Source organism: Procambarus clarkii, chromosome 26, assembly GCF_040958095.1.
Source record: "Procambarus clarkii isolate CNS0578487 chromosome 26, FALCON_Pclarkii_2.0, whole genome shotgun sequence".
Lineage (NCBI taxonomy): Eukaryota > Metazoa > Arthropoda > Malacostraca > Decapoda > Cambaridae > Procambarus > Procambarus clarkii.
The window spans coordinates 44,220,400-44,289,092 of record NC_091175.1 but is presented as its reverse complement, the minus strand read 5'-3'; the positions used below and the strand labels follow the sequence as shown (position 1 = coordinate 44,289,092).

Genomic DNA, 68,693 nt, shown 5'->3' with positions numbered 1-68,693 from the left:
CATACAGGGAAGGCAGCAACACCATACAGGGAAGGCAGCTACACCATACAGGGAAGGCAGCTACACCATACAGGGAAGGCAGCTACACCATACAGGGAAGGCAGCTACACCATACAGGGAAGGCAGCTACACCATACATGGAAGGCAGCTACACCATACAGGGAAGGCAGCTACACCATACAGGGAAGGCAGCTACAACATACAGGGAAGGCAGCTACACGATACAGGGAAGGAAGCTACACCATACATGGAAGGCAGCTACACCATACAGGGAAGGCAGCTACACCATACAGGGAAGGCAGCTACACCATAAAGGGAAGACAGCTACACCATACTGGGAAGGCAGCTACACCGTACAGGGAAGGCAGCTACACCATACAGGGAAGGCAGCTACACCATACAGGGAAGGCAGCTACACCATACAGGGAAGGCAGCTACACCATACAGGGAAGGCAGCTACACCATACAGGGAAGGCAGCTACACCATACAGGGAAGGCAGCTACACCATACAGGGAAGGCAGCAACACCATACAGAGAAGGCAGCTACACCATACAGGGAAGGCAGCTACACCATACAGGGAAGGCAGCTACACCATACAGGGAAGGCAGCTACACCATACAGGGAAGGCAGCTATAACATACAGGGAAGGCAGCTACACCATACAGGGAAGGCAGCTACAACATACAGGGAAGGCAGCTACACGATACAGGGAAGGCAGCTACACCATACGTGGAAGGCAGCTACACCATACAGGGAAGGCAGCTACAACATACAGGGAAGGCAGCTACACGATACAGGGAAGGAAGCTACACCATACATGGAAGGCAGCTACACCATACAGGGAAGGCAGCTACACAATACAGGGAAGGCAGCTGCACCATAAAGGGAAGACAGATACACCATACTGGGAAGGCAGCTACACCATACAGGGAAGGCAGCTATAACATACAGAGAAGGCAGCTACACCATACAGGGAAGGCAGCTACAACATACAGGGAAGGCAGCTACACCATACATGGAAGGCAGCTACACCATACAGGGAAGGCAGCTACACCATACAGGGAAGGCAGCTACACCATACAGGGAAGGCAGCTACACCATACAGGGAAGGCAGCTAAACAATACAGGGAAGGCAGGCACACCATACAGTGAAGGCAGCTACACCATACAGGGAAGGCAGCTACTCCATACAGGGAAGGCAGCTACACCATACAGGGAAGGCAGCAACACCATACAGGGAAGGCAGCTACACAATACAGGGAAGGTAGCTACACCATACAGGGAAGGCAGCTACACCATACAGGGAAGGCAGCAACACCATACAGGGAAGGCAGCTACACCATACAGGGAAGGCAGCTACACCATACAGGGAAGGCAGCTACACCATACAGGGAAGGCAGCTCCATCATATAGGGAAGGCAGCTACACCATACAGGAAAGGCAGCTCCATCATACAGGGAAGGCAGCTACACCATACAGGGAAGGCAGCTACACCATACAGGGAAGGCAGCTCCATCATACAGGAAAGGCAGCTACACCATACAGGGAAGGCAGCTACACCATACAGGGAAGGCAGCTACACCATACAGGGAAGGCAGCTACACCATACAGGGAAGGCAGCTACACCATACAGGGAAGGCAGCTACACCATACAGGGAAGGCAGCTACACCATACAGGGAAGGCAGCTACACCATACAGGGAAGGCAGCAACACCATACAGAGAAGGCAGCTACACCATACAGGGAAGGCAGCTACACCATACAGGGAAGGCAGCTACACCATACAGGGAAGGCAACAACACCATACAGGGAAGGCAGCTACACCATACAGGGAAGGCAGCTACACCATACAGGGAAGGCAGTTACACCATACAGGGAAGGCAGCTACACCATACAGGGAAGGCAGCTACACCATACAGGGAAGGCAGCTATAACATACAGGGAAGGCAGCTACACCATACAGGGAAGGCAGCTACAACATACAGGGAAGGCAGCTACACCATACAGGGAAGGCAGCTACACCATACATGGAAGGCAGCTACACCATACAGGGAAGGCAGCTACAACATACAGGGAAGGCAGCTACACGATACAGGGAAGGAAGCTACACCATACATGGAAGGCAGCTACACCATACAGGGAAGGCAGCTACACAATACAGGGAAGGCAGCTACACCATAAAGGGAAGACAGCTACACCATACTGGGAAGGCAGCTACACTATACAGGGAAGGCAGCTATAACATACAGGGAAGGCAGCTACACCATACAGCTAAGGCAGCTACAACATACAGGGAAGGCAGCTACACCATACATGGAAGGCAGCTACACCATACAGGGAAGGCAGCTACACCATACAGGGAAGGCAGCTACACCATACAGGGAAGGCAGCTACACCATACAGGGAAGGCAGCTACACCATACAGGGAAGGCAGGCACACCATACAGGGAAGGCAGCTACTCCATACAGGGAAGGCAGCTACTCCATACAGGGAAGGCAGCTACACCATACATGGAAGGAAGCTACACCATACAGGGAAGGCAACTACACCATACAGGGAAGGCAGCTACACCATACAGGGAAGGCAGCTACACCATACAGGGAAGGCAGCTACACCATACAGGGAAGGCAGCTACACCATACAGGGAAGGCAGCTACACCATACAGGGAAGGCAGGCACACCATACAGGGAAGGCAGCTACTCCATACAGGGAGGGCAGCTACTCCATACAGGGAAGGCAGCTACACCATACAGGGAAGGCAGCAACACCATACAGGGAAGGCAGCTACACCATACAGGGAAGGAAGCTACACCATACAGGGAAGGCAGCTACACCATACAGGGAAGGCAGCTACACCATACAGGGAAGGCAGCTACACCATACAGGGAAGGCAGCTACACCATACAGGGAAGGCAGCTACACCATACAGGGAAGGCAGCTACACCATACAGGGAAGGCAGCTACACCATACAGGGAAGGCAGCTACACCATACAGGGAAGGCAGCAACACCATACAGGGAAGGAAGCTACACCATACAGGGAAGGCAACTACACCATACAGGGAAGGCAGCTACACCATACAGGGAAGGTAGCTACACCATACAGGGAAGGCAGCAACACCATACAGGGAAGGCAGCTACACCATACAGGGAAGTCAGCTACACCATACAGGGAAGGCAGCTACACCATACAGGGAAGGCAGCAACACCATACAGGGAAGGCAGCTACACAATACAGGGAAGGTAGCTACACCATACAGGGAAGGCAGCTACACCATACAGAGAAGGCAGCAACACCATACAGGGAAGGCAGCTACACCATACAGGGAAGGCAGCTACACCATACAGGGAAGGCAGCTACACCATACAGGGAAGGCAGCTACATCATACAGGGAAGGCAGCTACACCATACAGGGAAGGCAGCTACATCATACAGGGAAGGCAGCTACACCATACAGGGAAGGCAGCTACACCATACAGGGAAGGCAGCTACACCATACAGGAAGGCAGCTACACCATACAGGGAAGGCAGCTACACCATACAGGGAAGGCAGCTACACCATACAGGGAAGGCAGCTACACCATACAGGGAAGGCAGCTACACCATACAGGGAAGGCAGCTACACCATACAGGGAAGGCAGCTACACCATACAGGGAAGGCAGCTACACCATACAGGGAAGGCAGCTACACCATACAGGGAAGGCAGCTACACCATACAGGGAAGGCAGCTACACCATACAGGGAAGGCAGCAACACCATACAGGGAAGGCAGCTACACCATACAGGGAAGGCAGCTACACCATACAGGGAAGGCAGCTACACCATACAGGGAAGGCAGCTACACCATACAGGGAAGGCAGCTACACCATACAGGGAAGGCAGCTATAACATACAGGGAAGGCAGCTACACCATACAGGGAAGGCAGCTACAACATACAGGGAAGGCAGCTACACCATACAGGGAAGGCAGCTACACCATACATGGAAGGCAGCTACACCATACAGGGAAGGCAGCTACAACATACAGGGAAGGCAGCTACACGATACAGGGAAGGAAGCTACACCATACATGGAAGGCAGCTACACCATACAGGGAAGGCAGCTACACAATACAGGGAAGGCAGCTACACCATAAAGGGAAGACAGCTACACCATACTGGGAAGGCAGCTACACCATACAGGGAAGGCAGCTATAACATACAGGGAAGGCAGCTACACCATACAGGGAAGGCAGCTACACCATACAGGGAAGGCAGCTACACCATACAGGGAAGGCAGCTACACCATACAGGGAAGGCAGCTACACCATACAGGGAAGGCAGCTACACCATACAGGGAAGGCAGCTACACCATACAGGGAAGGCAGCTACACCATACAGGGAAGGCAGGCTACACCATACAGGGAAGGCAGCTACACCATACAGGGAAGGCAGCTACTCCATACAGGGAAGGCAGCTACACCATACAGGGAAGGCAGCAACACCATACAGGGAAGGCAGCTACACCATACTGGGAAGGCAGCTACACCATACAGGGAAGGCAGCTACACCATACAGGGAAGGCAGCTACACCATACATGGAAGGCAGCTACACCATACAGGGAAGGCAACTACACCATACAGGGAAGGCAGCTACACCATACAGGGAAGGCAGCTACACCATACAGGGAAGGCAGCTACACAATACAGGGAAGGCAGCTACACCATACAGGGAAGGCAGCTACACCATACAGGGAAGGCAGCAACACCATACAGGGAAGGCAGCTACACCATACAGGGAAGGCAGCTACACCATACAGGGAAGGCAGCTACACCATACAGGGAAGGCAGCAACACCATACAGGGAAGGCAGCTACACAATACAGGGAAGGCAGCTACACCATACAGGGAAGGCAGCTACACCATACAGGGAAGGCAGCTCCATCATATAGGGAAGGCAGCTACACTATACAGGGAATGCAGCTCCATCATACAGGGAAGGCAGCTACACCATACAGGGAAGGCACCTACACCATACAGGGAAGGCAGCTCCATCATACAGGGAAGGCAGCTACACCATACAGGGAAGGCACCTACACCATACAGGGAAGGCAGCTACACCATACAGGGAAGGCAGCTACACCATACAGGGAAGACAGCTACACCATACTGGGAAGGCAGCTCCATCATACAGGGAAGGCAGCTACACCATACAGGGAAGGCACCTACACCATACAGGGAAGGCACCTACACCATACAGGGAAGGCACCTACACCATACAGGGAAGGCAGCTCCATCATACAGGGAAGGCAGCTACACCATACAGGGAAGGCACCTACACCATACAGGGAAGGCAGCTACACCATACAGGGAAGGCAGCTACACCATACAGGGAAGGCAGCTACACCATACATGGAAGGCAGCTACACCTTAACAGCCCACACTACTACCACCACCCAACTACCCCCCCCTAACCACCACTACACGCCCAGCACCCCACTACCACCCCTACACAACCACTACTGCACCACCACTACCAAACAACCACCACCCCATTACCACCTCCACTCAACCACCACTACATTACCACCACCACCCACCCACAACCACCACTACACTACAACCACCACCCACCCACAACCACCACTACACTACAACCACCCCAAACTACCACCCACCCACTACCACCACCCCACAATCACTACCCCCAAACTACCACCCCCCCCCCACTACCACCACTACACTTGACAACCACCCTCCCAATAACCACCACTACACTACAACCACTAGACAACCACCCTCCCAATAACCACCACTACACTACCACCACCCCCCTCACAACCACCACTACACAACCACCACTACACTACCACCCCCCCCCCCCACAACCACCACTACACTACCCCGCCCCAACAACCACCACCACACTACCATCAACTAACTACCACTGCGCCAACTGGCCCCGCCAACAGCAGCGGTCATTAACCACCCAAGCGGCTGTAATAACCTTGACCGTCGACGGTTAATGCGAAGTAATTCCACTAACGAGACCTTACTGGCAAGGCTCATCCGGACTCCATCCCGACCCCACCACCATTATGACAAACTTCCTTAATGCCAAGAGTTCCCAGCTCATGAAAGTGGCTCCATCTTTTCTATTGCTAAAGTTCGATATTTGGCGGCTTGTTGAAGCAGGTGTTCGTTATAGTGAGAGTCCGGCTCCGGCTACCAGTTCGTAGTGTCGAGGTCCAGGATTTATGTTGCGTCTCAGCCAACTTTACTTCTTCTGGATTCAATTTTTGTTGTTTATTTTCTACATTTTTTTAAATATATTTTTTCCTTCTGTATGCACTAAGGTGTATGTTTTGTGGGTGTGTGATCACCTGTTTGTGCCTGCAGGGCCGAGCATTAGCTCTTGGACCCCGCTTCTCCATCAGTCGGTTGTCAAATACAAGGACTCCTGACTGATTTCCAAATCACATCTGCTTCTAAAACCATGAGTGAAGTTTGCTTCTACAACCTGTTCCTTTAGTTCACTCCGTGTTCCCCTGCTCTTACTCTCTAAGATAACTTGCTAATATCTTTATGTCTCACCTCAGTCTCAAGCTTCCATCCGTGTTCTATTAGTATTCACTGTCAACTTTTCGTCTTTTCTACCCTGTTAATCTCTTTACCTATATGATATGTCTTTATCATGTCTCCCCTCTCTCTCTCCTCTTTTCTAGCGTTTGTCTTTTTGGGCTGGACGGCAGAGCGACGATCTTGCTTCATGCAGGTCGGCGTTCAATCCCCGACTGTCCAAATAGTTGGGCACCATTCCTTCCCCCCGTCCCATCCCAAAACCTTATCCTAACCCCTTCCCAGTGCTATATAATCTTAATGGCTTGGCGCTTCTCCCTCATAATTGCCTCCCTCCCTTCCTCCCTCTAGCGTGGTCAGGTTTAGTTCCTTCAGTTTCTCTCCACCTTCTGTTCCTCACAATTCTGGGACGAGCCTCGTTTCAAACTTCCGAACCATTTCGAATTTCGTAATGTGTATATTTGCATGGGGGGGTCCATGATGGGGCGACATTCTCTAAGACTGGTCTCACATGGGCGGTAAACAGTGATCTAAAAGCCTTATTATTTAGGTTCATGAATGATGTTCTGGCTTTTGCTGGTGTAAAACACGCTTCTGATGCTGTTCTATTTATATGAGCCTCCAGAGTTAGGCTTGATGTTATGTCCACTCATATCTCAGGTCTTTTTCTCGAGCCGTTAGTGGGAGGTAGTTTCCCTTCATTCTAGTTTCTTCTTTTGGTCTCCTGTCACCTCTTTCTATTTCCATCACCTAACACTTACTGATGTTGAAGTCCAGTAGCCATTTCACTAACGAATTCTGCAGCGTGTTTAAATCATCTTGGTGAACATTTCATTCCTCATCTGTCACAACTCTTCTCACAAATTTTGCATCGTCTACAACATCGACATGTAAGACTCAACCTCTGTAGATAGTTTGTTTTATACACAATACAATACAATACAATACAATTTTATTTAGGTAAGGTACATACATACAATAAATATTTACAAGGATTGTTTGACTTATAGGTAGAGCTAGTACATACAATGCCTAAAGCCACTATTACGCAAAGCGTTTCGGGCATCCAAATTTTTCATAAATGATTTTTCATAAATGACATTTTCATAAATGAGATCGAGTGTGAGTGCCAGCATTGATCCTTGAGGCACTGTTATGATCACACATACACCAGTATGATCATACTGTGGCTGGTGAAGGATGTGTTCAAACTATATAGTCATATCTTGGCTGATTAGCCTAATATCACAAATATAATATTTTCTACCTACATTGTAATCTTTTTCCGACAATATACTATTATTAATTATGTATTGTCAATGTATGTCAAATATATCTATGTATATTATATTTCTGTACCATAAGAATTTGCTATCTATATATGTGGATATATAGTGGAAGTGTAGTGAATAGCAGAAGCCTAATGTCATGTATTATAGACTGTGGGTTGGTTGGTGTAGTCGTCGTTGATCTTCCTCTACGGACAACCCAACCCACAACTCGGTAGAGTGCTTATACTAGGAGATCACCCTTGGCGCTTCTGGCTCTTGGAGAGGGGCTCAACGTCACACGTTCAGGGGATGCGGCTCCAACACTTAGCCTCGTCGTCACGTGCACACACCCACTCGAGCCGCTGTGACTCCCCACTCTCTCCTTAGATAAGATATGATCTCCTCGATCCCCTATGACTTACTAGTATTACCTCCTACCCTGTCCACAGCAGTGGTTCTTGGTTCTTTCTCTCTCCTTCTTTACTACCTCCTGGGAAGCCTCACTAGGACAAGGGCAAACACCAGCAAATTGTGACACATTTACTTGACAAAGCACATACACGATACATACACACATATAATAATAATGAATCCTATACTCTGTAATATCACAATCAGGTTGCACTCCAATACCATCAGAACTCTATTATCAGCTTATCAAGTGGTATCCTACCTCCTGGTTCACCACCTGATACTATTAACTTCCTCAAGTTGGTCAAGCCTACACACTGTTGCACCATCAGCAAGATAACATATATATATAGAAAACCAGCATTTGAATGCAATAACATATACCAGTATAAATGTTCATTGATACTTCAATATAAAAACTCCTTGACATAAGAATGCCAACAGTCACTCCTCTCACTGCGTCTTGCACGCTACTGACAACCAAACACTATCAACTCCCTATAAGTAATCCACCAGAACTTCCCCTTCCACCTCTGGAAGTTCACAACCCTAATATCCTTAGGTTCTTCCAGGCTTCACTACCAGGATCCTCTGCAGCTCCTCCAGGCTGCTATCATGAAGTTTCCTTGTGCAACTACGGTGCTTCACCCTTCTGTTAGGTTCTTCCACAGCTCTCTTGGCTGCTACACCACCTCTACAGAAGCGCGTGACACTCCTCTTCACTGCTGCTTCTCCTCACAGCTCGAGGTCCTCTGCTCCACTACCTTGGAGTCTCATCAGCTACATCATCTGCTGGCTTCGAAGTTCTCAGCAACTTCTTCCCCAAAGACAAACCTGCAACCCATCGACGTTCCAATAAAATGTTCCCCTTTAACACATAAACAAAAATAACCACACAATATGCTTGCCTCAAACCTCTATCTGTCCTCTACATACAGTGAGAGTGGACTCCCCCGTTTTGGGCGGGTCCATACTCCACCTCGCCTGGCGGCGTCCTCACTCGCTGGGAGGGTCTTCCTCCATCCGGAGCCAGGCTCCCTCAGTCGTCCGCCAGCGCTCAGAGAGGACGGACGTCGCTCCGTGTTCCTCCCTCTCCACTCTCTTATTTCAGGCTTTCTGCCTTATTAAAACATGTCTAACCTATAAATAAACATCGCTACTGTCGCTGGGCACACGACCAACTACAATGCAATCACTATGAACTGGCGTATATCGTGCTTACCACAGAACGTCTGGTCGAGGGCGCTTCTTCCTCTGACGAGGCTTGGTCAGGGCCTCCCACGGCCCACAATAATGCTTCTGGGCGATTTAATATCTGCTCGTCGACCCGGACTTGAGACCACAACGTTCCCAGCTCGATTCCACAGCTGGTACGTCTGCACACTTCTCTTCTCTTAGAGATATATCACTAGGGGTTCCCTTCTGGCGGGAGCTCAAACGGAGCGCGGCTTCCCCCTGCGATGTCTGGCACTCAAGTGAGGTCAAGGTCCTCCGGAAGCGAGCCTCACGCCTCCAGCAAAATGTCCACATCTCCTAGCCAGTCATTTATCTATTTCCTTACTTACTGCCCATAATCTTAAATTGTTTTACATATCCAACCAGCCATTTTTCATATGGGTTATCACCTCAATATTTGCTAGACCTTCTAGTTAGGTCAGGCTTGCTGAATAACTCTCAAGAAGGGAGACTCGTTTCTCCTGCAGGCTGAGATCATAACACTCCCCTCCCCTTATTTTTGAGAGTTATTCCAGTGGCAAAGCTCGGGATAATACATCCGCCACCACACTGTCTCGTTCTTCACCCGATATACTCTCTTAGGAGTCTACAATTAGTTCGTTGCTCCTTGCAACATCCGGCTCACAACTCTCCAGAAACATGGGCTTCTCACAAACGATTTGACTTCTCTGGCACCTCTTGGCTAGGCTGTCCTCCTTGGACGCCTGCAATCCATTGGTCCACTCTACTTATTGTCTCCACCCTCCGTTTCCTCGTCTTCTCTTCACGTCCAGAGTCAGACATCTACTGTCTGTATCTCCTCTGTCGTCTTCACTCTTCCATCTACTGCCGTTATACTTCCGCCTCCTGTCATCATACTTCACTTCCTCGTCTTCACCGACGATCCTCCCTTGCGTCTCCGCATTTATCCAAGATCTCATCCTGTCTGACTTCCATCGAGTCCTCGGCTTTCTTCTATTCCTCCATGCTTGTATCATCTTACTCTTCCCACACTTTTCACTTCTATACAACTCCATTTCTTCTCCTTCAACTCTTCTTCGTTCCCTAAAAGTTTCTTCGAGCACTGTACTACATCCAACAGCACTCGACCGTACATGTCGCTCTATCTCTCCCAGAGTGCTCGTAAGCATCTCTCCACACATACTGTCTCTACTCCTCTCATTTTCTCGGCTATTACTCTTCTTCATTATCTCTACTCTACGTTTTCTGTGAAACATGTCAACTCCTGACACCTCAAACAACTTAACTCTACTACCCAAATGCCTCTGTGCTCGTGGACAACTTGACGCTCTACTCTTGTCCTCTGTATGTCCACATCCTTCCTCATTCCTACTCAGCACAGTTGCATTCGCCTTCCGACTCTTAATTTCAGCAGTCTGGGCTCTACTCAGGTCCGCTCTCTTCACATGAGTTTTCTTCGGCTGGGTCATCTTCACTTTTGACCTCACCGAGACTTCATTTTTCTGGGCTGGACCTTCATCAAACAGCCACGCTATATCTACGTCGATATCTTCCACTGGCTGAATCGACACTGTCTCACCTTCTCCAGTGTCTTCCTCGTCGGCCACCTCTGCCTTCGTCACTACCGAGACAGGGTTTTCAATGGCTTGGCGGTCTCCTGGCTCATCTTCTCGGATGTCAGTCAGGTTCACACTCTCAGGTGTCCCACCCGTGCCGTAGCCTTCTGGGCACTCCTCTGGCACAGTCTCCGCTATGACTCTTGGCAACACCTTTGTCCCACACAAGTCATTCCCCAGGATCACTTGGACTCCTGGAATAGGTATGTCGGGGCACACTCCCAACATCACCTCTGCCGACACATATTCCGACCTTAGCTGGACAGTACATACGGGCATGTCACTCTCAGACAATAACCCATATACTTTCATCTTCCCACTGCCAGCTAACCGTCGATCATTCCCAATCAGGCTTCTCGTAATCAAGCTCTGATTAGCTCCGGTATCTCTTAAGATACCAACTTCTACCTCAGGTTGGCTTCCTACACTGATCCAACCTTTGCTCATGAACGGCCTATACCTCTCGTTCACTAAGTTCGCTCTCTGTGGTTTGTCTCGGAACACATTAGTATATTTACCTCGGGGGTCACACATGGCCAGGGTCACAATTCTCTTGCCCTGCCGACAATCTCGCATCACGTGACCCAATCCGTTACAATTGTAACATCTCATCTGGGAAAAATCTCTCCTATATGTACCAGAGTAGCTCTGACTCTGCCCACTCGTATTGGAGTTCCTCTTGCCAGACGTACTACTCGTACTCTGTGGAGCTTTACTGGACTCTTGATTCCCTGGATAACGATTAGTTTCTTGTTTAGCTCCTCCATCTTCACTTTCAGACGAAGTGCGCGACCTACTCTTCTGAGTTTTAGGGTACTTACTTTTATCTGCCCATTTATCAAAATTTTTCTCACCCCAGACTCTTCTGGGTCTCTCATAATTTCTTCCTCCCCAGACTCCATTGGATCTGCCATTGCTGCGTCTCACCTCGCTTCTCACTCTGTTCTCCCTTAAGCTCTTGTACGCTTCAGTAATCATATCCGCCCTATCTGCGGCATCTTTCACCTCCTTTATCCCTGCTTCTTGGATCTTGAACTTTGTTTCGGGATGCATCATCTCCAAGAACTTCTCCATGACCATCAGTTGCTTCAGGTCAGCATAAGATCCAACTCCAGCAGCCTCAATCCACTTCTGGAATCGTCTTTCCAGATCTCTTGCTGTCTCAGCAAACGTACATGCTCCAACTTTCACCATCTCTCTGAAGCGCTTCCTATAAGCTTCTGGGGTTAACTGAAACGAGCGCAATATGCTGCTCTTTACCGTGGCATAATCCTGGCACTCTTCCAGTGACAATTGGGTGTATGCCTCCCTGGCTGCACCGGTCAATCTTAACTGGACCAGCTGGGCCCATTCCTCCTGTGGCCACTCCTTGATGCTGGCTACTTTTTCAAAATGCTCGAAAAAGCTTTCTGCCTCTTCGGGAACAAACAAGGGAATGTCCTTCTCCCTAACCCTAACATCTGGTGGGTGTGATACCTGGGTGGTGCTCTCTGGCAACCCATGTTCAATCCTTTGTTCAGCCAAGGTTCTATTCGCTTCTATCTGCATTTGTTTTGTTCTCTCTTTTTCTTTTTCCACCTCTAGCCTTGCTTTCTCTTTTTCTATTTCCAGTCTGGTTTTCTCTTTCTCCTTCTCGGCTTCATTTTTCATCTGGAGTTCCAATCTCATCTTTTCCAGCTGGAACTGTCTCTCCTTGTCCTCACGCTGCATCTGGAGCTCCAACTGGAATCTCTCCAAGCTCCTATTCCGGCTACTCCTACTACTGCGGCTACTCTTGCTGCTCCTACTCGATCCCTGGGATCTCACGTCATCCTGCCCATCATCCTCCTTTCTACTTTCAGCTCCTTCCTGGGCTCCTTGTTCTGCCGCTTCACTTCTGGCTCTCAACTGCCTCAGGATCTCATCCTTCATCCCAGCTACTTTAGATGCTTTCAACCTGATGCCACATTTTTCTGCTATTTGTTTCAATTGATCCCTCGTGCAACCTTCTAAATCCTCAGGCTTGCCTGACTCCACAAACGCTTGCACCTTATCCATCTTTGTCCTGTGAGTCTTCCCAAGAGAAAATATACACCTGCGGTCACACAGTTTATCTCAGCAAGGGTGTACAAATCCACTCTTGGACAGGGTGTGGGTGTGTCAGTTCACTCTCCCGGACACAGGCCCCCAATTTATTATAGACTGTGGGTTGGTTGGTGTAGTCGTCGTTGATCTTCCTCTACGGACAACCCAACCCACAACTCGGTAGAGTGCTTATACTAGGAGATCACCCTTGGCGCTTCTGGCTCTTGGAGAGGGGCTCAACGTCACACGTTCAGGGGATGCGGCTCCAACACTTAGCCTCGTCGTCACGTGCACACACCCACTCGAGCCGCTGTGACTCCCCACTCTCTCCTTAGATAAGATATGATCTCCTCGATCCCCTATGACTTACTAGTATTACCTCCTACCCTGTCCACAGCAGTGGTTCTTGGTTCTTTCTCTCTCCTTCTTTACTACCTCCTGGGAAGCCTCACTAGGACAAGGGCAAACACCAGCAAATTGTGACACATTTACTTGACAAAGCACATACACGATACATACACACATATAATAATAATGAATCCTATACTCTGTAATATCACAATCAGGTTGCACTCCAATACCATCAGAACTCTATTATCAGCTTATCAAGTGGTATCCTACCTCCTGGTTCACCACCTGATACTATTAACTTCCTCAAGTTGGTCAAGCCTACACACTGTTGCACCATCAGCAAGATAACATATATATATAGAAAACCAGCATTTGAATGCAATAACATATACCAGTATAAATGTTCATTGATACTTCAATATAAAAACTCCTTGACATAAGAATGCCAACAGTCACTCCTCTCACTGCGTCTTGCACGCTACTGACAACCAAACACTATCAACTCCCTATAAGTAATCCACCAGAACTTCCCCTTCCACCTCTGGAAGTTCACAACCCTAATATCCTTAGGTTCTTCCAGGCTTCACTACCAGGATCCTCTGCAGCTCCTCCAGGCTGCTATCATGAAGTTTCCTTGTGCAACTACGGTGCTTCACCCTTCTGTTAGGTTCTTCCACAGCTCTCTTGGCTGCTACACCACCTCTACAGAAGCGCGTGACACTCCTCTTCACTGCTGCTTCTCCTCACAGCTCGAGGTCCTCTGCTCCACTACCTTGGAGTCTCATCAGCTACATCATCTGCTGGCTTCGAAGTTCTCAGCAACTTCTTCCCCAAAGACAAACCTGCAACCCATCGACGTTCCAATAAAATGTTCCCCTTTAACACATAAACAAAAATAACCACACAATATGCTTGCCTCAAACCTCTATCTGTCCTCTACATACAGTGAGAGTGGACTCCCCCGTTTTGGGCGGGTCCATACTCCACCTCGCCTGGCGGCGTCCTCACTCGCTGGGAGGGTCTTCCTCCATCCGGAGCCAGGCTCCCTCAGTCGTCCGCCAGCGCTCAGAGAGGACGGACGTCGCTCCGTGTTCCTCCCTCTCCACTCTCTTATTTCAGGCTTTCTGCCTTATTAAAACATGTCTAACCTATAAATAAACATCGCTACTGTCGCTGGGCACACGACCAACTACAATGCAATCACTATGAACTGGCGTATATCGTGCTTACCACAGAACGTCTGGTCGAGGGCGCTTCTTCCTCTGACGAGGCTTGGTCAGGGCCTCCCACGGCCCACAATAATGCTTCTGGGCGATTTAATATCTGCTCGTCGACCCGGACTTGAGACCACAACGTTCCCAGCTCGATTCCACAGCTGGTACGTCTGCACACTTCTCTTCTCTTAGAGATATATCACTAGGGGTTCCCTTCTGGCGGGAGCTCAAACGGAGCGCGGCTTCCCCCTGCGATGTCTGGCACTCAAGTGAGGTCAAGGTCCTCCGGAAGCGAGCCTCACGCCTCCAGCAAAATGTCCACATCTCCTAGCCAGTCATTTATCTATTTCCTTACTTACTGCCCATAATCTTAAATTGTTTTACATATCCAACCAGCCATTTTTCATATGGGTTATCACCTCAATATTTGCTAGACCTTCTAGTTAGGTCAGGCTTGCTGAATAACTCTCAAGAAGGGAGACTCGTTTCTCCTGCAGGCTGAGATCATAACACATGTAGCTTGGAAAACACCATTATGTGTTTATATTATGGAATGTTACATATTGCTGTATAGGACATGATATGAATATTATGAGGTAGAATGTATACATTTAGGTATCTGATGAATTACTCGTACGTATACTGTGGAAATATCCATTTCATTAATGTTCATTGCATTGTCCTCTTGTCATGAGAGTAATTTATATTCTGGTACTGTGAGATGTATACCACAGAGACAAAGTTTTGTTGCTTATTTTGGTATATGAAGCTTTATATAATATTCATGTATACTTATGTTTAACAGGTGACTGGTAACGTCTTGAAATCCTCCCTTAATCACCCCCCTCCTCTCCTCCCCTTGGGTACCGTCCCAGCCAGTGTTACCATGTCTTGCTAATATGAATTCCCTATTCACTTATTATATATCATAATATAATTTATTATGTAGTGATTTATTGATATGTATAATTATGTAAGGTTGTGTATTGTAACCTTGGTGTAGTTATTGTATGAATTGGAAGTTTACTGAGAAATGTCTGTATATGAGCTAATGATATTCAAAACGGGAGGGTCATGTGGCTTGGGGAGTTGGAAACCGTGTCGCTCCCGCCCTGCCTGCCTCCTGGGCGGTCACTACTCTTCGGACTTCCTAGTAGGGCGCATGTATGTCGCTCTAGACCTAGATTCACGAAGCTCCGTGTATTTCTTCGTAAGTGGGTTTGCTACGAAGGTTCCTAAGTATGCTCTAAGAAGATGCTTAGGTGCAATTCACGTAGGTCCACTTAGGAAGATATTTGTTGGTTCACCTGCGTGCCGACCGAGGACACTACTGTGTTTCGTTTGGCCAGTCAGAGAGCAGCAACATTCTTCATATTGAAGATTTAGCGCTGGTTTATCGGAGCTCTACTGCCTCCTATTTACGTCGAATTTACTTATAAAATTAGTATATTTCGAAGTAAGACTGTTTTATCAACTTCTACAGCCGGCACCGACATTGTAGTAAACAAATATGTTACATTTGTTGTTTACCTACGTAATTCTAAGAGATACTGTGTAGCTGTCCTTGTTGCTCGGAAGATGCGCTGACAATTATTGTATATATTTACTGAATTTACCCAAGGGCCACTAACTATCTAGTGGTCTCGACGAGGACAGAAAGCCGGCGGCTTGTTAAGGGGCCCGCCAAATGTCTTAATGATATTTTTTAGCTGGAATTTGGCATTTACGGATTCAGCGGGTAGGCGGTTCCATGGGTTTTTAACCCTCTTGGTGGAAAAAACATTTGTTTTCAGTCCTACTTGAGAGAACATATTCTCCAACACTATATCTGTGATTGCTCTGTTATCAGTGACTTCATACCAAATGGTATGGGATACTTTGAGCTCTGTAATTACTTCATACACTCAGGAATATTGGAAGATATTCATGTGCTGCACCCAGATTTTGCCAGTGGAGGCTAATAGATCAGCATTAAGTATTTTGTTCTCTCCTGATTCCATGTATGACTGGCCATCCTGTGAGGTGAGGATGTTGGATGAGCTGGTAGCTGGTTTTTTATCTACACTGTGTGGTCCTTCATACAGAATAGGGAAGCAGCACATTGCTGTGTATACCTAAACATTTTAAAAAATACATTGTTTGAGAGGAGTTTTGTAGAAACTGGTAAGAGTAATTATAATATAATGTTTCCATGATTCAGTGCTTACCTCTTGTGAAAATCGCGAAGAGTTGTTTAGTCAGAGTTGATTTGTTTTTTGTATTGAGGCTGGTATTTTCTAAATTGATTCCATGTATGTCTAACCATCCTGTGAGATGGGAGTATTAGATAAACTTATAGCTAGTTTTTTATCTACACTGTGTAATATTCCATATAGAATAGGGTAGCAGCACATTACTGTGTATACCTAATCTTCTTAATAAAAAAAGTCAGTAATAAAGATTTTAAATTATAGTTTGTATTATTACAAATACTGTATTATCCTTATTAAATCATGTTGACCATGGATCATTAAGATCTCATGTTGATATGTAATAGTCATATTTCTTTTGAACTGCTAATCCATGCTAATCATTCATTAAATTGTGCATTATGTCTCAATTTTTCATTTCCTTGGATATACTGTACAGTACAAAAAGATAGGATAAAAATAAACCAGTAATATTTCTTTCATTATATTTTTTATTTAAATAACTGCATCAATATTTTTACAGCTGACAGGATTTGTTTTACCATACAGGTGCATTATTTGTTAAAAGAAATTGGTTTATTGTTACACACAATGGTGCTACATAGCCTTCCCAGCTTGGTGCCTTCTTTTAATACTGATTAAAAAATAAATAATGATAAATAAATTTTATTCAGGAAAGGTACATACAGTTCATTTACAAACATAATGTTGGATTTATAGACAGAGCTAGTACATACAATACCTAAAGCCACTAATACTCATAGCATTTCGGGCAAGGTGTGGGGGAAAAAACACAGACTAAAACTTAATAGTAATCGGGATTAGGTATAAATTGTGTTGAAAGAAGGAATAAAAAATACAAAAAGGGGGGTTAACATAGCATAAATCAGCAATTGTACACGTTGGTGAACAGCATTGTTTAAAAAATAGCAAGACATGGGTTGACATCTAGGGGGGTAAGTTAGGTTACATGGAGTTAATTAGGTAGTACTTGGTTTAACTCTTAAACTGGTTGAGAGAGGTACAGCCTTTGACATGATTCGGGAGGTCATTCCACATTCTGGGTCCCTTGATTTGTAGAGCACTTCTAGTTTGGTTACACACAGCCAAATTGTGTAACAGGAAGAGGTCTTAGACCCCTACTTCCCTCTCTCTTTTTTAATAGTCCATATAGTCATAATTATAGCTTTAAGTATGCAATGAATAAAGTTTTTGACATTTTTACCCTTCTCCTTACCTAATATCCTCCAAAGGATACCTGATCAACCAGGCTGTGACTCATACGTCAGGCTGCGAGCAGCCGCGTCCAACAGCCTGGTTGATCAGTCCAGCAACCAGGAGGCCTGGTCGACGACTGGGCCGCGGGGACGCTAAGCCCCGGAAGCACCTCAAGGTAACTTCAAGGTAAGGTAACATCATTTGTGCAGCATATTTTTATTTTGTCTCTCCCAGATTTAATTTCAAAATAAAACCAAACTAAATAAATTAGAAATGGGTATGTATAGCTAAGGTACACCCTTACTACTAGGTGAACAGGGGCATTTGGTGATAGTAAATGATCCCATTCAGGCAGGGCTCATCACCTTCTCTCATATTTCATGTTCACCAGTGTTTATTTACTTAATAACTACGGGTATAATATCTTGCTATTATAAAACTAATTCTACTATCATAAAAGACATATTTACTTTAAGTTTCAAACAGAGAATGCATATATAACTAACACGAAAGACTCCTCTTCACGAGATTCAATTTTTATAATCTTTTGTTTATGTTCCAAAATCTTAAAATCGATCCCAGTGTTATGTAGTAGAGAAAAATTGAGTTATATCCAGTTTACGTAAAGGTACGAGTGGTCGAAACCACACTTAGATTCCGGACCAAACTTACGAAGGTTTTTTGACTTAGTGTAGCTACCTGAATACCGACGTAGTTGCCACGAAGGCGCTAAGAAGGAAAACATTCGTAGCTAAGAAGAAAAACCTTCGTAAGTACCTTCGTGAATCTGGCCCCTGGTCCGGGTTTAGTGGCCTTATTTGTGTTAATTGACTGCTAGGATATTTAATGTTAAGCAGTAGTGTATACCGTGTATCATTTCTACCTTGTACATCAATTATACCAGGTGGTAGGTGCTTTTGAATGTATTATTGAGGTGGGTTCCAGAGGATCTTAAGTAATGCCATTGTTCTATATATAATATTAATTCCTCAACCTCGTTTGTTAATGATTGTCACACCACCATCCTGTACTGGTTTTAGCATTAGCAACAACGTACTGGAGTGAACGACATGGAAGAAAATGCAGAATAGAACCAGTGAAGAGCAGAGGTGCCATGGGCACAATCAGAGAACACTGTATAAACATCAGAGGTCCACGTTTGTTCAACGTCCTACCAGCGAGCATCAGAAATATTACAGGAACAACTGTGGAAATCTTCAAGGGGAAACTAGATTATTTCCTTCAAAGAGTGCCAGACCAACCGGGCTGTGGTGGGTATGTGGGCTTGCAGGCCGCTCCAAGCAACAGCCTGGTGGACCAAACTCTCACAAGTCAAGTCTGGCCCAAGCTAGGGGCCAGACTTGACTTGGGGAGTAGAAGAACTCCCAGAACCCCTTCAACCAGGTATCAACCAGGTAGCAGCATAATAGGCGCTAGCATCCCACTGCGCCAGGATAGAGCCTGGTGTCAGCTAATGCTGAGTGTATGCAGTTTTGAGACCTGTTGATGGTCATATAAAGGTTTAAAAAGCTGTATTAAGTAATGGAATAAGAATTACAAAGAGTGTAGTTTCTTATGGTATTAGTTGCCTTCTTAGATGTATGGTTGTTGTTGGGCTGTAGAGAAGACACAGTGCATCACAAATACAAATATTTATTCAGGTAAAGTACATTCATACAAGGTGAGATACAAAAGTTGATACATTTATAGATAGAGCTAGTACATACAATGCCTAAAGCCACTATTACGCAAAGTGTTTCGGGCAGGAAAAACACTAAGACTAAAACTTAATACTAATTGAGATTAAAGTATAAATTGTGTTGAGAAAAATAAGAAAAAAAATTAAAAAAGGGGGGGGGGAAACATGGCAGAAAAAACGCATAAATACAATTTGGTCAACAAACAGCATTGTTTAAAATCGTTGACATAGGTTGACATTTAGGGTTGAGGTATGTTACATTGAGTTAATTAGGTGGTACTTAGTTTTATCTTAAACTGGTTGAGAGAGGTACAGTCTTTAACATAATTGGGGAGGTCATTCCACATTCGAGGTCCCTTGATTTGTAAAGCATTTCTAGTTTGACTAAGTCGTACTCTTGGAAAATCAAATAGGTATTTGTTTCTGGTGTGGTGCTCATGGGATCTGTTACAACCTTCTAGGAAGCTTTTAAGGTCAGGATTGACATTACAGTTCAGGGTTTTATATATATAAAATACACATGAGAGGATGTGCAGTGACTCAATATCTAACATACTCAGAGATTTGAGTAAAGGTACCGAGTGATGTCTGGGGCCAGAGTTTGATATTGTCCTAATAGCAGCTTTGTGTTGAGTAATTAGAGGACGTAAATGGTTTTGGGTAGTAGAACCCCAAGCACAAATACCATAGTTGAGATAAGGATACCTGGTTGATGGGGTTCTGGGAGTTCTTCTACTCCCCAAGCCCGGCCCGGGGCCAAACTTGACTTGTGAGAGTTTGGTCCACCAGGCTGTTGCTTGGAGTGGCCCGCAGGCCCATCATACCCACCACAGCCCGGTTGGTCCGGCACTCCTTGAAGGAAACAATCTAGTTTCCTCTTGAAGATGTCCACGGTTGTTCCTGTAATATTTCTGATGCTCGCTGGTAGGACGTTGAACAACCGTGGACCTCTGATGTTCATACAGTGTTCTCTGATTGTGCCCATAGCACCTCTGCTCTTCACTGGTTCTATTCTGCATTTTCTTCCATGTCGTTCACTCCAGTACGTTGTTATTTTACTGTGCAGATTTGGGACCTGTCCCTCCAGTATTTTCCATGTGTATATTATTTGGTATCTCTCTCGTTTCCTTTCTAGTGAGTACATTTGGAGAGCTTTGAGACGATCCCAATAATTTAGGTGCTTTATCTCGTCTATGCGTGCCGTATATATTCTCTGTATTCCCTCTATTTCAGCAATCTCTCCTGCTCTGAAGGGGGAAGTGACTACTGAGCAGTACTCAAGACGAGACATCACAAGTGATTTGAAGAGTACAACCATTGTGATGGGATCTCTGGACTTGAAGGTTCTCGTAATCCATCCTATCATTTTTCTGGCTGACGCAATACTTGCTTGGTTATGCTCCCTAAACGTTAGGTCGTCGGACATCATTATTCCCAAATCCTTGACATGCTGTTTTCCTACTATGGGCAGATTCGATTGTGTTTTGTACCCTGTATTATGTTTAAGATCCTCACTTTTGCCGTATCTGAGTACCTGGAATTTATCACCGTTAAACATCATGTTATTTTCTGTTGCCCAATCGAAAACTTTGTTAATATCTGTTTGTAGTTTATTAATGTCTTCATCAGAGGTAATTTTCATGCTGATTTTTGTATCTGCAAAGGATGACACGAAGCTGTGACTTGTGTTTTTGTCTATATCTGATATGAGAATAAGGAACAGCAGTGGTGCAAGGACTGTACCTTGAGGTACAGGGCTTTTAACTGCGCTCGGACTCGATTTTACTTGATTGACTGTTACTCTTTGTGTTTTGTTCGACAAGAAATTGAGTATCCAGCGTCCTACTTTACCAGTTATACCCATTGACCTCATTTTGTGTGCAATCACTCCATGATCACATTTGTCGATTGCCTTTGCAAAATCTGTGTATACGACATCTGCATTATGTTTTTCCTCTCTGATTTTCAGTGATTTTCAGTTTTTCAATGCCTCAGTGATTTTCTCATAGTGGTCAAGTAGCTGTGAGAGGCATCTCTAAATCCATGTTGGCCTGGATTGTGGAGGTCATTGGTTTCCATGAATCTAGTGACCTGACTCCTGATCACTCTTTCAAATACTTTTATTATGTGGGACGTTAGTGCAACTGGTCTATAATTCTTTGCCAATGCTTTGCTCCCTCCCTTGTGTAGAGGGGCAATGTCTGCTGCTTTAAGCGCATCTGGTATCTCCCCTGTGTCCAAGCTCTTCCTCCACACTATACTGAGTGCCTGTGCTACTGGCACTTTGCATTTCTTTATAAATATTGAATTCCATGAGTCTGGACCCGGGGCTGAGTGCATGGGCATATTGTCAATTTCGCTTTCAAAATCTGCCACGCTCGTGTTGATATCAGTTACCGTTAGGATAGGTGAGAGAATAATAGTGTCACCAGGGCAGGGCGAGGTACATAATATCTGATCTAAGAAAGAATGCCAACAGTTTTTGAAACTTTTTTTGATATATTTAGAATGTGTCCCTGGAAATTCAGCTTGCGGTCAATGAGAATGCCAAGGAATTTGGCATCTACTTTATTAGAAATTTGGGTATTGTTAATCATGAGATTTATTTGATTTGAGGATTTATTGCCAAACAAAATATAGAAAGTTTTGTCAATATTGAGGGTGAGTTTGTTGGCAGTTAGCCAGTGATGGACTTTATTTAGCTCAGTATTCACTGTGACATTTAGAGCAAGGGGATCAGGACTGGAGTAAATGAAGGTCGTGTCGTCAGCAAATAGAATTGGTTTGAGATGTTGGAAGGCATTTGGAAGGTCATTAATGTAGATGAGAAAGAGGAGAGGGCCAAGTATGCTGCCCCTGGAGAACACCAATGTAGGGTGGGAGAAATGGAATTATTCACAGAAACATATTGGAGCCTTTCAGTAAGGTAAGACTTAAGGTACTGCAGGGAATGACCTCTGACTCCATAATGATGTAATTTAAGAAGAAGGTTTTGGTGGTTGACAGTGTCAAAAGCCTTACGCAGGTCCACAAATAACCCAATATGGAACTCATTTTTATCAAGAGCTGCATGTATCAAGTTAATCATACAAATAAGTGCATTGTTAGTGCTTTTTGGGGGTCTGAAGCCATATTAACAAGAGCTAAGTATATTGTGTTTGGCTAGATAAGAGTAAAGCTGCTTGTAGATAAGTTTCTCAAATATTTTAGACAAGTTTGGTAGAATTGATATAGGTCTGAAGTTGTTAACATCAGTGGGATCACCACATTTGTGGACAGGGGTTACTCGCTTTTTTTTTAGAATATCTGGAAAGGTTTGGAGTTCAAGTGACTTATTGAAGAGCTATGCAATGGCAGGAGCTAAATATCTGGAGGCTTTTTTGTAAATAAGAGTTGGTATCTCCTCAAGGGCACTAAACTTGGTTTTAAGGGAAAGGATTATGTCAGTAACATCAGTGGAATTAGTAGGCATTAGGTACAGAGACTGTGGATAGTTACCTGTAAGATAGTCCTGAATATTAGTACTGGAAGATGGAATATCATTTGCAAGGGATGACCCAATGGAAGAAAAACCTATTGAACTCAAAAGCAGTGTCAGAGGCTGAAAGCAGACCATCATTATTTGACAGGAGTATTGGTTTGTTATTTAAAATCTTCTTTGATCCCAATATTTGTGAAATTGTACTCCAGGTTTTCAACATGTTGCCCTTTGTGTGGGTAAATTTATCTTCCTGGTATTTAATTTTGGCTCTCCTAATTATTTTAGATAGTAATGATGAGTAATTCTTTGAAAATTCTTTGGAGACGATTCCTAATCTATACTTCTTCTCAAGGTCAAGCTTTTTATTAATGGATTTAAGTATCCCCCTTTGTAAGCCAAGGATTGTTTAGCCTTTTAGTTATGACTTGTTTCGTTAGCATAGGACAGTGGGTGTTATAAAGGCTGAGAGTTTTTTGAAGAAAAGATTGCACTGCTAGGTTGATGTCCCCTATGCTAGCTAATTCGGACTCCCAGTTGACATTAGCAGCAGCAGCTATAAAATTGCCTACAGCAGTTTCATTGTGCAGCCTAAAGCTTATCTCCCTTGTCTCTAGAGGTGGTTTGTTAATGTTAGTTAGGAGAAATGTGGGGTAATGGTCTGTAGTGCTATCGATGATTATCCCTGAAGTAAGCAGAGAGGTTATGTTGGTTTAGATGTGATCAAGAGCCGTGGCATACTATCAGTGATTCTTGTAGGTCTAGTGATTAAGGGTATGAGGAAGCAGGAATTCATACAGTTGAGGAAGCTGGTAGCAGTAGGGTTTTCAGGCTAGCAGAGGTCAATATTAAAGTCCCCTGCGATAATTAGGTGGTTTTTGTTCAGTCTGTTATCTAATATTAGATTTCTAAGATTAGAGTTGAATTTGGGCACATCAGTGTTAGGAATTCTATAGACTGCACCCACAGTCAGGACAGACTCAGCACCCTTGACTCTGAAACTGGCGAAGATATACTCCCCACAGCAGTCTCTAGTTCTAATTACTTTTAAGCATGTTAGTTCTTGGTGGTAGTAAAGAGCAGTACCACCACCTCTCTGAATTGGTCAACAATTGCGAATTCCTGAGTAGTTTGGCATGTTAAAGAGTTGAGTAGTATCCTCTTTTAACTACGTTTCAGTACTCTCAGGTACACAATAAGTAATAATTTGCATTTTGAGACACGGGCAAAGCCAGGGGTACAATGGAGTAAGGGAGTATGGCGAGGCTAGGCAACCTAGGTAATAAATGAAAGCAAAGAAAGAAGTTGAATAATAAACATAGGCAAGTTTAATCTAATGATTATTAACTATAAATAGTTTAGTTATGATCCTATAACTAATAAGAACTAAAGAAAATATTAATGCACTCAATTAATTAAGTCCAATAAATGACTAATATAAATTAAATTAAAATTTACTTAAAAAAAGAGTAACAAAGAGACTTAGGATACGTAGCCCGCACTAGGTGACAAGGGGGTTAATTATGTTGACTCAATGAGAGGGATAATAAGGTGGGACAAACCACATTGGGAGAGGAAAGTGTTGAGTTTATCCTCATTAGCAATTGTAAACATTTTACCTTCTGAAGTCTTTCTCACTTTAATCACGCCATCTCTAACGAAGCACTGATGAATCGCAGCTGGGTTTTGATTACGGATTTGACGCAGGCGGTGGAGGAGTTGCTGTATTTTTCTAGTCAAGTACTCGATGATGTAGATTCCCTTTCGTAGGGTTGCAGCTGTCCGGACAAGATGCGATTTTAGGGACTGGGACGCTAGCTTGAGGTAAATTTTTCGCTGGTTCAGACCTGATGGATTCTTTTTGTCTACTCTGTAGGCAGCAGTAATGTCTGTTTTATTTAGAGTGACACGCAATTCGTCTTTTATGAGAGTATGAACAATTTCAATCACTTCAGTAGTTTATTGTGTAAGGTAACAAGGTATATATCTGGCCTGCCGAGGTCCTTCCTACTCTGAGGTCTGTGAGATACTGACTGGTCACTGGAACGGCTAGTCCCAGCTCTCTGTAGAGAATGACGTCAGAGGCTTACTTGATTGTGATTGGCTATTCCCAACCGTCGTACATTTTGAGTACTAACACCACTCGGACACGCTACCAAGTCAACGTCCCTTGTCGAAAAGCTCTGGCTAGCTAGATAGTTACAATGATATTGAAAAGGACCTCAGAGGCATTCAATAATGGCTTACATGTGAAAGTGCATATTAAACATTAAAAGAAGCTGAGGTGTGTGGAATACTAACACCGTTCGGCATGTGCACAACAAAAGTTAGAAGATAGTAGGCGAAAAATCATGCTGACAATGCTTGAACTGAACAAGAGCATGGAGAACATATACATGTCTAGGTATCAGGTATGAACAATACAATTCCAATTCCATGTGTAAATCACATGGAAATAGTGAAAATAACAGTCTGCCATTCCTGGATGTACTAATAACAAAAACAGGAACCTCTTTAAGCACCAACGTATATACCAAGCCCACCAACATAGGATTATGCCTGAACGGTAGAAGTGAGTGCCCCCAAAAATACAAAGCCAGTGTTCTCAATGCTTATATTCGTCGAGCGCTTACCCACTGCTCTGAATGGAGCAACGTGAGTAGAGAGTTTGAAAGAGTAACTCAGGTATTGGTGAACAACGGATATAGCAACGCGGAAATAAACGCTGCTATAAGAAGACACTTGGACCGTTGGTATAATTCAGAACCTAGAACAGAAACCACAACAACCCCAATAAAATTATATTACAAATCAACCATGCACAGTGAACATATAAAAGAGGAAAGAATAATGAAAGAAATAATCCGTAAAGGAGTAAAAAGCATTACTCCTAACCAAAACATAAACCTGATAATATTCTACAAAACCAAGAAGACTTCCGAACTCCTTATCAAAAACAGCCCGAAGCCGACGGAGAACCCTCTACAGCAGTCAAGCGTTGTATACATGTACACTTGCCCCCACGAAGGATGTAACCTTCAATGTAAGTACATAGGTATGACGTCGACCAAGCTGACGAGGCGTTTGACATGCCATCTTCAATCTGGTGCCCCTAGGAATCACATGAGACAAGCCCATGACATTACTCTAACAAGAGAAATGTTGAACAAGAATACTTGCATAATAGACAAAACCCAAGATGCAAGAAGATTACAAATTCTTGAGGCAATTCACATAAGAATAGAGCGACCTACCATGAGCACCCAAATCACGGAACTATTTACTCTACCCACCATGAGAGTAAGGACAAGACAAGAACATATCGATGCCAACACAGAAAACAATGTCCAACATAATAGGCCAATTACACTGGATTAATCTTTGTGTTTAGATAGGAGATGCCTCGTATGGGCCAATAAGCCTTCTGCAGCCTCTATGTTTCACCTCACATTTATCCCTTATGTATCCCCCCATGTTTTCACCTTTATTGTATTATCACCTGACCCAGTGCGGGTATAAAATCAACTAGTATTGTAAGATCTGTTCACTTGAGAATGAACCATGGAGGTTCGAAACGTTGTGCAAATTATATAAATAAGTGTAATACACTCTATAGTAAATCACTTCTTTTCTTCACCTTAAAAGTACGAAAATGAGTTTTGGAGAACTCCTATTTCAATTAAGCCCTGATGCTAAGAAAATAGTTAGAGGGATAGAAGCCCTAAACCAGAAAATAATAAATACAGAATATGCGGTCATATTCAATGAAATATATATATATATATATATATATATATATATATATATATATATATATATATATATATATATATATATATATATATATATATATATATATATATATACATATAACCTTAGAACACTTTCTCACCAGGAGATTCGAACCCTAGCCAGCACAGAAGCCTTACAGCAACTGGCATAATTGGTACGCCTTTAACCCACTGCACCACAGCTCAGACCCTTAAAAGAGATGGTAATTTTGGAGTATTTAAATCCCCCAAAGATCTTGAGAGGTGGTGATCTTTGGGGGATTTAAATACTCCGAAATTACCATCTCTACAAAGTGCTCGGTCTACCACCATCTACTCGGACCACAATCCCCTACGCTTCTTGCAGCAAGCCCAATTCAACAATCAACGACTTCTACAATGGGCTTTGTATCTGCAGAATTTCAACCTGGAGATCTTCTACATCAAGGGTTCTGACAACATCATAGCAGACGCCCTCTCCATAGTCTATGAGGTAGAGGCAGCTACACCTACCACTCTTCCATCTGAAGGTGTAACTTTACCCATTAGAGCAGGCTTCAGGGGAGAATTGTGACGATAATCTCTTTCAAGAGAGATTGAGCCTGCTCTTCTCTACATAAAGTTTCTTATATATATATAACAATAAGATGCTACCTTCAAGATACGTCTACCAGTACCACAAAACGTTTTGACCAGGAGGCAAACGTACCCAAAACTCCCCCTACTCCACACTCCCTCCATGCCGGCTCCGTCATCAACCACCAAACTACCATTCCCAGCCTGCCTGCTTCTGATTGGTGACCCGCCGACTGCACACCTGCACCTCTGCATCTCAGCGCCCTCTACGTAGTCGATGTCTGGGCTTGAACAAGTCATTGAAGGTAGAATATCTTGTGCTCTCAAACTGTGAACAACTAACTGATAAACGCTCTGTCTATCAGGTGGATGTTTCTCAGCTAGCGCTTTATTCTCAGCACCTGTTTAATCACTTTTCGGTCTTTATATTATAGAGTAACGTCATTCCTGTTCTTATTTTTTTTTTTATTTTTTGACTTGTTTGTTGGCACTGTACATAGCCTAGGGATTCTTTTGTTCATAATTTGTTTTCAATATTAATTAAAGTTTCATTGTTCATACTGTGTGTTTTGTGTGTCTTCCCTTAATTTACCACAGACAACAGCCAGGCATATATATATATATTTATATATATATATATATATATATATATATATATATATATATATATATATATATATATATATATATATATATATATATATATATATATATATATATATATATATAATATATTGAAAAAACAATTCTCCAAATTCATTTAATTTTCTAGTTTGACGCAACACTTGAACACGTTTCGTAATAACTTAGTACATTTTTAAAGACGTTAGTTTACACACACACAACTATAACCTGCAAAGACTAACCAGTTTTACTATGCTAGTATTTAAACAGCTTTTGTTTTATATACTCGCATTTGGGTGAGGTGATATGTTACAACTGTTTTGGATGAGGTGAACAAACTCTCAACACAAGACAGAACACGGTTCAATGGGTATAGATGAAAAGGAAGAATGGAAGTAACTGCAAAGGGCCTATTGACGCATATTTCCTCTTGATGCTTCCATATTGGTGCGGAGTCTTGAAGTTGGTAGAATATAGTTGTGCATTAATTGGCTATTGATTGCTGGTGTTGACTTCTTGATGTGTAGTGCCTCGCAGATGTCAAGCCGCCTGCTGTGAGTTTTCAGTTACATATATGCCTGGAGACCATTCAGGCTTGTTCGCATATATATATATATATATATATATATATATATATATATATATATATATATATATATATATATATATATATATATATATATATATATATATATATTAAATATGACCGAAAAAGTAAGATTAATAATTCTAACACGAATTTTCTCGATCTTTCATACATTCCTTCTCACTGTTGGTGGTAATTCAAAAATCAATTCTCCAAAATTCATTTTTTTTTCTAGTCTGACGCGACACTTGAGCGCGTTTCGTAAAACTTATTACATTTTCAAAGACTTTAGTTTACACATACACAACTGAATAGAACTTACACATCTCCGATTTGTTTATATCTACATTTGATGCTTCTATATTGGAGCGGAGTCTTGAGGTGGGTAGAATATAGTTGTGCATTAATTGGCTGTTGATTGCTGGTGTTGACTTCTTAATGTGTAGTGCCTCGCAAACGTCAAGCCGTCTGCTATCGCTGTATCTATTGATGATTTCTGTGTTGTTTACTAGGATTTCTCTGGCGATGGTTTGGTTGTGGGAAGAGATTATATGTTCCTTAATGGAGCCCTGTTGCTTATGCATCGTTAAACGCCTAGAAAAAGATGTTGTTGTCTTGCCTATATACTGGGTTTTTTGGAGCTTACAGTCCCCAAGTGGGCATTTGAAGGCATAGACGACGTTGGTCTCTTTTAAAGCGTTTTGCTTTGTGTCTGGAGAGTTTCTCATGAGTAGGCTGGCCGTTTTTCTGGTTTTATAGTAAATCGTCAGTTGTATCCTCTGATTTTTGTCTGTAGGGATAACGTTTCTATTAACAATATCTTTCAGGACCCTTTCCTCCATTTTATGAGCTGTGGAAAAGAAGTTCCTGTAAAATAGTCTAATAGGGGGTATTGGTGTTGTGTTAGTTGTCTCTTCAGAGGTTGCATGGTGTTTCACTTTCCTTCTTATGATGTCTTCGACGAAACCATTGGAGAAGCCGTTGTTGACTAGGACCTGCCTTACCCTACAGAGTTCTTCGTCGACTTGCTTCCATTCTGAGCTGTGGCTGAGAGCACGGTCGACATATGCGTTAACAACACTCCTCTTGTACCTGTCTGGGCAGTCGCTGTTGGCATTTAGGCACATTCCTATGTTCGTTTCCTTAGTGTAGACTGCAGTGTGGAAACCTCCGCTCTTTTCCATGACTGTTACATCTAGAAAGGGCAGCTTCTCATCCTTTTCCATCTCGTAAGTGCGGAACGGAACGGAACTCCGTTCCGGAAAATTTGAGCAGCACGGAACTCTGCTCAAATGCCTCCTTCAGCTCCTGCAGATGTCTGACATCAGGTACCTGTGTAGAAATGTCGTCAACATACCTGCAGTATATGGCCGGTTTCAAGTTCATGTCGACTAAGACTTTTTGCTCGATGGTACCCATGTAGAAGTTTGCAAACAGGACACCTAGGGGAGAACCCATGGCGACCCCATCTACTTGCTTATACATGTGCCCATCCGGGCTCAAGAAGGGTGCCTCTTTCTTGTGAAATGATAAAGCTACCCGTTTCATTATGTATGAGGTCAATTTTTTTATTGGAATTAAAATTAACGTAGATATATGACCGAACCTAATCAACCCTACCTAACCTAACCTAACCTAACCTATCTTTATAGGTTAGGTTAGGTTATTTATATATATATACATTTATATATATATATATATATATATATATATATATATATATATATATATATATATATATATATATATATATATATATATCCACCAAATCACTTCCTAATGCATTCCATTTGTCAACCACTCTGACACTAAAAAAATTCTTTCTAATATCTCTGTGGCTCATTTGGGCACTCAGTTTCCACCTGTGTCCCCTTGTGCGTGTGCCCCTTGTGTTAAATAGCCTGTCTTTATCTACCCTATCAATTCCCTTCAGAATCTTGAATGTGGTGATCATGTCCCTCCTAACTCTTCTGCCTTCCAGCGAAGTGAGTTTTAATTCCCGTAGTCTCTCCTCGTAGCTCATACCTCTCAGCTCGGGTACTAGTTTGGTGGCAAACCTTTGATCCTTTTCCAGTTTAGTCTTATCCTTGACTAGATATGGACTCCATGCTGGGGATGCATACTCCAGGATTGGCCTGACATATGTGGTATACAAAGTTCTGAATGATTCTTTACACAAGTTTCTGAATGCCGTTCGTATGTTGGCCAGCCTGGCATATGCCGCTGATGTTATCCTCTTGATTTGTGCTGCAGGAGAAAGGTCTGGCGTGATATCAACCCCCAAGTCTTTTTCTTTCTCTGACTCATGAAGAATTTCCTCTCCCGGATGATACCTTGTATCTGGTCTCCTGCTTCCTACCCCTATCTTCATTACATTACATTTGGTTGGGTTAAACTCTAACATCCATTTGTTCGACCATTCCTTCAGCTTCAGCTAGATCTTCTTGAAGCCTCAAACAGACCTCTTGTGTCTTAATCCTCATAATTTTGTCATCGTCTGCAAACATTGAGAGAAATGAATCGATACCCTCCGGGAGATCATTTACATATATCAGAAACAAGATAGGACCGAGTACAGAGCCCTGTGGGACTCCACTGGTGACTTCACGCCAATCGGAGGTCTCACCCCTCACCGTAACTCTCTGCTTCCTATTGCTTAGGTACTCCCTTATCCACTGGAGCACCTTACCAGCTACACCTGCCTGTTTCTCCAGCTTATGTACCAGCCTCTTATGCGGTACTGTGTCAAAGGCTTTCCGACAATCCAAGAAAATGCAGTCCGCCCAGCCCTCTCTTTCTTGCTTAATCTTTGTCACCTGGTCGTAGAATTCTATTAAGCCAGTCAGGCAAGATTTACCCTCCCTGAACCCATGTTGGCGATTTGTCACGAAGTCCCTTCTCTCCAGATGTGTTACTAGTTTTTTTTTCTCACGATCTTCTCCATCACCTTGCATGGTATACAAGTTAAGGACACTGGCCTGTAGTTCAGTGCCTCTTGTCTGTCGCCCTTTTTGTATCTTGGGACCACATTCGCCGTCTTCCATAACCCACACACACAGTGTGTGTGTGTGTGTGTGTGTGTGTGTGTGTGTGTGTGTGTGTGTGTGTGTGTGTGTGTGTGTGTGTGTGTGTGTGTGTGTGTGTGTGTGTGTGTGTGTGTGTGTGTGTGTGTGTGTGTGTGTGTGTGTGTGTGTACTCACCTAGTTGTACTCACCTAGTTGTGTTTGCGGGGGTTGAGCTCTGGCTCTTTGGTCCCGCCTCTCAACCGTCAATCAACAGGTGTACAGATTCCTGAGCCTATCGGGCTCTGTCATATCTACACTTGAAACTGTGTATGGAGTCAGCCTCCACCACATCACCCCCTAATGCATTCCATTTGTCAACCACTCTGACACTAAAAAAGTTCTTTCTAATATCTCTGTGGCTCATTTGGGCACTCAGTTTCCACCTGTGTCCCCTTGTGCGTGTTCCCCTTGTGTTAAATAGACTGTCTTTATCTACCCTATCAATCCCCTTCAGAATCTTGAATGTGGTGATCATGTACCCCCTAACTCTTCTGTCTTCCAGCGAAGTGAGGTTTAATTCCCGTAGTCTCTCCTCGTAGCTCATACCTCTCAGCTCGGGTACTAGTCTGGTGGCAAACCTTTGAACCTTTTCCAGTTTAGTCTTATCCTTGACTAGATATGGACTCCATGCTGGGGCTGCATACTCCAGGATTGGCCTGACATATGTGGTATACAAAGTTCTGAATGATTATTTACACAAGTTTCTGAATGCCGTTCGTATGTTGGCCTGCCTGGCATATGCCGCTGATGTTATCCGCTTGATATGTGCTGCAGGAGACAGGTCTGGCGTGATATCAACCCCCAAGTCTTTTTCCTTCTCTGACTCCTGAAGAATTTCCTCTCCCAGACGATACCTTGTATCTGGCCTCCTGCTCCCTACACCTATCTTCATTACGCTACATTTGGTTGGGTTAAACTCTAACAACCATTTGTTCGACCATTCCTTCAGCTTGTCTAGGTCTTCTTGAAGCCTCAAACAGTCCTCTTCTGTTTTAATCCTTCTCATAATTTTAGCATCGTCCGCAAACATTAAGAGAAATGACTCGATACCCTCCGGGAGATCATTTACATATATCAGAAACAAGATAGGACCGAGTACAGAGCCCTGTGGGACTCCACTGGTGACTTCACGCCAATCGGAGGTCTCACCCCTCACCGTAACTCTCTGCTTCCTATTGCTTAGATACTCCCTTATCCACTGGAGCACCTTACCAGCTACACCTGCCTGTCTCTCCAGCTTATGTACCAGCCTCTTATGCGGTACTGTGTCAAAGGATTTCCGACAATCCAAGAAAATGCAGTCCGCCCAGCCCTCTCTTTCTTGCTTAATCTGTGTCACCTGATCGTAGAATTCTATCAAGCCTGTAAGGCAAGATTTACCCTCCCTGAACCCATGTTGGCGATTTGTCACGAAGTCCCTTCTCTCCAGATGTGTTACCAGGTTTTTTCTCACGATCTTCTCCATCACCTTGCATGGTATACAAGTCAAGGACACTGGCCTGTAGTTCAGTGCCTCTTGTCTGTCGCCCTTTTTGTATATTGGGACCACATTCGCCGTCTTCCATATTTCTGGTAGGTCTCCCGTCTCTAGTGACTTACTATACACTATGGAGAGTGGCAAGCAAAGTGCCTCTGCACACTCTTTCAGTACCCATGGTGAGATCCCATCTGGACCAACAGCCTTTCTAACATCCAGATGTGTGTGTGTGAGTGTGTGTGTGTGTGTGTGTGTGAGTGTGTGTGTGTGTGTGTGTGTGTGTGTGTGTGTGTGTGTGTGTGTGTGTGTGTGTGTGTGTGTGTGTGTGTGTGTGTGTGAGTGTGTGTGTGCTAGAGAGAATTATATGTAGTAGATATAATTGAGGAAATATATATAAGAATGGCGGGGTCCAAGAGCTATTAGCTCGATTCTACAGACACAAATAGCCAATAATAAAGACACAAACATAAATAGCCTCTTCCCGGAATTGTCGCACAGCCACGAAGTTACCCCTCACTGCCTTCACTCACCCCCCTCACTGCCTTCACTCACACCCCTCACTGCCTTCACTCACCCCCTCACTGCCTTCACTCACCCCCTCACTGCCTTCACTCACCCCCTCACTGCCTTCACTCACTCCCCTCACTGCCTTCACTCACCCCTCACGGCCTTCACTCACCTCCCTCACTGCCTTCACTCACCTCCCTCACTGCCTTCACTCACCTCCCTCACTGCCTTCACTCACCCCTCACTGCCTTCACTCACCTCCCTCACTGCCTTCACTCACCCCCCTCACTGCCTTCACTCACCTCCCTCACTGCCTTCACTCACCTCCCTCACTGCCTTCACTCACCTCCCTCACTGCCTTCACTCACCTCCCTCACTGCCTTCACTCACACCCCTCACTGCCTTCACTCACCCCCTCACTGCCTTCACTCACCTCCCTCACTGCCTTCACTCACCCCCCTCACTGCCTTCACTCACCTCCCTCACTGCCTTCACTCACCTCCCTCACTGCCTTCACTCACCCCTCACTGCCTTCACTCACCTCCCTCACTGCCTTCACTCACCCCCTCCCTGCCTTCACTCACCTCCCTCACTGCCTTCACTCACCCCCTCACTGCCCTCACTCACTCCCCTCACTGCCTTCACTCACCCCCTCACTGCCTTCACTCACCTCCCTCACTGCCTTCACTCACCTCCCTCACTGCCTTCACTCACCTCTCTCACTGCCTTCACTCACCTCCCTCACTGCCTTCACTCACACCGCTCACTGCCTTCACTCACCCCCTCACTGCCTTCACTCACCTCCCTCACTGCCTTCACTCACCTCCCTCACTGCCTTCACTCACCTCCCTCACTGCCTTCACTCACCCCCTCACTGCCTTCACTCACCTCCCTCACTGCCTTCACTCACCTCCCTCACTGCCTTCACTCACCTCCCTCACTGCCTTCACTCACCTCCCTCACTGCCTTCACTCACCTCCCTCACTGCCTTCACTCACCTCCCTCACTGCCTTCACTCACCTCCCTCACTGCCTTCACTCACCTCCCTCACTGCCTTCACTCACTCCCCTCACTGCCTTCACTCACCCCCTCACTGCCTTCACTCACCTCCCTCACTGCCTTCACTCACCTCCCTCACTGCCTTCACTCACCCTCCTCACTGCCTTCACTCACCTCCCTCACTGCCTTCACTCACCTCCCTCACTCACCTCCCTCACTGCCTTCACTCACCCCCTCACTGCCTTCACTCGCCTCCCTCACTGCCTTCACTCACCTCCCTCACTGCCTTGACTCACCTCACTCACTGCCTTCACTCACCTCCCTCACTGCCTTCACTCACCTCCCTCACTGCCTTCACTCACCTCCCTCACTGCCTTCACTCACCCCCCTCACTGCCTTCACTCACCTCCCTCACTGCCTTCACTCACCTCCCTCACTGCCTTCACTCACCCCCCCTCACTGCCTTCACTCACCCCCCTCACTGCCTTCACTGCCTTCACTTACCCCCCCTCCCTCACTGCCTTCACTCACCCCCTCACTGCCTTCACTCACCCCCCTCACTGCCTTCACTGCTTTCACTCACCCCCCTCCCTCACTGCCTTCACTCACCTCCCTCACTGCCTTCACTCACCTCCCTCACTGCCTTCACTCACCCCCCTCACTGCCTTCACTCACCCCCCCCCCCTCCCTCACTGCCTTCACTCACCTCCCTCACTGCCTTCACTGCCTTCACTCACCTCCCTCACTGCCTTCACTCACCTCCCTCACTGCTTTCACTCACCCCCTCACTGCCTTCACTCACCTCCCTCACTGCCTTCACTCTCCCCCTCACTGCCTTCACTCACCCCCCTCACTGCCTTCACTCACCCCCCTCACTGCCTTCACTGCCTTCACTCACCTCCCTCACTGCCTTCACTCTCCCCCCTCACTGCCTTCACTCACCTCCCTCACTGCCTTCACTCACACCGCTCACTGCCTTCACTCACCTCCCTCACTGCCTTCACTCTCCCCCCTCACTGCCTTCACTCACTGCCTTCACTCACACCGCTCACTGCCCTCACTCACCCCCTCACTGCCCTCACTCACCCCCCTCACTGCCTTCACTCACCCACCTCACTGCCTTCACTCACCCCCCTCACTGCCTTCACTCACCTCCCTCACTGCCTTCACTCTCCCCCCTCACTGCCTTCACTCACCTCCCTCACTGCCTTCACTCACACCCCTCACTGCCTTCACTCACCTCCCTCACTGCCTTCACTCACCTCCCTCACTCCTTCACTCACCTCCCTCACTGCCTTCACTCACCTCCCTCACTGCCTTCACTCACCTCCCTCACTGCCTTCACTCACCTCCCTCACTGCCTTCACTCACACCCCTCACTTCCTTCACTCACCCCCCTCACTGCCTTCACTCACCTCCCTCACTGCCTTCACTCACCTCCTTCACTCCTTCACTCACCTCCCTCACTCATCCCGACTTCCTTGCACCAAACACTGACATATTACTCTTCACTCACTCATGTCCACTCATATCCACTCAAGTCACTCATTTCACTCATGTCCACTTATGTCCACTCATGTCCACTCATGCCACTCATTTCACTCATGTCCACTCATGTCCACTCATGCCACTCATTTCACTCATGTCCACTCATGTCCACTCATGTCCACTCATGCCACTCATTTCACTCATGTCCACTCATGCCACTCATTTCACTCATGTCCACTCATGTCCACTCAAGTCACTCATGCCACTCATATCCACTATTGTCCACTCATGTCAATTCACTAGCAAGTTATTCCACTTTGTTATTCCACAGAAGCAGTTATTCCACTTTGCAGATCAATGAGGTTGTTGCTACCTCGTCTGCTTGATGCATCAAACAAACTATTCAATAGTAATGTTTCTGCAGCTCAATTTGGTCCGATGTTGACCAATTAGGCGCGATTCTCGAGTCATTTTATGCTTGTAATTGTTCCTTGTAAAATGTTGGCGTCTCTCACCGTGGCTCAGACCACCAGAGCTCCGTCTCTCACCGTGGCTCAGACCACCAGAGCTCCGTCTCTCACCGTGGCTCAGACCACCAGAGCTCCGTCTCTCACCGTGGCTCAGACCACCAGAGCTCCGTCTCTCACCGTGGCTCAGACCACCAGAGCTCCGTCTCTCACCGTGGCTCAGACCACCAGAGCTCCGTCTCTCACCGTGGCTCAGACCACCAGAGCTCCGTCTCTCACCGTGGCTCAGACCACCAGAGCTCCGTCTCTCACCGTGGCTCAGACCACCAGAGCTCCGTCTCTCACCGTGGCTCAGACCACCAGAGCTCCGTCTCTCACCGTGGCTCAGACCACGAGAGCTCCGTCTCTCACCGTGGCTCAGACCACCAGAGCTCCGTCTCTCACCGTGGCTCAGACCACCAGAGCTCCGTCTCTCACCGTGGCTCAGACCACGAGAGCTCCGTCTCTCACCGTGGCTCAGACCACCAGAGCTCCGTCTCTCACCGTGGCTCAGACCACCAGAGCTCCGTCTCTCACCGTGGCTCAGACCACCAGAGCTCCGTCTCTCACCGTGGCTCAGACCACCAGAGCTCCGTCTCTCACCGTGGCTCAGACCACCAGAGCTCCGTCTCTCACCGTGGCTCAGACCACCAGAGCTCCGTCTCTCACCGTGGCTCAGACCACCAGAGCTCCGTCTCTCACCGTGGCTCAGACCACCAGAGCTCCGTCTCTCACCGTGGCTCAGACCACGAGAGCTCCGTCTCTCACCGTGGCTCAGACCACCAGAGCTCCGTCTCTCACCGTGGCTCAGACCACCAGAGCTCCGTCTCTCACCGTGGCTCAGACCACCAGAGCTCCGTCTCTCACCGTGGCTCAGACCACCAGAGCTCCGTCTCTCACCGTGGCTCAGACCACCAGAGCTCCGTCTCTCACCGTGGCTCAGACCACCAGAGCTCCGTCTCTCACCGTGGCTCAGACCACCAGAGCTCCGTCTCTCACCGTGGCTCAGACCACCAGAGCTCCGTCTCTCACCGTGGCTCAGACCACCAGAGCTCCGTCTCTCACCGTGGCTCAGACCACCAGAGCTCCGTCTCTCACCGTGGCTCAGACCACCAGAGCTCCGTCTCTCACCGTGGCTCAGACCACCAGAGCTCCGTCTCTCACCGTGGCTCAGACCACCAGAGCTCCGTCTCTCACCGTGGCTCAGACCACCAGAGCTCCGTCTCTCACCGTGGCTCAGACCACCAGAGCTCCGTCTCTCACCGTGGCTCAGACCACCAGAGCTCCGTCTCTCACCGTGGCTCAGACCACCAGAGCTCCGTCTCTCACCGTGGCTCAGACCACCAGAGCTCCGTCTCTCACCGTGGCTCAGACCACCAGAGCTTCAGCGAGTGAAAACTCTCATAACCAAACTAAAATTTAGAGTTTGTGAAAGAATATGTTTATCTATGACAAACACCAACTGGAGTGGATGAGGTAATCATCCAGGGGTGACTGGACGTGCGGTCATCGGGGTGACTGGACGTGCGGTCATCGGGGTGACTGGACGTGCGGTCATCGGGGTGACTGGACGTGCGGTCATCGGGGTGACTGGACGTGCGGTCATCGGGGTGACTGGACGTGCGGTCATCCGGGGTTATTTTTATTTTTTTTATTTTTTACTTTTTATTATTTTCAACCACAGACGTGGCCACACATTTACAATGCTAACCAGCATATATACATTTTCTTCTGTCCTCCATGGACAGGGTTAGAGATGTGTTAAACATATAGTTCAAGGGTTTATTGAACACTCAACCACAGAAGGTGATTCGGTGCTTTTAAAATGCTAAGCTAACCTACATACGCAAATACATAGGTACACAGATTTACGTATGCCCTACATAAAGTGTTAGATGTGTCTTTTACTAAGTGTAATTAATGTGCATTTACAAAGATGAAATGTAATTCTGATCAGGTTTCACATATACTTTATACACATACATATACATTCACACACATATACGTACATATACATATATATACATACATATATACACACACATGCATATACATACATTTGTCTCTTTTCTCTGACAGGGTGAGACAGCTGATAGAGAAACTAGTGTGCAATTAAGCACTTAATCACTGAAGGTGATTAAGGTGCTTTTACAAGCTCAGGATATATGGTTACATCACATACATACATTGTATGTGTGATACATCACATGGTCAATCTTGGGTACAAGTCCAATATATCAAGTGTTCCAGTACTCATATAGTAGTTACAGAGTTCAGCATACCTTAGCCCAGGAGGACGTAAGTCAGTCAGTATGGGACATTCTACAATATAATGTTCAAGTGAGTGCATGTTTTCTCTTTCACAAAGTTGACACATTGTGTACTCGACATTTGGGTTTTGAGAAAGCTGCCAGATACGTCTATATCCCAGGCGTATTCTGGCCACTATAACATCACATTGCCGGGTTCTTGTTCTATTAGTCCCATATGTGAATGTCTCCTCACGATATCTATCATAATATTTAATGCTACAACTTTCAGGTCTTTGTGAATTTGTTAGGTCGTTGAGATCTTCATTAGATATTTGTTTAAGTATTCTCTTTGTCACTGCTAATGAAACACCCAAATCAATTTCTTCAACTGGTTTTTAACAGGCTGTCTTTGCAAGCATATCAACAGTGTCATGCCTTGAGATGCCAACATGTGATGGTATCCATAGGAATTTAATTTCAAATCTGTTTTCTTTAGCAGCTAAAACATTCATTCGAATATCACTGACTATTTTATGGGTGTCACTACTATGTGCATTCAATGCCAGAAGGGCACTCTGCGAGTCACAGTATATAAGTCCACTGCCTTTGTCCTTTAAAAATTCAGTGGCAAGGTATATGCTTACAAGTTCGGTCTGAGTTGTACTTGCCCAGTCATTGACGCGCTTCATTGCTGTATGTACGAGAGAAGATTGTTCAAATATGTTACATGCACATCCGGTACATCGTCCACCTTCTACAGAACCGTCGGTATAGCACTGATAAACATCGTTACCCATACTCTGAGTACTTTCAGTGATGCTTTTCAGTGTTAACTGTTTTAATAATGTAGAGTGCATACTATCTTTCTTGGGCTCATTTACAAAATCAACTGATAGATCCCAGTTATCCCATGGAGCAATTTTTTTTTTTTGTATTTTTATAAAAGAAATACACAATGTACAAAACAGACAACTGCAGAATAAACAATTCATGAATACATACAGGACAAATATAACAAAGTAAGTAAACACGGATGCAAACTAAACATACCCAACAAAAACCATGAATGAAAATACATGATATAAAACACAAAAAGAGAAAATCTCGCAACGGGCACTGGATATATCACAACAAACAAAACGTTACAAATAAGTAGCACAAGATAGAAATAACATAAAACATAGTCACATCCACAAAACTGTAAGTACAGAAATACAGAAAGAGAACACACAAACAAGCCCAGCCCTACAACCCAAACACATGTGCATAAAAGTACATAATAACAACGAGCCTCCGAAACCACAGACAGAGGCAAAAATACAAAACTACAGGAAACAACAAAAAATAAATACGGAAAAACAGTGAAATACAGAAACAGTAAAACACAAATATAAATAACATAAATAACATAAATGTTGTACAAATAAGAAAGCAAGTCACGTGGACAAGAAAATAAACACACACACAAGCGACATACACAACCACACCACCCGCCATCCCAAACACAATACACGGGGCGTGCGCAACGACACAAAATAAATAACACCAAACACCCACAACCGCACATAACCACAAACACAAACATCCATACCAAAGGCAAAGCACAAAACAATTCGCAAACACAACAAAACAGGCCACGCAGGAGCAAGAACAACACCCACACCACCCACATGCACAGACAAGGACACCCACCTGTGTACGTAGGCACCGGGGAAAACATCACACACAACACAGACAGAAACCAGTCACACCAATTACTCATACTTTTCCGGGTACTCCTGAGCTGGAAACCGTAAGCAATAAGCCTCCCAAACAAGTTGGTCACTCTCAAGAAGCGGACATCCAGGAACTGCAATAGGCCGAGGCATCGAATTCGGCACTCCCGAGACAAAACACCGCGCCCGTTGGAACCCAGATGGTAGATGGGCACCAGGGAACAGGTGTTACGGCCCTCTCGGGACGCAACGGGGTTCTTACTCTGATGTTGTTAGAGGAAGTTGTATCCGACCCCAAGCCAGTAGTGGCTTTCAAGGGATGAGATCCGTGACGCAAGTAAAATAAAAGGAGAAGGGAAAGAAAGTTAAGAACTTAAGACTATAATTTACCATCACCAAATAAATAAATATATAAAAGAGTGCACAGGGGGAGGGGTATTAACACTGTACAGGGAAAATACACAGTGGTCTTCTGCTGAAGACTCTGGATGCCGACTCTCGGTGCTGAGTCCTCGGTGCTTTCTTGGTCCCTCGACGAATCCTTCGACCAAGCTGAGTCTACCCCAAACACAGGCCGGCCAAAACACAGGTCCACTGGGGGCACCGCCGTGGAGGCCGTCAACCACACGTCCAGCAGGTCTGCTGGCAGGTTCCGGATCAGCAAGGCTGGTCAGGCCACTCCACGAACGATATAAGGGTAACGCCCTAGACAGGAGCCTCGTGTGATGCCACAAATCACTCTCCTGTCCTCAATACCCCAGTGGATCAACGTCTCCAGTAGTCGGTCCCGGAAACGACGATCCTTTCAACTGCCTCTTCACTGGCAGGGTAACACCACAGTGTTCTTCCGGGAGACGACTTCACAGCTGCTACAGCAAAGCACAAGATATGGGGACGGCTGCCTTGGGTAGACTGACTCAACTTCCAACACAGCAGTCCCAGGTCGACTCTGTAAGCAGACACTTCATCAATAACTCGGACACACTAAGGCACCTCACTTACAGGCTCAGACACAAACGCCCACCTATCCACTCCATAGATGGCGCTGGTGTCTGAGCACCACCTCACCAGAGGTCAGCAGCGGCTGTGTTGAGCGCTGAACCAGACTGGAAACTGGCCCTCGAGGCCAGTACACGTCGTCCTCACCAGGTGTCGTCGTCCGTTTGGAGGGGGTTTCGGGAGCTGACCCACAGATGGCGCAGTCGTCACTGCTCCGGGCTCGGACGCTGGATCCGGGTTCGTAACAACGGGACGCACCAGGTCATCACACTCAAAAGCCACAGTTGCCTCAGAGCCGACCATCTCGCCGGACGAGAGGATGAAAGGGATGGGTTTCCCCCTAGGACGCTGGTCACAGGGCCGCACACCAGGAAGCACACCGGACTGCACGGCAGGCCGCACACCGGACTGCATGGCAGGCCGCACACCGGCCCGCCTACTAAGGCGTGTACTCCGGTCGACGTCAGGCACCTCACCGAGTCCCGCGGAGGGTGGCTCAGCATGGGACCCAGCGCCCCCACCAACCAGAACAGGAGCAGAGGCCTTCCGCCACACATCCTTCGACAACACCATGACAAGGTCGCGATCACCAGGGGCAACCGCCCACTGAGGGGAGCCACCAGCAGGAGGCACAGTGTTCAACACAGAAGGCACCACAGGAGGCAATTAACACAGTGTCGGCCACAGCATCATCGTCCATCGCATCATGCTCCTCTGCCCACGACTGGCGAGCGACACACCCCGAGCCGAGCGACGGCGCTTAAAAAGAGGCCGCTGATCATCGGAGCTGTCACCCCCAGCAGGCGGCGCCCCAGAAGAACCAACGGCAGGCGGCCCCAAAGCCAGGGCAGCACGATCACGCAGAACAGCATCCTCAATCACACGGGGTAACAAACCACCGCCAGGCACGGAGACTGGAATCGGAGAAGGAAGAGACACAGCAGACGGATGAGTAGACTCCAGCATACGTGAGGTATCCAGGGAGGGTAAAGGAACCGGCAGAGGAGAAGAGGTACTTGTCAACGAGGAAACTGCCAGAGGCGATGAGGTAGAGGGCGTGGGTGGAGAGACACAAACCACCGCCCCGCCAGCCCCGGGAAGCACACTTCCTTCAGCATGCGACGCAGGCTCCATCCCTACAGCATCCCCCAAGGCCACCGGATGCGGAAGCACCACCGCAGGTATCGAACGACGAAGGTCCGAAACAGGCGCCCCGAGGTCCCCCGAGCTGACCGGTGGGGCAACCATATCAGGTCCAGATGCAGCAACAGCTTGAACCGCCCCGGGAACCACACCAGGCACCTGCACAGAGCGAGGATCCGCCGGGAAATCCACACTCACAGATAAGCGGGGAAAGTTATCCTCCAGGAAAACTGAAGGGGCCTCTGTACAAGGAGCGTCGCAACCGGCAGCTACGTGGCCCTTTAGCACCACACCGGAAACACGGAAACATGTGCAGGTTTGACCTTGATAGAAGGTCCTCAGAGAGAGCCCACGAAACGAGATCCTGGACGGTATAGGGCTCGTGAGCCGCATGACAAGCATGCGTGAATTCAGCCGGCCCGCACTCAAATGTTGAACCAGTGCTTCACCACTGTTCCAAAAAGCGTAAACAGGGACATGAAGGCCATCTCGGGGAAGGTCACCGGCACGCCGTGAACACTCACAAACGACAAGAGACCAAAGGGATCCGAGATCTCCACAGACACAGCCGAAGCCGGAAGAGGAAGCGTGCGGCCATCCCAGCGAGCCACAAACTCCCGGTAAACATGTGACGTGGCGAACAACACCGCAACACGGGTGGGCGATAACTTCTCGAGGCCCAGGAGCTCAGGTACGTAAACGCAGAGGACGTCCAGGTGAGCAACCTCTACAATGGGCCAGTCCACAGCAGCAGAAAAGTCCAGCCGCACTGTGTCGATCCTCCGAATACGGCTAGTACCCGCCGCGTCCATACCGGCAGGCGGGGCCCCGACCAGCGAGCGCTCCACACCCCCCACAGCCAAGCAGCAATGGCAGACGACTACTTCGCTAGTCACAGCATATAAGTCCATTGCCTTTGTCCTTTAAAAATTCAGTGACAAGGTATATGTCTGAAAGTTCGGTCTGAGTTGTACTTGCCCAGTAATTGACGCGCTTCATTGCTGTATGTACGAGAGAAGATTCTTCAAATATATTACGTGCACATCCGGTACATCGTCCACCTTCTTCTACAGAACTGTCGTTATAGCACTGATGCACATCGTTACCCCTACCCTGAGTACTTTCAGTGATGCTTTTCAGTGTTAACTGTTTTAATAATGTAGAGTAATTGAGTAATAATGTAGAGTAATAATGTTTAATTAATGTTTAATAATGCACTATCTTTCTTGGGCGCATTTTCAAAATCAACTGATAGATCCCAGTTATCCCATGGAGCAATTGGTTGATTAATCATTAACTGACTTGGGTACATATTTAATATTTTGATGGAGTTGGCTACCTTGTAGAACCAAAATGCATAATCAGATTTCGGTCTTCTTCTATAGACCTCAGGTGAGTGTAGCATATTAAAAAGTTTAGCTTGAAACTTCATGTGTTGCCGAGATCTACTCAATGCCTTCACGCCGAAAACTGTGCTAATAGATATAATTCTTATGGGTGAAGACATACTTATGGTATGTAATTTTAACTCTGCTCTCATATTAACTATTCTCGTGGACTTTGGAGCCCCAAGGATTAGACGCATAGCTTCATTTTGCAAGGTTTCAAGAGATTTCAGCTCTTTGTCAGTATACAGTGTGAGATGTAGAGCATTGTAGTCATTCACAAAGCGTATAAATGATACATAAGACATTCTAACAAGTCTCACGTTAATTCCATGATTGACTCCCACAAAGGCCCACAAGAGCTTTAATCTCTCCAACAGTCTCCTCTTGAGAGAAGAAAGGTACCCAGGGTCGTTAATGGGGACACCTAGGTATCTGTAAGACTCGCAGTTCTCAAGTGCTCGCCCATCTATATGATAATTGGCTGGTGGAATAACACACGGAATGAGGGCACGAGTTTTCTGTACAGAGATAAGGAGGCCACATTCCTCAGCTCTAGTAGCAAAAGCATCGAGTAGAACTTGCATTCTAGGCTCGGAGGCAGCCTGTAAACATATATCATCAGCATAACAAATGACAGTGTCTTCATTATTAGTTGGAAGATCTTTAATAAGTTTATGCATCAGAACGTTGCATCACTCTCCCTACCAGCGGTTGTCTTCACTCTCACTACTAGCAGTTGTCTTCACCCTCACTACCAGCGGTTGTCTTCACTCTCACTACCAGCAGTTGTCTTCACTCTCACTACCAGCGGTTGTCTTCACTCTCACTACCAGCGTTTGTCTTCACTCTCACTACCAGCGGTTGTCTTCACTCTCACTACCAGCGGTTGTCTTCACTCTCACTACCAGCGTTTGTCTTCACTCTCACTACCAGCGGGTGTCTTCACTCTCACTACCAGCGGTTGTCTTCACTCTCACTACCAGCGGTTGTCTTCACTCTCACTACCAGCGGTTGTCTTCACTCTCACTACCAGCGGTTGTCTTCACTCTCACTACCAGCAGTTGTCTTCACTCTCACTACCAGCGGTTGTCTTCACTCTCACTACCAGCGGTTGTCTTCACTCTCACTACCAGCGGTTGTCTTCACTCTCACTACCAGCGGTTGTCTTCACTCTCATTACCAGCGGGTGTCTTCACTCTCACTACCAGCAGTTGTCTTCACTCTCACTACCAGCGGTTGTCTTCACCCTCAATACCAGCAGTTGTCTTCACTCTCAATACCAGTGGTTGTCTTCACCCTCAATACCAGCAGTTGTCTTCACTCTCACTACCAGCAGTTGTCTTCACTCTCCCTACCAGCGGTTGTCTTCACTCTCACTACTAGCAGTTGTCTTCACCCTCACTACCAGCGGTTGTCTTCACTCTCACTACCAGCAGTTGTCTTCACTCTCACTACCAGCGGTTGTCTTCACTCTCACTACCAGCGTTTGTCTTCACTCTCACTACCAGCGGTTGTCTTCACTCTCACTACCAGCGGTTGTCTTCACTCTCACTACCAGCGTTTGTCTTCACTCTCACTACCAGCGGGTGTCTTCACTCTCACTACCAGCGGTTGTCTTCACTCTCACTACCAGCGGTTGTCTTCACTCTCACTACCAGCGGTTGTCTTCACTCTCACTACCAGCGGTTGTCTTCACTCTCACTACCAGCAGTTGTCTTCACTCTCACTACCAGCGGTTGTCTTCACTCTCACTACCAGCGGTTGTCTTCACTCTCACTACCAGCGGTTGTCTTCACTCTCACTACCAGCGGTTGTCTTCACTCTCATTACCAGCGGGTGTCTTCACTCTCACTACCAGCAGTTGTCTTCACTCTCACTACCAGCGGTTGTCTTCACCCTCAATACCAGCAGTTGTCTTCACTCTCAATACCAGTGGTTGTCTTCACCCTCAATACCAGCAGTTGTCTTCACTCTCACTACCAGCAGTTGTCTTCACTCTCACTACCAGCAGTTGTCTTCACTCTCACTACCAGCAGTTGTCTTCACCCTCACTAGCAGCGAGTGTCTTCACTCTCACTACCAGCAGTTGTCTTCACCCTCACTACCAGCAGTTGTCTTCACTCTCACTACCAGCGGTTGTCTTCACTCTCACTACCAGCAGTTGTCTTCACTCTCACTACCAGCGGTTGTCTTCACTCTCACTACCAGCAGTTGTCTTCACTCTCACTACCAGCAGTTGTCTTCACTCTCACTACCAGCAGTTGTCTTCACTCTCACTACCAGCAGTTGTCTTCACTCTCACTACCAGCAGTTGTCTTCACCCTCACTACCAGCGAGTGTCTTCACTCTCACTACCAGCAGTTGTCTTCACCCTCACTACCAGCAGTTGTCTTCACTCTCACTACCAGCGGTTGTCTTCACTCTCACTACCAGCAGTTGTCTTCACCCTCACTACCAGCGGTTGTCTTCACTCTCACTACCAGCAGTTGTCTTCACTCTCACTACCAGCGGTTGTCTTCACTCTCACTACCAGCAGTTGTCTTCACTCTCACTACCAGCTGTTGTCTTCACCCTCACTACCAGCGGGTGTCTTCACCCTCACTACCAGCGGGTGTCTTCACCCTCACTACCAGCGGGTGTCTTCACTCTCACTACCAGCGGTTGTCTTCACTCTCACATATCACGCCTCTCTTCAGTATTCTCAAGTATTCCTTGGCTCTATTTCCACACCTTTAAACCTCTCTTACTCACAAGTCCCCCCCGCCCCCTCTAACCCCTGCCCCCCACCCTCCATCCCTGCAGCTTCCCCGTCCCACTTCCCTGCAGCCCATCGCTTACCCCTTCCCAGCAACCCATCGCTTACCCCTTCCCAGCAGCCCATCGCTTACCCCTTCCCAGCAGCCCATCGCTTACCCCTTCCCAGCAGCCCATCGCTTACCCCTTCCCACCATGCATATATTTTTGGGGAGTAAAGAGGATGAAGAAGCACAAGTGAAGTGAAACGGGAAATACAGTGTGGGTTATGATAGCAGGCGGGCTGTCTGCCTTGCTGACACAATGTTATGATAGCAGGCGGGCTGTCTGCCTTGCTGATACAATGTTATGATAGCAGGCGGGCTGTCTGCCTTGCTGACACAAGGTTATGATAGCAGGCGGGCTGTCTGCCTTGCTGACACAAGGTTATGATAGCAGGCGGGCTGTCTGCCTTGCTGACACAATGTTATGATAGCAGGTGGGCTGTCTGCCTTGCTCACACAATGTTATGATAGCAGGCGGGCTGTCTGCCTTGCTGACACAATGTTATGATAGCAGGCGGGCTGTCTGCCTTGCTGATACAATGTTATGATAGCAGGCGGGCTGTCTGCCTTGCTGACACAAGGTTATGATAGCAGGCGGGCTGTCTGCCTTGCTGACACAAGGTTATGATAGCAGGCGGGCTGTCTGCCTTGCTGACACAATGTTATGATAGCAGGTGGGCTGTCTGCCTTGCTCACACAATGTTATGATAGCAGGCGGGCTGTCTGCCTTGCTGACACAATGTTATGATAGCAGGCAGGCTGTCTGCCTTGCTGACACAATGTTATGATAGCAGGCGGGCTGTCTGCCTTGCTGACACAATGTTATGATAGCAGGCGGGCTGTCTGCCTTGCTGATACAATGTTATGATAGCAGGCGGGCTGTCTGCCTTGCTGACACAATGTTATGATAGCAGGCGCGCTGTCTGCCTTGCTGACACAAGGTTATGATAGCAGGCGGGCTGTCTGCCTTGCTGACACAAGGTTATGATAGCAGGCGGGCTGTCTGCCTTGCTGACACAATGTTATGATAGCAGGTGGGCTGTCTGCCTTGCTCACACAATGTTATGATAGCAGGCGGGCTGTCTGCCTTGCTCACACAATGTTATGATAGCAGGCGGGCTGTCTGCCTTGCTGACACAATGTTATGAAAGCAGGCGGGCTGTCTGCCTTGCTGACACAATGTTACGATAGCAGGCGGGCTGTCTGCCTTGCTGACACAATGTTATGATAGCAGGCGGGCTGTCTGCCTTGCTCACACAATGTTATGATAGCAGGCGGGCTGTCTGCCTTGCTCACACAATGTTATGATAGCAGGCGGGCTCTCTGCCTTGCTGACACAATGTTATGATAGCAGGCGGGCTGTCTGCCTTGCTGACACAATGTTAAGATAGCAGGCGGGCTGTCTGCCTTGCTCACACAATGTTATGATAGCAGGCGGGCTGTCTGCCTTGCTCACACAATGTTATGATAGCAGGCGGGCTGTCTGCCTTGCTCACACAATGTTATGATAGCAGGCGGGCTGTCTGCCTTGCTGACACAATGTTATGATAGCAGGCGGGCTGTCTGCCTTGCTGACACAATGTTATGATAGCAGGCGGGCTGTCTGCCTTGCTGACACAATGTTATGATAGCAGGCGGGCTGTCTGCCTTGCTGACACAATGTTATGATAGCAGGCGGGCTGTCTGCCTTGCTGACACAATGTTATGATAGCAGGCGGGCTGTCTGCCTTGCTGACACAATGTTATGATAGCAGGCGGGCTGTCTGCCTTGCTGACACAATGTTATGATAGCAGGAGGGCTGTCTGCCTTGCTCACACAATGTTATGATAGCAGGCGGGCTGTCTGCCTTGCTGACACAATGTTATGATAGCAGGCGGGCTGTCTGCCTTGCTGACACAATGTTATGATAGCAGGCGGGCTGTCTGCCTTGCTGACACAATGTTATGATAGCAGGCGGGCTGTCTGCCTTGCTGACACAATGTTATGATAGCAGGCGGGCTGTCTGCCTTGCTGACACAATGTTATGATAGCAGGTGGGCTGTCTGCCTTGCTGACACAATGTTATGATAGCAGGCGGGCTGTCTGCCTTGCTGACACAATGTTATGATAGCAGGCGGCCTGTATGCCTTGCTGACACAATGTTATGATAGCAGGCGGGCTGTCTGCCTTGCTGACACAATGTTATGATAGAAGGCGGGCTGTCTGCCTTGCTGACACAATGTTATGATAGCAGGCGGGATGTCTGCCTTGCTGACACAATGTTATGATAGCAGGCGGGCAGTCTGCCTTGCTGACACAATATTATGATAGCAGGCGGGCTGTCTGCCTTGCTCACACAATATTATGATAGCAGGGGGGCTGTCTGCCTTGCTCACACAATATTATGATAGCAGGCGGGCTGTCTGCCTTGCTGACACAATGTTATGATAGCAGGCGGGCTGTCTGCCTTGCTGACACAATGTTATGATAGCAGGCGGGCTGTCTGCCTTGCTGACACAATGTTATGATAGCAGGCGGGCTGTCTGCCTTGCTGACACAATGTTATGATAGCAGGCGGGCTGTCTGCCTTGCTGACACAATGTTATGATAGCAGGTGGGCTGTCTGCCTTGCTGACACAATGTTATGATAGCAGGCGGGCTGTCTGCCTTGCTGACACAATGTTATGATAGCAGGCGGGCTGTATGCCTTGCTGACACAATGTTATGATAGCAGGCGGGCTGTCTGCCTTGCTGACACAATGTTATGATAGAAGGCGGGCTGTCTGCCTTGCTGACACAATGTTATGATAGCAGGCGGGCTGTCTGCCTTGCTGACACAATGTTATGATAGCAGGCGGGCAGTCTGCCTTGCTGACACAATATTATGATAGCAGGCGGGCTGTCTGCCTTGCTCACACAATATTATGATAGCAGGCGGGCTGTCTGCCTTGCTGACACAATATTATGATAGCAGGCGGGCTGTCTGCCTTGCTCACACAATATTATGATAGCAGGGGGGCTGTCTGCCTTGCTCACACAATATTATGATAGCAGGCGGGCTGTCTGCCTTGCTCACACAACATTATGATAGCAGGCGGGCTGTCTGCCTTGCTCACACAACATTATGATAGCAGGCGGGCTGTCTGCCTTGCTGACACAATGTTATGATAGCAGGCGGGCTGTCTGCCTTGCTGACACAATGTTATGATAGCAGGTGGGCTGTTTGCCTTGCTGACACAATGTTATGATAGCAGGCGGGCTGTCTGCCTTGCTGACACAATGTTCTGATAGCAGGCGGGCTGTCTGCCTTGCTGACACGATGTTATGGTAGCAGGCGGGCTGTCTGCCTTGCTGACACAATGTTATGATAGCAAGCGGGCTGTAAGCCCTTGCTGACACGATGTTATGGTAGCAGGCAGGCGGGCTGCCGCCTTGCTGTCACAATGTTATGATAGCAGGCGGGCTGTTGGCCTTGCTGACACAATGTTATGGTGGCAGGCGGGCTGTCCGCCTTGCTGTCACAATGTTATGATAGCAGGCGGGCTGCCCACCCTGCTGACATGATGGTATGGTAGCAGGCGGGCTGCCCGCCCTGCTGACACGATAGTATGATTGCAAGCAGGTTGTCCGCCTTGCTGACACGATGTTATGATAGCAGGTGGGCTGGCCAATTTGCTGACACGAAGTTATGATAGTAGCGAAGGCTGTCTGCCTTGCTGACATGATGTTATAATAGCAGGTGGGCTGTCTGCCTAGCTGACACAATGTTATGATAGCAGGCGGGCTGTCTGCCTTGCTGACACAATGTTATGATAGCAGGCGGGCTGTCTGCCTTGCTGACACAATGTTATGATAGCAGGCGGGCTGTCTGCCTTGCTGACACAATGTTATGATAGCAGGCGGGCTGTATGCCTTGCTGACACAATGTTATGATAGCAGGCGGGCTGTCTGCCTTGCTGACACAATGTTATGATAGCAGGCGGGCTGTCTGCCTTGCTGACACAATATTATGATAGCAGGCGGGCTGTCTGCCTTGCTCACACAATATTATGATAGCAGGGGGGCTGTCTGCCTTGCTCACACAATATTATGATAGCAGGCGGGCTGTCTGCCTTGCTGACACAATATTATGATAGCAGGCGGGCTGTCTGCCTTGCTGACACAATATTATGATAGCAGGCGGGCTGTCTGCCTTGCTCACACAATATTATGATAGCAGGGGGGCTGTCTGCCTTGCTCACACAATATTATGATAGCAGGCAGGCTGTCTGCCTTGCTCACACAATATTATGATAGCAGGTGGGCTGTCTGCCTTGCTCACACAATATTATGATAGCAGGCGGGCTGTCTGCCTTGCTGACACAATGTTATGATAGCAGGCGGGCTGTCTGCCTTGCTGACATAATATTATGATAGCAGGCGGGCTGTCTGCCTTGCTGACACAATGTTATGATAGCAGGCGGGCTGTCTGCCTTGCTGACACGATGTTATGATAGCAAGCGGGCTGTAAGCCCTTGCTGACACGATGTTATGGTAGCAGGCAGGCGGGCTGCCGCCTTGCTGTCACTTTGTTATGATAGCAGGCGGGCTGTCTGCCTTGCTGACACAATGTTATGGTAGCAGGCAGACTGTCCACCTTACTGTCACAATGTTATGATAGCAGGCGGGCTGTTGGCCTTGCTGACACAATGTTATGGTGGCAGGCGGGCTGTCCGCCTTGCTGTCACAATGTTATGGTGGCAGGCGGGCTGTCCACCTTGCTGTCACAATGTTATGATAGCAGGCGGGCTGTTGGCCTTGCTGACACAATGTTATGGTGGCAGGCGGGCTGTCCGCCTTACTGTCACAATGTTATGATAGCAGGCGGGCTGCCCACCCTGCTGACATGATGGTATGGTAGCAGGCGGGCTGCCCGCCCTGCTGACACGATAGTATAATTGCAAGCAGGCTGTCCGCCTTGCTGACACGATGTTATGATAGCAGGTGGGCTGGCCACTTTGCTGACACGAAGTTATGATAGTAGCCAGGCTGTCTGCCTTGCTGACATGATGTTATGATAGCAGGTGGGAGGGTGAGTGTTGGAGGCAGGAGGGGGAGTGATGGAGTCTAGAGGGTGAGTGATGGAGGCAGGAGGGGGAGTGATGGAGTCTGGAGGGTGAGTGATGGTGGCAGGAAGGGGAGTGATGGAGGTTGGAGGAGGGCTATGCTGTGGCTCAGCAATGCAGATGAGTTGCTGAGCCACAGCAACGCGTGGCCGGGTACTGCTAATACAGTAATAATAAGACACATGGGGTAAAGGTACTTGGAAGTAAGGCAACAAACAAGACAACTCCTTCATCCAGGAGACTATAGTTTTCTTGCTTTACCCAAACAAAAACAGAACAATAACTGCAGAATGTGTTTAATTATAGATTCTGTGAATGTTAACACCTAGCTTATCAAGAGCGCTATACAACTCTTGCTCTGAATGAAGGTCAGGAACAGATAAAACTGCAAGAGACAAACTCTCATCTGGGTAGTTAATCTCATTAACATCTAGTCAGTGAACTTGTGGTGAGTGCATAGTTGAGACTAAAGGTCTAGATCTAAGATTATAGATGCTGGCATTGGGTAGCTCTATGTCAAGTGGTCTGTCAACCACAGTAGGTGGTATCCCAATAGAAGAATCTGTCTGGGTAGGGTCATTATCATCATCCTCATCAATCTTCTCAGCAGTCATTTTAGCTAACTTCATGTGGTATAGATGTTCGTTTATATACTCTCCTGATAACACATTCTTAAGTTTGTATTTGTTACCCTTGATAGGCTTTATTACCTTATATGTACCCCAAAATGTCTTAGCCAGACCTGTGTTGGTTAAGTACCATTACTACAGATCCGACAGTTATCTTACTGGGCTTAGCTTGTGCATCCCTTGCTTGAGTAAACTCCGCTGTTGCCTGAGACAAGTGTTTCCTTGAAAACTAGTTGCATTTGTCTATGCTTCACTTGCAAAAATCATCTAAATTATAGAAAGGAGTAGGGGTACATTAATGAACTCATTAAGGCGGGTCTTATCTGTACCATAAAGAATGGCATTAGGGGGGACTCTCCTGTAGAGGAATTCATTTAAGAACTTATAGCATATTGAACTAAGCGTATGAATTCGTCCCAGTTTCCATTATCAAAATTCAAAGTGGGTCTCAAGGCATCTAACAATTTCCTGTTAGTATGTTCTTCTAACCCTTTACTTACTGAATGATATGACATAATACTACTTTTATTAATGTTATATAAATCATACAAACTAGTTAAGATACTATTACTGAACTCTGGATCATTATCTGAGAGAAATACTTTTGGCATACTGTATCTACAAATTATTTGGTCATGAAATGCACTATTGTCAACCATTACGAGCAAATGTTTATTCACCTTTTCTGTTTCTGTAAAATTTGTCAGCAAATCCATTGATACTCGTTTCCATGGTGCTTCAGTCGTTGGGAACACATGAATAGGGTTGGGTCCCAAGATATGTCCCTTGTGATGTAAACAAGTTTAATATCTGTCAACTTATTGAGCAATCTCTTTAGTCATTTTGGGCCAAAAATAATTCAACTGACCTTGCTGGAGTGTAAGCTCTTTTCCTGAATGTGCAGTTGCTGGAGTATCATGGAAAAATTTTAACACAGTTGACACCAAAATAGCTGGAATGACTGACAAGACTTCCTCAGGGGTGTCACTAGCTTTACTACTCTACACAGTAAATTGTCTAACATCACTAACTCTTTCAATGATACTGGAGGTTTGTGAATCAGGCGAGTATCTTGCTTAGTCAAAATGACAGGTTCCCATATGGGGTCTTGTCTATGTTTTGTTTCGACTACTGTAGCGTCTAATGCTGGGTAATTTACATGAATTGCAGCTACTTGTCAAGAAAAAGCATCAGCTACAACATTTTGTTTTCCTTAGATATACTCAAATGTGGGGTTGAACTCTTGAATTGTGAACAAATATCTAGCAAACTTTGTTGAAGGGGTTCTCATTCTTGAACAAAGGAATTAACGGTTGACGATCCGTAAGAATGTGGAACATAATAAATGTAAATTGTATCCCTGAAATGTTTTAGAGCCCATATCATTGCTAAAGCTTCACGTTCTGTTGCACTATAATTTTTCTCTTCTTAACATAATGTATGGCTAGCATAAGCTATTGTGTGATCTCTGTGACCTTCTGTTTGAAGTAATGCAGCACCCAAGCCCACATCACTAGCATCTGTGACCAAAGTAAAAGATTTAGAAAAATCTGGGTACCTAAGGACAGGTGACGAGATCAATGCTACTTTGAACTTTTTGAATGACTGTTCTTGGGCAGTCATTCCAAAAAAGTGGAGGGGCTTTAGTGGAGCAGCTATGATAGAGAAATCAACACTAAATGAACGATAAAATCCTACAAGAAAAGTGAACTGTCTCACGGCTTCTGCAGTACGAAGCGTTGGAAAAGCACTGGTAGCAATATTTTTTTTATTCAAGGTAATGCCTGAAGGGGTGACTGTATGACCTAGGAAATTATTTTTTTCCTTTAAAAATGAGCACTTTGAGAGATTAATTTTTGAATTTGCTTCTGTGAGCTTTGCAAGTACATTGAACTTTCTCAATGTTCTGGAAGTGAGTTTAAACATCTTGCAACATTATTATGAGATCATCAATGTATACTAGAAGAGTACTTCCTATTAGTCTACGAAAGAGATTCGTCATGAGCCATAAAAAGGTTATTGGACTACTCCGCAAACCAAATGGCATTCTTTTGAAATGAAAATAACCATTGGGAGTACTAAAGGCTGTCAACTGTTTACTCTCCTCATCAAGGGGGATTTGCCAGAATCCCTGCAACAAATCTAAAGTTGAGAATTCTTTGTTTCGACCAATACTTTGCAAAAAATCATTTAGGACTGGAAGTGGGAAACGGTCAGGTATAGTTACTCTGTTAAGCTTCCGATAGTCGATTACCGGTCTCAATGTCCCATCTTGCTTTGGTACAAGAATCAATGAAGTGTTCCATGGCAAATTACTCGATTCAATCACATCACCCTGTAACATTTCCTCTATGAGTCTATCAACTTCTGTTCGTAAGAATGTGGTTAACACTAAGCTGGTACATAAACTTGTCTAGTTCCTTGCTCAAAGGGAATTTTATGTGTAATAAGAAGAGTAAGACCTAACTTTTCTTCTGATAGAGCTACTACTGCTCTATTTTTATTCAAAATTTCCAAAAGTTGAACCATGGAGTCAGGGTCAGAATCAGTAGGACTTAGGTGTTGCATTTGTATCTCTGACTGAGATCCAGGTTCTCCTGGTGTGAGTACACACAGCGTGTTCCATGGAGACATCGTCCACCACTCACACCGGTAACAAGTAATCAGCAAAATCTACAACGTGGGTGCCGAACTGGAGATGGATGTCGACACTGCTAGTGTTTGCAACATACAATGTAACAGTCCCATCCTACACTACATCCCAGGAGGGCTCAACAAACGTATCAGTCACTTTACACTTTCTGCAATGACATTCAATAACTCAGGCATTCCCTGAACCTTAACTCTTATTCTTGTGAGAAAATGAGGGTGCAGCACAGTGTCAGCAGCTGTGGAACCACTGACCACTGAACTCAGAGATGGAAGCCGCTAGGCGAGCAAGACAACGAAAATCCAGAAATTCCAGAAATTCTCAATATTCACTCTACTGAACAACTGCACAACTACGATGCTTCAATTGAGTGCCTGTTTTCTCGGGTATGCTACTGCGACAAGGACTTGAAAAAGCCAATGCTAGCAAGTCAGCTGTCAACAAAATGAACATAATCTGGTTGACGGTTGAACTTATGACCCATTCTAAACATACTACTTGAAGATAGAGTTGCTGCTTGGCTGGTGGTGACGTCACACGCTTGCGATGGGGGTCCCTCTCCCTCCTGTGTTGAGAGTAAACTCCGTGGGACTGGAGTTTACGGGCCGCGTTGGCTATCCTTTAGTTGAGCTTGTCATGTGTGACGGGTTATTATCAAGTTGGCAGGAGAGGAGGTGTATCGTGCTTTCCTCCACCGTTACGAGGGGCGTTCCTTGTCGCTGCTGGATGGTGCCGGCTCTGTGACTATTACAGACCGTAGTGGTACCCTGACCTACGTGAGTGTGCACGGGGCGCCCTTGGAGTTTCCCGAACAACTACTCCGGCGTTACTTCCAGCAGTTTGGCGCAGTCGTCAGTGTGCGGGTGCACACCCTATCCTCAGGGAGGTATAAGGGTATGCGGACGAACATTCGTACCCTTGGGATGCGCCTGAGGTCTGACATCCCTTCTTCGGTCCGGCTTCTGGGGTACTACATCCGGGTTGCCCGGCAGCCTCGTACCTGCTTTCGGTGTGGCCTGTTGAGGCATCAGGCTGCCGGGTGCTCCAAGGCTGCTGTCGCTCCTGTGAACCTGTTCCAGGAGGATGATTTCCCGCCGCTCCCTGTTGGGGTGGATTCCATGGGCGAGGATGTTGACGTCCCGTTGGCTGCTGCGGCTCCCCCTGTGTCGCCCAGCAGTCCTCCTGATGGTGCGGCTCCTCCTCCGGGTGTTCCGGTGCCATCGGCTGATCTTCCTGCCCCTGTTGCTGTCACAGCTGCTCCCAGGGGTCTTCCAGATGGTCTCTGCGTGTCGTCGACGTCTTCGTCTTCCTCGTCTCCTGCTGTTGCATCTGGCCCTGCGCTTTCGCCGGGTTTTTCGGCTGAGCTGGGTGCTGGGGGGGCTGCGGAGCGTCCTGTTGTGTGCAGCCCGGTTCCCCCTGCGGTTGAGGCTGCTGCCGTCATGCGACGGGCATCGGTTCGCACGGCTTGTGAATCCCGTGGTTCTGGGTCAGCCTCTGGCTCTGAGGATGTGCGGCCGGAGCCCAAACGGTCCCGGCGATCTTCTACTGCTTGGGCTGGCGTGGGGGATTTCGACGCCGGTGGGTCTTCAGGCGATGATGTGGTAGATCGTGACGCACCTGGATCCAAGTCGATAGTGGTTGCTGACGTTCTCCGCAGTGGGGGGTGGTCGCTCCTACGGACGTAGGTGGTGAGGGTGCTGGTGTGGGCCGCGACCTTGTGTTGTTGCTGAGGAAGGATGTTCGGCGTGGGGGGCCCCCTGCAGGTGACACGTCCGGTGGTTGCCGCGGAGCCCTGTGGACCTGCCAAGGAGGCTGCAAGTGCGCTGCCCGTTGCCCGGCCCCGTGGGGGAAAGCCCCTACCAATCGTCTTGGCCTCCGGCGTAGCGTATGATACGAAGAATAACCCTTTGTCGTTTTACTTTGTTGACCACGTGCAGCCTGTTCCGTGGTGCCCCTCGACTGTCTGGGTTCCGCAGGCTCGGTGTTTTGTTGTGGGTGTGCCGGACTTGATGCCTGATCCTCGTACGGCCCATGCTCACCCTCTTCCGGACAACATCATGTTGCTTTGGGAGGTGTATTGTATTCGTTTTCCGGGTGCGGAGTGGCTGGAGAAGTATGAGCAATCTGAGTAGTTTGTGTGATTGCTGTGTGTCTAGTGTATGCATGGGACCTGTGGTATGTTCTGCTATGCGTTTTATTTCTTGTGCGCCCTTCAGGCCGGTGTTATTTTTAGTTTTCTCAATGTCCCTGTTTATTGTGTTCCTTACATGTTTTAACATACTTTGTGTGTAGCTGTACCATTTACTGCTTCTCTGTTCCTTTGATTATGTAATATATGCCCCTCTGGCTATGATGTTTGCCCTAGTGTGTTCTGTGCTTGTGCCTCTCCTTTTATTTCTTGCACTGCAAGTGGTTAGTTGTGCATGTTATTGTTTATTGTTTGTGTTGTTATTGTGCCATGTATGGCTTATGTTTCTGTTTCTTGGTTTGTTGTATATTTTATGATTTTATAATTTTGTATTTTTATGTTTTTTTTTTGTTATTTGTTCTCCTTATGCTTTCCCTGTGTGTTATGATGTTTGTTTGTTTTGTTTTATGTGTTATTGTGTTTTGTGTATTGCTAGCCTGTTTACACTATTTTCTCTTGTGTTCTGTTGATGTTTGCTGTTTTGTACTGTGCTGTCGGTCCTTCTGGCTGGTGGTTTTTTGGTTTGCTTATTTTGTTTATGTTTCTGTTCTTTTTATTGTATTTATTGCCTTATACTTGCTTGCTTGCATGTAAAAATAAAAAAAAAATAAAAAAACTTGAAGATATGATCTTGTCCTTAATACTGATACTCCAACGATGGGGAAACAATGCAATATTTTCATCTATCATAGTGTACAAACCTAGGAGAATGTCACCAGGAAAATGGTTACTGTCAACAACTAGGCATACTATAGACAGTGTGATGTCCATTAACTTGAGTGGGAGATCGATTTCTCCCTTGACTGTTACTTTATTTCCTGAAATACCACTCAGAAAAGGTACAGGTGACTTTTTTACTGTGACAGAATGCTTACTTGCAATATCTCTAAGAGCTGAAGGCATGACAATATTTATTTTATCACCTTTATCAACAAAAACTTTTAAAGCTCTACCATGGACAATGGCAGATATGAGAAGACCATCACTTGAAACTGTACAAGTTTCAAGCTTGTGATGGTCTTGTACAAGCTTGTGACCTATGTTGCTTAGGTTGTCTGCTTCTGATCAGGGTCAAATTCACTCAGGGTTTTGTCTACATTTACTACTGACCTAGTGTCAGTGTCCTCCTCTGTCAAATGTCCAAATCTATTTTGGGTGGCTACTGAGTCCACAGGGAGGGCACTAGAACTGGCTAACTTGAATGGGTTAGAGGGTTGTGTTGGGATTCCCACAACGACATGGGATGATCATTCTGAGCTCCCACATTCTGTGACCTGATATTGTAATTAGACTGATTATTGTAATTTGGGGAGTGCTGATACTGTATTGGATGATATGTGCATCACCAAGACTGACCATGGGAGCTACAAGGTGGGGCTGACCTTTGCCGAGCTCTACAGTCTGCAGTGTGGTGGCCAACTTGTTTATGATACTTGCAATATGGGAGCCAAGAGTTATTGGAATAACAAGGAGACCGAGAATATTGTCTAGGGGGTGATGATCTAGATCCTTTGCGAGGTGGTTCATCTTATACAATGCCAACACAAGACAGTGGTTTGTTGTGGACAATAGTGTCTCAGCAACTTATGAGGAGGGGAATTTGACTGCGAGCTATGACCATTAGTGCGGTTCTGTGACCAAGAATTTTGTGAGTTTGTGGAAGGAGGGTGCTGAGGGCTTGTTACTATATTTATAGTGTCTGGGGGTGGCAACAGTTAGGCATTTCGGGGGAGCTAATTTAGCTGCCGCATTATTTATGGCCTCAAACACTTTTCCAATTTCATGTTTTGAACTAAAATTTTGCTATTCTAGGATAGGTTTGGTGTGCTCGAGGGCAACATGCATTAATGTCTCAAAAGCTATCATTTTTGTCATTGCCACTGGGGTCAGTGATTTGTTTTATCCTCCCATGATGAACTCATCATCACAGTCTCTAAAGCGAACAAATACTGATCTAGACGGCTAGTAAATGCATTATACGATTCACCAAGTTGCAAGGTAGCATTAGAAATTTTCTTAACTAATATGTATTGGTCCAGGTCTCCTTTATTAACAAAACGACAATGGAAAAATTCTTTAAATTCTGGCTATGACTTGTGGCTAACAATGGCTTTCTCATCAATATCAACATGTGCATCACCTTGTCACCTTGTGTTGTTAATAGAAGACCTAGCAAATGCGAAATAATCAGCATCAAAAGGCTTGGAAAAATGAACTTTGGCCTTCGCTTCAATCTTGCTAAACCATGATTCCAGTAAGCGAGATTCTCCAGTAAAAAGTGGAATAGCCATCTCCAGCACTGAACGCTGAACATAATTACGACCAAGGTCTCCATTTCAGTCAGGAGTTGCAACAGGGTTAGATCGTCTCGAAAGTGGAATTTATTTTGGAACGTAGATTATAATTAGACACACTAGGCATAAAAATAGAATGTACACAAAAATAAGAACTCAAAATATCAAACTAGGCTCCAGTAAGTTCAGTAAGTTTCACTCAATCAGCAGATATCGGAGCCAACGAGAAATGAAAATATTCTAGATCTGGTCTTTACAAACAATGAAGACATTATCAGAGACATTACAATATCAAATACCACATACTCAGATCACAAGCTCATTGAAGTGCAAACGACCATCAATACTCAGAATAGACCTAAAACGTTGATAAAGCGAGAGGGGCTATTCAGTAAATTCAATTTTAATAATAAAAGGATAGACTGGGAGATAATAAACAGGGAACTTACAAACATTCCATGGGAAACTGTTCTAAGAAATACAAGTCCTACAGAAGGAATAGAAAAACTGACTTCGGAAGCGTATCAAGTCTGTCTGAAACATGTTCCTTTGAGGAAAGCCAGAAAGAGATCCAACGTAGAAAGAGAACGCAGACGACACTATAAACGCAGGAAAAAAATAATGGAACTGTTTATGCAGACACGAATTTCCCGTCAAAGAAGGAATAATTTACATAGGGAGATTGAAGAAATCGAGCGGAAATTGAAACACTCATATGAAACTGAAGAAAGGCAGTTAGAACAGAAAGCAAGTCAGGAAATAAAGAAAAATCCAAAATACTTCTTCACATATGCGAAATCAAAAGCAAAAACTACTGCCAGTATTGGACCTATTCGTACAAGTGAAGGTTCATATACGGAGGATGACAAAGAAATTAGTGAAATCCTAAAAAAGCAGTATGAGGACATGTTTAGCACTCCAATAAACTACATGGAAGTGGAAGATCCAGACAATTTCTTTATGCGGGATATTCAAACCCCTGTAAATATAACTGATATCAACACGAGAGCACTAAATTTTGAAAGAGAAATTGACAATATGCCCATGCATTCGGCCCAGGTCCAGACTCGTGGAATTCAATATTTATAAAGAAATGCAAAGTGCCGGTAGCACAGGCACTCAGTATAGTGTGGAGGAATAGCTTGGACACGGGGGATATACCAGATGCACTTAAAGTAGCAGACATAGCGCCTCTACATAAAAGAGGGAGCAAAGCATTGGCAAAGAATTATAGACCAGTTGCACTAACATCGCACATCATAAAAGTATTTGAGAGTGATTAGGAGTCAGGTCACCAATTTCATGGAGACCAATGACCGTCACAACCCAGGCCAACATGGATTTCGAGCGGGAAGATCGTTCCTCTCACAGTTACTTGAGCACTACGACAAAGTCACTGAGGCATTAGAAGAAAAACAAAATGCTGATGTGATATACACGGACATCGCAAAGGCTTTCGATAAATGTGACCATTGCGTGATTGCACACAAAATGAAGTCAATGGGAATAACCGGTAAAGTAGGACGCTGGATACTCAGTTTTCTCAGCGAGTAACGGTTAACCATATAAAATCTAGTCCGAGTGCAGTTAAAAGCTCTGTACCTCAGAGTACAGTCCTTGCACTGCTGCTTTTCCTTATTCTCATATCAGATATAGACAAAAATAAAAGTCACAGCTTCGTATCATCCTTTGCAGATGACACAAAAATCAGTATGAAAATTATCTCGGCTGAAGACATTGAAAAACTTCAAGCTGATATTAATTAAGTTTTCGACTGGGCATCAGAAAATAACATGATGTTTAACAGTGATAAATTCCAGGTACTCAGGTACGGTAAAAATGAGGACCTTAAACATAATACAGAGTACAAAACACAATCAAATATACCCATAATAGGAAAACAGCATGTAAAGGATTTGGGAATAATAATGTGTGACGACCTAACGTTTAAGGAGCATAACCAAGCAAATATTACGACAGCCAGAAAAATGATAGGACGGATTACGAGAACTTTCAAATCCAGGGATCCCATCACAATGGTTGTACTCTTCAAGTCACTTGTGTTGTCCCGTCTTGAGTACTGCTCAGTACTCACTTCCCCCTTCAGAGCAGGAGAGATTGCTGAAATAGAGGGAATACAGAGAACATATACGGCACGCATAGACGCGATAAAGCACCTAAATTATTGGGATCGTCTCAAAGCCCTCCAAATGTACTCACTAGAAAGAAGTCGAGAGAGATATCAAATAATATACACCTGGAAGATACTGGAGGGCCAAGTACCAAATCTACACAGTAAAATAACAACGTACTGGAGCGAACGATATGGAAGAAAATGCAGAATAGAACCAGTGAAGAGCAGAGGTGCCATAGGCACAATCAGAGAACACTGTATAAACATCAGAGGTCCGCGGTTGTTCAACACCCTCCCAGCATGCATAAGAAATATTGCCGGAACAACCGTGGACATTTTCAAGAGGAAACTAGATTTATTCCTCCAAGGACTGCGGGGCCAACCGGGCTGTGGTGGGTACGTGGCCCTGCGTGCCGCTCCAAGCAACAGCCTAGTGGACCAAATTCTCACAAGTCAAGCCTGGCCTCGGGCCGGGCTTGGGGAGTAGAAGAACTCCCAGAACCCCATCAACCAGGTATCAACCAGGTAAGTGAATGGCAAAATAAACATTTAATATGTAGTTAGGCAAAAACACAATTGGAAATTATACAAAATTGTAAGTATAATGCGTTATGTGTGGTTTCCTCCGAGGCTAAGGGTCTCCTTCTTCCATCCAGAGGTGGTACTTCCTTCCCTTTTAATAAAAAAAATGTTAGTTAAATTTGCAGTCTGGTTCAAGCCATATGGAATATGGCTTGAAATCGACTTTATGTAATTAAATGAACCTGAATATATGAAAAGAATACATATATATTTAGTAATTAAACAATGAAAATGCGCACAAAAAAAGAAATCAATATGTAAATGCAAGAAACAGCATTAAAAACACAAAAATCAGAAACAGTTAATTGATTCAGAAGGAAATCACTCAAGGAAGAATTGAGCAATCAGATTAGGTAAGCTACTTGCAATATGTCAAGATTTTAAAACAAAATTGGCTTTCTGTAAAAGTCTGAATCAGACTTGTGAAATAATACAAGTTACATTCCAAATGTTATAACAACTGCTGTAATTAACAGGTAAAAAAATACTAAACACAGGTAAGGTGAGGAACACTTAAATTGGAAACATGCTATGGTAACATACAAATTTTAATACTGAAGAACAAACTTCAACATAAGATCCGAGGAAATTATAAAAATAACAGTCTATTGTGCAAGTCCTTCACTGCTAGAAAAACAATATTTCTTATTGTATTAATCAGAATGTACTTTTAAAACCTTGGAATATTACTAATGAACAAATAAAATTTGTTGTGACCACAGGAAATGTTTAAAAGCACCAGAGAGAATCTGGGTGTGGAGTGGGCAGCCAACTCTGATATTTAACTAGTCACAGGAGGGGATTTACACACGGTACAGCGGTTAATACACTCTAAGACAATGGTAAATCATGGCACAGTAAGCCTCGTCTATCAATTACTTAACTCAGGACTGCAGATTTGAAATTCAATAGTAGCCAAATAAGAGAAACGGCGTCGAAGCCCCGGCGTACCCGTGAAGGGTTAGTCGTGAAGCCGGAAAGGTGAAACGCCAAACCTAATCGCAAAACGAGTGACACCAATCACTTGAAACTAATATGCCTCGCAGCAAAGAAACGCAGATAGGCAGATGATTGGGGAGCCCCATAAGTCCCTCAGGGTGATGAGCACTAGCCCCGCCCCACACAGAGAACACTGGGTAGCAAAACCAAAAACTCGGACCCTAGCTAAAATGCAAAAGTCATCCAGTGCCCCCGCTTAGCAGAAGCCAGCCGTCCACCACAGCTGAGGGCACACCAAGACCCACCATCTCCTGGCACCTCTCGGTCAAGACGCCGTCACCCCGCCGGGAGAACCAGTCAGAACATTAAAAAAAAAAAATCTACCAACAATCCCGTGACCCAAGGCAATATGTTTGCCAGGCGTCATAAACCGGACCATTGAATAAGGATGCCAAAGAGCAGTATCAAATTCAAAACGTGAAAATAGAACGTGATCCAGCGGCTCCCAAGTGGAGGAGGTGTCCAGACGTCTGCTCGTCGTCAAGGTTGAACAAGGAGTCGTGTGTGAAGGTTCAATGTTGGTGGTTTGTTTACATCTGAGGCGACAGAAGCATGCCTTGCGAGAGTGACGCAAAGCTTGGGTTGATGACACTGAAGTAGAGATGAAGATGCCAAAAGATCAACGTTGTTGCAGAGACGATGATGTTACGACGATAATGGCGAAAGAGGCACAGGTGACACTCACTAGCTTGCCAAAGTTCATTGAAGGTGATGGAGCAGTGGCGGCGATGATGGCACCACTACAGTCAACTGCAGGTTACACCAATTGTTCCTAAAAAACTGTACAACACATCCAGAGATCAGATGGAGCTGGAGGTGACGATTGAGGACAATAGCGCAAGCTGGAATAGTACAGGCAAACACACATAGGACATGTGGTGGGTGCCGGTGGGTGGCACAGGAAATTCGAAATGGTTGGCACGGGAATTGTCCTTTCCCTTCACTGATGAGAAATTGTGCTTGCTGCAAAATATCGTGGCTTACTTTATGAGAACGTTGACCTAGAGCAGATGTTAATGGTAAGACCACAGACTGGTACAATATGATGAATATTGACGATGCGTGAGTGTAGGTGTGGTGGTTGGCAGGTGGTGGATGGGAGCTGTGGACGGCGTGGACACTTTAGTTTCTGGTCCAGAAAAAAAATATGAATCCCAGTGCTGCTACAAGTATTCATGCTACGTTGGTTGTTGCTTTGGCCTGAAGAGAGACTCACTGTAGGTTACTTCACAGAATTTTGTTGAATAAGGTAAATATGATAGCTCTGAAGCCATGGGGTCCTACCTAGCCCTAGGTCTGTGTGATACTGGCGACAGCCTACTTGGGAACGGGCACTACTGCTCTATGGGAAATGACGTCAGAGGCCTTGCTGTCTCAGGATTGGTTATACTCCAACCGTCTTACAATTTGAAAGCTGACTGGTGGGAGAGAGAGGTGGAGTGATGGAGGCAGGACATGGAGTGATGGAGGTGGGAGGGGAAGTGATGGAGGTGGGTGTGGGAGTGATGGAGGTGGGAGGGGAAGTGATGGAGGTGGGTGTGGGAGTGATGGAGGTGGGAGGGGGATTGATGGAGGTGGGTGTGGGAGTGATGAAGGCCGGAGGGGAGTGATGGAGGCGGGAGGGAGAGTGATAAAGGGGGGAGGGGAAGTGATGGAGGCGGGAGGGAGAGTGATAAAGGGGGGAGGGGAAGTGTTGGAGGGAGGGAGAGATGATGAAAGGAGAGAGGGACGTGGGAAGGAGAGTGGGAGGTTGAAAGGATCGAGTGAGGGAGGTATGAGGTGGGAAGGAGAGAGAGAGGCAGGGAGGGAGGAATGAGGAAGGAAGAGAGGGAGGGGGAATAACCATGCATGGTCCTCCTCCATCACCCTCTCCCTCCCCACCACCGGAAGCCGCTCACACGAAAGTTCCCTGACACGCATCCTTGAACACTGAGCCCCCCTACCCCCTACCCCCTCCCCATACCCCATCCCCCATACCCTCCTTCCCATACCCCCTCCCCACTCACCCACCCCATTCCCCACCTCCCCCCTCCTCCTCCATCATATAAAGCGCAACATGTTCTACACTGAAGTCTTCTGCCGTAAACCACCTCGCCCCTCTTAAGGCCCCCCCTCGCCCCTCTTAAGGCCCCCTCGCCCCCTATTAAGGCCCCCTCGCCCCTCTTAAGACCTCCTCGCCCCTCTTAAGGCCCCCTCGCCCCCTCTTAAGGCCCCCTCGCCCCCTCTTAAGGCCCCCTCTTAAGGCCCCCTCGCCCCTCTTAAGACCTCCTCGCTCCTCTTAATGCCCCCTCTAGTCCCTCTTAAGGCCCCCTCGCCCCTCTTAAGCCCCCTCTAGTCCCTCTTAAGGCCCCCTCGTCCCTCTTAAGGCTCCCTCGCCCCTCTTTAGGCCCCCTCGCCCCTCTTAAGGCCCCCTCGCCCCTCTTAAGACCTCCTCGCCCCTCTTAAGGCCCCGTCGTCCCTCTTAAGGCTCCCTCGCCCCTCTTAAGGCCCCCTCGCCCCCTCTTAAGGCCCCCTCGCCCCTCTTAAGACCTCCTCGCCCCTCTTAAGGCCCCCTCGCCCCTCTTAAGACCTCCTCGCCCCTCTTAAGGCCCCCTCGCCCCCTCTTAAGGTCCCCTCGCCCCTCTTAAGACCTCCTCGCCCCTCTTAAGGCCCCCTCGCCCCCTCTTAAGGCCCCCTTGCCCCTCTTAAGACCTCCTCGCCCCTCTTAAGGCCCCGTCGCCCCTCTTAAGGCCCCCTTCGCCCCTCTTAAGGCCCCCTCGCCCCTTCTTAAGGCCCCCCTCGCCCCTATTAAGACCTCTTCGCCCCTCTTAAAGCCCCCTCTCCCCCTCTTAAGGCCCCCTCGCCCCTCTTAAGACCTCCTCGCCCCTCTTAAGGCCCCCTCGCCCCTCTTAAGGCCCCCCTCGCCCCTCTTAAGGCCCCCTCGCCCCTCTTAAGGCCCCCTCTAGTCCCTCTTAAGGCCCCCTCGTCCCTCTTAAGTCTCCCTCGCCCCTCTTTAGGCCCCCTCGCCCCTCTTAAGGCCCCCTCTAGTCCCTCTTAAGGCCCCCTCGTCCCTCTTAAGTCTCCCTCGCCCCTCTTAAGGCCCCCTCGCTCCTCTTAATGCCCCCTCTAGTCCCTCTTAAGGCCCCCTCGCTCCTCTTAATACCCCTCTAGTCCCTCTTAAGGCCCCCTTGTCCCTCTTACGCCCTCGCCCCTCTTAAGCCCCCTTTCACCCCTCTTAAGCCCCCTTTCACCCCTCTTAAGCCCCCTTTCACCCCTCTTAAGCCCCCTTGCCCCTCTTAAGCCCCCTCGCCCCTCTTAAGGCCCTTTCGCCCCTCTTAAGCCCCCTTTCACCCCTCTTAAGCCCCCTTGCCCCTCTTAAGCCCCCTCGCCCCTCTTAAGGCCATTTCACCCCTCTTAAGCCCCTTTCGCCCCTCTTAAGCCCCCTCGCCCCTCTTAAGGCCCTTTCGTCCCATTTAAGGATTCCCTCGCCCCTCTTAAGGCCCCCTCGCCTCTCTTACGCCCTCCCCCTCTTAAGGCTTCCCTCGCCCCTCTTAAGCCCCCTCGCCTCTCTTACGCCCTCGCCCCTCTTAAGGTCCCTCGCCCCTCTTAAGGTCCCTCGCCCGTCTTAAGGCCCCCTCGCCCCTCTTAAGGTCCCTCGCCCTTCTTAAGCCTCCTTCGCCCATCTTAAGCCCCCTCGCCCCTCTTAAGGCCCTTTCGTCCCTCTTAAACCCCCGTGACCCCTCTTAAGGCCCCTCGCCCCTCTTAAGGCTCCCCTCGCCCCTCTTAAGGCTCCCTCGTCCCTCTTAAGGCATCCTCGCCCCTCTTAAGGCCCCCTCGCCCCTCTTAAGCCCAATCGCCCCTCTTACGCCCTCGCCCCTCTTAAGCCTCCCCTCACCCTTCTTAAGGCCCCTCGCCCCACTTAAGCCCCCGTGACCCCTCTTAAGGCCCCTCGCCCCTCTTAAGGCTCCCCTCGCCCCTCTTAAGGCTCCCTCGTCCCTCTTAAGGCATCCTCGCCCCTCTTTCACCGGATTGAAGATCCATCTTCAATCCGGTGCCCCTAGGAATCACATGAGACAAGCCCATGACATCACCCTAACAAGAGAAATGTTGAACAAGAATACCTGCATAATAGACAAAACCAAAGATGCAAGAAGATTACAAATTCTTGAAGCAATTCACATAAGAATAGAACAACCTGCCATGAACACCCAAATCACGGAACTATTTACTCTACCCACCATGAGGGTAAGGACAAGACCAGAACATAACGATGCCAACACAGAAGACAATGTTCAACATAACAGGCCAATTACTCTGGATTAATCTTTGTATTTAGATAGGAGCTGCCTCGTATGGGCCAATAAGCCTTCTGCAGTTACCTCTATTCTTATGTTCTTATGTTTCACCCCACATTTATCCCTTATGTATCCCCCCATGTTTTCACCTTTATTGTATTATCACCTGACCCAGTGCGGGTATAAAATCAACCAGCATTGTAAGATCTCTTCACTTGAGAATGAACCATGGAAGTTCGAAACGTTGTGCAAATTGTATAAATAAGTGTAATACACTCTATAGTAAATCACTTCTTTTCTTCACCTTAAAAGTACGAAAATGAGTTTTGGAGAACTCCTAGTTCAACTAAGCCCTGATGCTAAGAAAATAGTTAGAGGGATAGAAGCCCTAAACCAGAAAATAATAAATACAGAATATGCGGTCATATTCAATGAAACATGTTTGAAAGAAAACCTGCTGCCAGTATACACCAATATATATATATATATATATATATATATATATATATATATATATGTCGTACCTAGTAGCCAGAACGCACTTTTCAGCCTACTATGCAAGGCCCGATTTGCCTAATAAGCCAAGTTTTCCTGAATTAATATATTATATCTAATTTTTTTCTTATGAAATGATAAAGCTAACAATTTCATTTTGTATGAGGTCCATTTTTTTTTATTGGAGTTAAAATTAACGT

General features: G+C 46.5%; 2 protein-coding genes and 1 long non-coding RNA gene across 3 annotated transcripts; 1 reads left to right on the top strand and 2 right to left on the bottom strand.

Moving 5' to 3' along the window:
* Positions 1-8,359: 8,359 nt before the first annotated feature.
* On the bottom strand, positions 8,360-9,910 carry LOC138369055 (uncharacterized). Its single transcript, XR_011229745.1, has 2 exons — positions 9,467-9,910; positions 8,360-9,078 (listed from the first exon to the last, which is right to left on the bottom strand). It is a non-coding gene; the product is annotated as an uncharacterized lncRNA (long non-coding RNA).
* Positions 9,911-10,434: 524 nt separating this feature from the next.
* Positions 10,435-15,167, bottom strand: LOC138368966 (GRB10-interacting GYF protein 2-like). The gene is made up of 3 exons (XM_069331696.1): positions 14,703-15,167; positions 11,173-14,314; positions 10,435-10,447 (listed from the first exon to the last, which is right to left on the bottom strand). Exons 2-3 carry the CDS (start codon positions 13,092-13,094, stop codon positions 10,435-10,437), a joined length of 1,935 nt encoding a protein of 644 aa, XP_069187797.1. The 5' UTR covers positions 13,095-14,314; positions 14,703-15,167.
* A 7,414-nt stretch (positions 15,168-22,581) lies between these two features.
* Positions 22,582-38,263, top strand: LOC138368965 (transcription initiation factor TFIID subunit 1-like). Its single transcript, XM_069331695.1, has 2 exons — positions 22,582-22,663; positions 36,888-38,263. Exons 1-2 carry the CDS (start codon positions 22,582-22,584, stop codon positions 38,261-38,263), a joined length of 1,458 nt encoding a protein of 485 aa, XP_069187796.1.
* Positions 38,264-68,693: the final 30,430 nt, after the last annotated feature.

What these genes read in the sequence shown, in the direction of transcription:
- LOC138368966 (XM_069331696.1), bottom strand. Translation starts at nt 13,094, where the DNA reads ATGGATAAGGTGCAAGCGTTTGTGGAGTCAGGCAAGCCTGAGGATTTA.
- LOC138368965 (XM_069331695.1), top strand. Translation starts at nt 22,582, where the DNA reads ATGTTGGAAGGCATTTGGAAGGTCATTAATGTAGATGAGAAAGAGGAG. An exon ending in TGCCCCTGGAGAACACCAAT is followed by an intron (nt 22,664 to 36,887) that starts GTAGGGTGGGAG and finishes ACCGTGGCTCAG; the next exon opens with ACCACCAGAGCTCCGTCTCT.